Here is a 72,089-nt window from a genome sequence, read left to right as displayed (position 1 = left end):
GACTCCCAGCTACACAATTTAATTGTCCTACAATCTACTCATTTCAAGCACATGGAAATTTCTAATTTTTTCTGTGAACCATCTCAACTCCTTAATCTTACCTGTTCTAAAACCTTTAATAGTAACATAGTCATGTATTTTATTGGTGCCATCTTTGGTCTTTTCCCTATCCTTGCAATTCTTTTCTCTTACTATAAAACTGTTTCTTCCATTCTGAGAGTCCCATTCTCAGGAGGGAAGTACAAAGCCTTCTCCACCTGTGGGTCTCACCTGTCAGTTGTTTGCTTATTTTAAGGGACAGCCATTGCTGTGTACCTTGGTTCAGCTTTTTCCTCTTCCCCCAGGAAGGATGTGGTGGCCTCAGTGATGTATACTGTGGTCACCCCCATGCTGAACCCCTTCATCTACAGCCTGAGGAACAGGGACATTAAAAGTGCCCTGTGGAGGCTGCAGAGCAGGACAGTCTAATCTTTTGGTGTGTGGGCTCAATACCAATCACTCGAACCTCCAGATCTTTCCCTCTTTCTCCCATTATTTTTCTAGCTTAATGGCTTTTATTGCACTCAATGTTTCATATGTCTGTCACTGGATTTGGTCAGTATTCTGAAATCCTCTTTCTTCAGAAATATCACAACTGAATCCAATATCTGCACAACGTCTGTTGTTTCTGAGCACTGATCTCTGACTCCAGGTGAGATGCTAAACTCTCTTTATATACGTAAATGATGCATTCACTTTCACAGTCCATGTCCATTTCCTGTTAAAAAACTGCACCTAAGGTGTCAGTCTAGGCATGTGATATCTAGGGTCCATATCACTGGTCCTCAAGTTTGACTTCTGTTGGAAACAACTAGGGAAATTAAGAGTACTGAGAACTGGACCTCATCGCCAAAGGTTCTGACATAGATGGATCTAACTAACTATGAGGTTAATATTAGGTAGAGAGGAGTAAAGGGAGGGGAAGGGGTAGGGGTAGGAAGGATAGTAGGATGAAACAGCTCTTATTACCTCATGTACATGTATGACTGCATGACCAATGTGATCCTGCAACATGTACAATCAGAAAAAGGAGGAATTACATTCCAATTATGTATGATTTATCAAAATGTATAAATGCTTTCTACTGTCATGTACAACTAAATACAACAAACACACACACACAAAAAAAAAAAAACTTCAGAGAATATTTAGCTGCTGGATCCTAAAGAGAGCAAAATCAAAGCAGTACTTTAGCAATGAGTCTATTGTAATAGCAGGCAAACCCACCACCAAATATAATTTTAAATGCATTTTCCTTAAACACCACACACCTTGCCATTTTGCTGCTTTATAAGTTATTGTGTTTCTGCTTCCATCTGATCCCTGAGCTATCTTTTGATGCTGAGTGAGAAACCTTAAAATGTCCACTATGTCTCTCATCTGGTTTTGTCATGACAGGCCTCCACTGAGGGTCATGACAGGCCTCCCCTGAGGTTCATGAAATTTCACTGCCTTGAAAATTTGGTACATTTCATGACCCCCTTCCCACAGTGTTTTAGTGGCTCCCTTTGGTAACTGTCTCTGTGACACAGTGTTCCACTTTTGCCTTTGTCTATATTCAATTCACTCCATGATAATACCTCAATTCGCTTCTGTTTCTTGGGTCAACACTGAGTGATTGTAGCATGGGGGGGGAAATATGTCGAGATTTGTCAACAATTGTAATATTTCAAAATGTGCTCAAGAAATAAAGCTTGTTTTAAATATATGCTGTTGTTCAGGATATTCTCTGGGAGATTTTGTAAGTGGGATCAGATTCCAGTTTTGCTATAAAAGAAGACTGTCCCCTCCTCACTCTCTGGATTCCTGCCTTGTCTTGGGTTTTCTCCCTCACAGGTATTTCCAGAATTTTAATCCCATTTGTCCTGAGGTGCTCACTAAAGCCAGTGCCATGCTGGTTAGACTTTCACCCTTCAAAACTGTGAGCTAAATAAACCTCTTTTCTACATGTCACACTGCTTCAGGTATTTTGTTATAGCAACTGATAACAGACTAATAAGGGGGCAGGGAGGACAATCTGCTTTACTCAGTCTACCAACTCAAATGATAAATGCAACTAAAATAATAAAACACTTACAGACACACATATACCCAGAATGATGTTTGGCCAAACTTCTGAGCACCAATGGCCCATCAATTTTTTACATGAAATTAGCCATCACACAACTACCTAATTAAAAATATTGAATATATTTTGTAGAGATGCATCCAGATTTCAATTCCTCCCTAGATTGTTTGAAATTCTATAGTGCACTCCATAAACTCTAGAGAAAGAAATGTGAAGCTTATTTATTTTTATTATTGTGAAGAATGTAATTATTTCCCCCCAAGATTAAGAGTTATAGAATAAAATGTAGATTTTAGTCAGTTCTATAAAAATGAATGTATACAATAATAAAGAGATACTTTTTATAAGCTGGAAATATCTAATAGAGAGTGCAAGAAATTCTGGCTTTAATTTTTCTTCAGGTGTCCATAATTACAGGGGAATTGGGATAAGAACAAATCACATGCCACATTTTACTTGTACAAATATGATCACCTTCAGTTTTCACATGCCGGGCATGTAAACTTTTTCTTTGACTGTGATGCACATGTGCTATCCCTGCCACCCTCTATGAAATGACTTCATGTGCATAACAATTTTACCTATGACAAAATCATTCTAAATGTCTCAGCCAATCGATTCTTCTGCCTCATCACCTCTCAATACCTGCCATCTGGCCTCCTTTGCATATTCTTTCACCTGTCCACATGCAGGTCAAGAGCACCTTCCCTTCATATGCAACTTGAGTAGGTATGTGTTAAAGTGCAATTCACAACAGTTAAGGACAAACTAATCTCACTTCCATAGCATGGAGATCTTTCAGTCACTTAGGTCTATTGAGGGAACATTGCAACAGATCACTCTTTACTTAAAAACTATCTTGTGCATCAAGAAAAAAGAAACATACTGCATTTTGATTTATTGCACACAAATGGGATACATCTTTCCCTTTCTATGGTTGAGCATAATGTAGATTCATACCATTCATGTAATCATATATGTACATAAGGTAAAGATGTCTCATTCCACAATTTTTCATACCCCTCTCCTCCCTCTCATTTCCCTCTATGTAAAATTCCTCCAATCTTCTCTCACCCCCCACCCCCACTCCAATTATACATCATCACTTATCAGGAAAAACATTCAGCCTCTGTTTTGGGGGGATTGGCTTAATTCACTTAGCATGATGTTCCCCAATTCCATCCATTTATCTGCAAATGCCATAATGTTATTCTTCTTTATAGTTGAATAATATTCCATTGTGTATATATTCCACAGTTTCTTTATCCATTCATCTGTTGAAGGGCATCTAGGTTGATTCCACAATCTGGATATTGTGAATTGAGCTGCTATAAACATTGATGTGGCTGCATTACTGTAGTATGCTGATTTTAAGTCCTTTGGGTATAAACTGAGGAGTGGGATAACTGGGTCAAAAGGTGGGTCCATTCCAAGTTTTCTGAGAATTCTCCACATTGCTTTACAGAGTGGCTGCACCAATTTTCAACTCCACCAGCAATGTAAAAGTGTACCTTTTCCCCCACATCCAACAATTATTATTGCTTGTGCTCTTGATAATAGCCATTCTAATTGGAGTAAGATGAAATCATAGTTTTCTAAATTTGCATTTCTCTAATTACTAGAGATTTTGAACACTTTTTTATATGTTTATTAATCTCCTGTATGTCTCCTTCTGTAAAGTGTCTGTCCAGTTTCTTGGCTCATTTATTGCTTGGGTTCTTTGTATTTTTGGTGTAAAGTTTTGTAAATTCTTTATAAACATTGAAGATAAGTGTTCTACCTGAAGTGTGTGTGGAAAACATTTTCTCCCACTCTGTAGGCTCTCTTTTCACATTATTGATTGTATCCTTTGCTGAGAAAAAGCTTTTTAGTTTGATTCCATCCCATTTATTGGTTCTTGCTTTGATTTCTTGTGCTTTTGGAGTCTTGTTAAGGAATTATGATCCTAAGCCAACATGATGAAGATTTGGACCTACTTAAAATTAAAAAAAAAAAAAGTAATCAGACACCAAAGTATACTACCTAATTCCGTTTATTAAAAAGTCTAAACAAATCCACCTAATCTTTAGTGACAAACAGATCAGTGGTTTTCCGGAGCCAGGGATAGGAGACAGGTTTATAGTACAGCATCACAGTCACATCAGTGTTTATAGTAGCTCAACTCAATCTAGCTAAACTATGGAATCATCCTAATTGCCCTTCAAAAGACACACACATGTGCACACCCACGTGCACACACACACACACACACACACACACACACACCATATTTTCTTTATACACATGCACAATAGACTATTACTCAGCTTTAAAGAAGAACAAAATTCTGGCATTTGCTGGTAAATGGATGGAGTTAGAGAATATCATGCTAAGTAAATTAAGCCAAACCCAAAAAACCAAAGGCCAAATGTCTCTCTGATATGTGGAAGCTAATTCACATAAGTGGGGGATGGGGACTAGGGAAGAATAGTGTTACTTTATATTAGGTAAAGGGGAGTGAAGGGAGGGGAAGGACTATGGGCGAAGGAATGATAGTGGGGTGAAACAGACATTATCACCTCAGGTACATGTATGACTACTTGACCAATGTGATCCTGCAATATGTATAATCTGAAAATTGAGAGATTACACTCCATTTATGTGTGATCTATAAAAATGTGTAACTGCATTCTACTGTCATGTACAACTAATGAGAACAAAAACAATATTTAAAATAAAAAAAGAAACAAAATCAAAACCAAAAAACAGAAACACTTTATTAAAATGTCCAGGACCTGAAAACACAAAGGAATTTAAAGGTGGAAAAAGGCTGTAGAAATACCTCAGGAAATTCAGTTTAATTCTGAGTACTTGATAACCGATACCCGGATTGAAAATGCGCACGCGTGGGCGCACACACACACACACACACACACACACACACACATAATAGAAATATCTGGGATTGGAAGATCCTCAACTCCCAGATATAGCTGGAAACTTGAGACCATTGGTACCTCAGAGCTACAATCATTACTATGCCCAGTAAGGGTGCTACATTCAATGACCTGGCTCCCTTAGTGCTTATGGAGGTGAATAGCTGTTCATATTGGTGTGTCTGTGGAGAGTCCATGGCTAGAGGACCTTAGCCACCATCTTGCTCCACCACCCAGCTTTTCTCAGGGATCCTCTCTAACCCTCAGATTCTTCAGCAGCAAGTGAAGTGCCACAGTGCTCTTTCACCAGGGCCATGTAATGATAGCAGATAATTTTGTCAAAGACTAAGCAAATATCAATATATATTCCTCTTATAACTTTAAATGTCAGTTTTGAAAGTGAACATTCCAGGTGTTTAAAGGTAGCCTGATATAAATACTGTAACTTTGAATTGGTGGAAAACACATTCTGTTCAACTTCCTCAGCTGTAAATCTATGGGGAAAAAACCTCACTTAACCAATGGGGTGCTTGAGAAGATGTGGCAGAATGTATTGACTACAATAGTCTTCAGTGCATTGTTATTAACTGATAATTTAAACTTTCATTCTCATGTTAGTAGATTCAACTAATGGGCTGCACAAACAGAAAAGTTGATTTTTTGATCAGTTCTTGAATTTATTAGCTGTGTGTGCTAGAACTTGGTACTTATCTGAAGGCTTAATGTTTTCATTTTTAATGATATTTACTTATAGCACTTGTGAAAATGGCAAGAATTTATAAGGAAAGATATTGCTGTGCTAGACATCATCATCATCATAATCTCAAGGTGGATGTAATTCCAATATTTTATTTGAACTCCAAGAATTCTTCCACTGTAGAGGTTGGAAAACTGTAACATTTTTGTGTTTGGACAGTGCAAAATTCTTTCCCCAGTTTTTGTTATCATTTAAAAATTCAGTGTATGTCTTTATTTATTTTATTTTTTTTTTATCATCCCCACCATCCATCTCTAACATCAATTAGTGAATCACCTGTGGAAGAAAGAAGCTTCAATTATGCTTTTTTTGTAATTTTTTCACAAATTAGCATGTGGATGAAAAAAATAATCAATTGGATTATGTTAAATTTCCTCAGACCTAGAAGCCACAGACCGAAGCCTGATTGATTGGTCCGTTAAAAATACTATATACTCCCTGTACCCTCCTTACCCCTCTACAAATTTACCAACATTCTTACATCTTGTTTATTGTAATACAGATAAAAGATGCTTGTGTTCAGTCCTTAGGTACTGCCTGAGGTTTAGGGCATGACCACAATCCTTAGTTATCCAGAAGACTAGAATGGAGAACATGCATATTCCCAGCATCATGTAAAGCTAGAAAATGCTATGACTAGAGTGTAATCTCTGGGCCTGAACAAGACTTGGCTTCTTTCTTTTTTACCATTCTCCTTACCAGTGTATGTCTTTATAACTGCAATTTGTTAAAAGTCCCTGAGTTTAATCCTAGTACCACCCCTACACCCAAACCCCAGTCAAAAGAGACAGAGTATAACATTTCACCTGAGGCCAGTGTTGTTAAAAATTCCAAGGGCTGCCTGTGTATATGGATTTAGTCTTGATGTGTATGGCAACAAAAATGATTCTGAATACTCATGAAATTCAGTTAAACACAAGCCAAAGGAGGCAATATCTAGATATGAAACATGGAGTGAAATGATAGCCATGAATCTCCTAGAGTAACATAAACAAGAAGGTAGGTGTATATGGTTGGTTATACCAACCCAAACTATAAAAAGAATGGAAGAGATAATGAGACTAGGTTGATCTGCTCCATAGCTTTTTCAGGGAAGTTTTGATGTCCTTGTTCCTCAGGCTGTAGATGAAGTGGTTCAGCATGGGGGTGACCACAGTGTACATCACTGAGAACACAGTGGTCTTTCTAGGAGAATGTGATACAGCTGAAGCAAGGTACACTCCAATGGCTGTCCCATAAAATAAGCAAACAACTGACAAGTGAGACCCACAGGTGGAGAAGGCTTTGTACTTCCCACCTGAGGATGGGATTCTCAGAATGGAACAAACAATTTTATAATAAGAGGAAAAGATCCCTAAGACTGGAAGAAAACCATAAATGGCACCAACAATATACATGACTGTATTTTTCGTAAAGGTATCAAAACAGACTAGACTAAGGACCTGAGAAGGTTGACAGAAGAAATTAAGATTTCCATGTCTTTGAAGTAGGTAAAGTATAAGGCAATCAAATTGTGGATCTGGGATTCCAAAAGGCTAAACAATAGAGACATCAAAACTAAGAAGACACAAAGGCGAGGGTTCATGATGATGGAGTATTGCAGTGGGTGACAGATGGCCACATACCGGTCATAGGCCATGACAGTCAGGAGCATGTCATCCATACATCCAAAAATGAGAATAAAAGACATCTGTGCCAGACAGCCCACATAGGAGATGGCTCTGCTGTGAGTTCGGATGTTCACCAGCATCTTTGGGACAGTGGTGGAGATGAAACCAATGTCAGCCAAGGACAGGTTGGAGAGGAAAAAGTACATGGGGGTGTGGAGGTGGGAGTCAGAGCTGACAGCCAGAATGATGAGCAGGTTCCCCAGCACTGTGACCAGGTACATGAACAGAAACAGTCCAAGGAGGATGGGCTGCAGGTCTGGGTCCTCTGAGAGGCTCATGAGTTGGAATTCTGTGGCAAGTGTTAGATTTTTCAGTTCAATTTCACTTGGGCACCTTTTGAAAAAGAGAAATGTGTTGGAAAAAAGAAACTGATAAATACATGCAAGTGGGAAAACAATGGTACAAATTACATTAGCCTAGAATGTTTAAACACCATGCCTAAGTTAGGACTGCATTTTTTATTAGATTGATTTAGTTATACAAAGTATTAGGGTTGTTTTTGACATGATTATAAAAACATGGTATATCATTTGCTCTGATTCAGCCATTCCCTCCCCTCCTTCCTCTCCTTGTTCCTTTTCTTGACTCTAATGATCTTTCTTCTAATTTTTTGTAGGTTTTTTTTTAACCAGTGTCTTGTGCATGAACATAAAACTGAGGTCATCTGTGATCCCTTCACATGTGCACTTAGAGAACTTGGTTGGGATCCGTCCACCATTCCTCCTTTCTTAATGTTCTTCCTCTTTCCCATTGATACCTCTTCCATTTTCATGGAATTCCTGCCCTCCACCCTTTTCTTTCTTTTTTCACTGATTTTGGTACACTACAGTTGATAATGTATATCAGAAAACATCATGTTCTACTTATTTTCCCTGAGTTTTTCTGCTTCTTGTGTGTTTTGTTATCCCTCCCAGGTGAATGAAGACTTTGCTCAAATTTGGTTTGTATTTCAACACTAATTTAACATATAACTAGTATCATTACTTGTTTAGGACTTTAATGTTGATTAATATATTTAAGATAAATGCACATGACCAATATCATCAGCCTTAGGGCACATTGCCCTGTTGATAATTCATGGGCAATGAAATATCAAATTGGGCTTTTGAATTTTCTTATCTGATATGTGATTATTTCTGTCAACTCTATACATCTTTCCTTGAATATCTACTAAAACAATCTATTCCTTGCTTGTCGGGGTGCCGCGGACCCCAGCCCTTCGGCGTGGCCAAGATGGCGCCTGGCAGGGTGCCAAGGAAGTGCTGAGAACAAAACCAGGTACCTCCAGCAGACTAATTCTCTCTGCCAACAAGTGGCGTTATTTGAGGAAGTTAATGTGATTGGTCATGGGTCCTCGTGGACACTGCATGATTGCTATATCCACACTATTGTGCTCCATTACTGTCCATGCTTTCTCCTCGTGATCTATAAGCTGATTGGTTGTTGTATGTAATGTAAGGCGCTTGCAAGAGCCGCCGGCCGCCGGCCAGCCAGAAGTAACTGCTAGCAGAAAATAAAGAACTTGCCCCGATCCGGTTTCGTGTTTCTCTGCGGGCAGGGGAACGCGATAAATGGTGCCGAATCAAGACCGGGAACGAGAAAAAATATAAGGGTAAGTTCACATAAGTTCTCAAATCAAGAAAAATTAGTCTGAGAGTTCAAAAGGTGAGACGTCTCGAGGTTCGCGGAGCTGCGACAATTCATCACAAAAGGATCCCCGTAGGAGGGACGAGTGAAGTGGCCAGATACAGATTTATATAGTGGTACCAAACTGTGTGTGCGTGCATGAGTGAGCGTGTGTGCGTGCGCGCGCTTGTCTTTTGTTTGTGTGTTTAAACTAGTAAACTACCTCATAGTACTGTAAAATTTAATCATGGGAACGGATCTGTCTAAGATTAGAATGCAGCGGCCTCTTAGAGAACTTTTAAAAAAATCACGGAACACCATTGAAGGCAAACACGGCCTTAAAGTTTCTAGATACTGTAGAGAAAGTCTCTCCGTGGTTTTTAGACGAGGGATTATTAAATCTTCCTCAGTGGGAACAGCTAGGAGAGGATTTGCGCGACGCGGAGAGACGCGAGCCTTTGCCAATGGGAACACTGGCAATATGGTCGCTTGTTAAATCTTGTTTGATGCAGCAAGGTAAATCAAAAAACCCTTTTAGGGATTTAAAGGGGCCTTTAGAAGAAGGAAGTCAGATCTTAGAAGAAATTAAAGAGGAACGATCATGTTCTCAGAATTCAGAAAGAGAAAATTATATGGAAAGAGAAAGTTCTGAAGAAGAACTTACTGGGGAGGAGCTTGAAGAAGCTATGGGAAAGTTAAGCGTGCAACCTGAGCGCCATCTAGCGTCTAAATGGCTTAGTACACCTATTACTCCCAGTGCACCACCTATGGAGTTTAAGGAAAAGGAAAACCATAGCAGACATAGAGGGTGGGCCTCCTTACAAAATGCTACATATCCAGTATTTGAGGATGCTCAAAATCAAAGGTTTCATCAGCTGTTAGATTTTAAAATGGTTAAACAGCTAAAAGAAGCAGTAAGCACTTATGGGCCTCAATCGGCTTTTACAGTCTCACTGGTAGAGACCATGATGTCCTTAAATATGCTACATTTGGATTGGACTAATCTAGCTAGAGCAACCTTGTCAGGGGGAGAGTATCTTATGTGGAAAACAGCTTGGCAGGAAATTTCAATGGACACTGCAAGGCTGCAATGCAGCTTCAGGGAATCCACAGGTAGACAGAGACATGTTGATGGGAACAGGGCCTTATGAGGGAGTCCAGGCACAGATTAATTATCATCCTGCAGTGTATGCTCAAATTGCTGTGGCTGCTATTAAAGCATGGAAAACCCTACAAGGGTCAGGAGATTTACAAGGACAGTTGTCAAAAGTTACCCAAGGAAGTAATGAGCCCTATGCAGACTTTGTTGATAGATTAATTCAAACAGCTTCTAGGATTTTTGGAGATGCTGATCAAGCAATGCCATTAATAAAACAGTTAGCCTATGAACAAGCCAATAAATGGTGCAAAGATGCCATCAGGCCATGGAGAAATAAAGACTTGACTACTTATTTAAGAGTCTGCAAAGATATTAATGAGGCCTCTGGAAATAGTGCTGCATTTATTGCTGCACTCGATAGACAAACCTCTGTTCTTGCCACAGCATTAGCACAAAGAGGAGGGAAGTAAAAAAGGAGGACCTCTTGGTTCCTGCTTCACATGTGGACAAATGGGACACTTGAGAGCATGTTGCCCTTCCAGGAACAATGGCCAAGGAAAGGGGCCCAAGTTATGTCCTCGGTGTAAAAGAGGAAATCATTGGCTTAGTGAATGTTATTCTGTTAGGGACAATGAAGGGAATCTTTTACCAACTAACCCCAAGTTACAAAAAAACGGGGTGAGGGGCCCGCCCCGGGGCCCACAATAAATATACGGGGTGATTCAACAAGTGCCACGACAGTGGTATCCTCCAACCGAGAAGGGAATGAAGCTCACGAAAGAAGAGCCACCTCAGGAAGTGCAGGATTGGACATCTGTGCCACCTCCAGACTCGTATTAACCCCTGATATGGGTGTACAAATGGTAGACACAGATTGGGAAGGAAATATTCCGGCAAATTCAGTAGGATTGCTTCTAGGCAGAAGTTCTTCTACCTTAAGAGGTCTTATAGTCCACCCAGGAGTAATTGATCCTGATTTTCAAGGACAAGTTAGGGCTATGGTTTCTTCACCCAAAGGAATTACAGTCATTTCTCCAGGAGATAGGATAGCACAAATGTTAATTTTACCTAGTCAGCATTCCTTGTGGCCTAGTAAGAAGACAATAAGGGGAACTAACGGATTTGGGTCTACAGGAGGACCCTGGGCTAATTTTACTATGGACCTCCAAGATAGGCCTATAATGCAGTTAATAGTGGGACATAAACCTTTTATAGGATTACTGGACACAGGAGCTGATAAAAGTATAATAAGTGAAGCAGTTTGGCCCAAAGGTTGGCCTGTAGTTACAGCTAATCAAAATTTACAAGGTTTGGGCGTGGTTCAATCACCTAACCAGAGTGCTGCTTCGCTGTCCTGGAGGGATAATGAGGGCCATTCAGGAATTTTTCAAACATATATCTGTAAAATACCTATTTCTTATGGGGGAGAGATGTCTTAACTCAAATGAATGCTAAATTGACAACAAATATTAATTCTAAACCTGTGACACATATGATGAAAAAGATGCACTATACAGAAAATCAAGGGTTAGGTCGAGAACAACAGGGATCACTACAACCCTTGCCCTTACCTCCTCCAAAAAATGATTTCAGAGGGCTGGGTTTTATGTAGGGGCCACTGTTATTACACCAATTCCAATAGTTTGGAAAAATGATGAGCCACAATGGATTCAACAGTGGCCCCTTACTGCAGTAAAGTTAGAAGCGGCTCATAAATTAGTACAAGAACAAGTACAGGCAGGACATTTATAGCCTTCCACTTCTCCCTGGAATACTCCTATCTTTGTCATTAAGAAAAAGACTGGAAAGTGGAGACTATTACATGATTTAAGAGCCATTAATGCACAGATGTTCCCTATGGGTCCTATACAACGGGGATTGCCTTTAGTTACAGCTTTACCTAAAAATTGGCCCACTGTCATTTTAGATTTGAAAGATTGTTTTTTCTCAATCCCATTACATAGAAGGGATTGTTGGCGGTTTGCTTTTACCTTACCTTCTCTCAATCATGCACAGCCTGACCAAAGATTTGAGTGGACTGTGTTGCCTCAAGGCATGACTAATAGTCCCATGTTATGCCAAATATATGTAGATAAAGCCTTAAAACCTACAAGAGACAATTTTCCAGATTTGTTGATTTATCATTATATGGATGATATCCTTATCTGCCACAAAAACAGACAATTCTTGGAAAAGGCTTTACAATTTCTAATTTCCACTTTACAACAATATGGCTTAAACATTTCTCCAGAAAAGCTACAAATGGGAGAAACTCAAGAATATCTAGGTACTAAGCTTACAGCTACTATGGTAAAGCCTTTAAAATTAACCATTAGAACCGATAAGCTTAAAAATCTAAATGATTTTCAAAAACTCCTTGGAGATATAAATTGGATTAGGCCATATTTAAAGATTACCACAGGAGAGCTGAAACCTCTATTTAATATACTTAAAGGAGACCCTAATCTCCATTCTCCGAGAGTCCTTACTTCAGAAGCACAAAAGGTTCTCACGTTGGTAGAACAGAGATTGCAATCAGATTATACAGAAAGATGTGATCCATCCCAACCTCTAATGTTGATTATTATCCCAGAACAACATAGCCCATATGGAATTATATGGCAAGGAGGACCTTTACAGAGTATCAATCTCCCAGCATCGCCCACAAAACAGTTACAAACATTTCCTAAGGCAATAGCTCAGTTGATATATAAAGGGTTAGAGGCCTGTATTACCATATTTGGAAGTCACCCTAAGGTTATTATTATTCCCTATACTAAACTACAAATGCAGTGGTTGATTCAGCATGATGATGATTGGGCTGTTTTATATTGCTCAACCACAGCAACATTTGATAATCATTATCCTAAACATCCATGGATACAGTTTTGTAAAAATACTCCAATTATATTTCCAAAAATTACAAGGATGCAGCCTTTGCATCATTGTCAAACAATATTTACTGATGGATCTAAAAATGGAGTGGGAGCAGTAATAGTTGGAGATAAAACTGAAACCATCATTCTCCCTTCCTCATCTGCCCAAGTAGTAGAGCTTGCTGCAGTAGTCTTAGCTTTTAATATCATGAAGGATCAACCTTTTAATCTGTTATCTGACAGTTATTATATAGTACAATCAATACCTTGTTTAGAAACTGTGCCTTATATTCCCGATGGATCCACAGTTGCTCCTTATTTTCGAACCTTGCGTGCCCTAATTTTAGACCGCAAATACCCTTTTTATGTAGGACATATTAGAGCTCATTCTGGCCTACTAGGACCACTTGCCAAAGCAAATGCTAAGGCTGATAAAGCCACAAAAACCATCTTTGCTTTTACACTATTTGAACAAGCTAAGATGTTTCATTCACAATTTCATGTTAATTCTACTACTCTTAGAAGAAAGTTTAATATTTCCAATGATGTTGCTAGACAAATTGTTAAAACATGTCAACATTGTGCCACCCTATTGCCAGTACAGTCTGTTGGAGTAAATCCCAGAGGACTGTTACCTAATCATATTTGGCAAATGGATGTAACTCATGTTCCTGAATTCGGTACTGTAAAGTATGTACATGTTTCAGTAGACACTGCTTCAGGAGTAATTATGGCCTCAGCTCACACTGGTGAAAAGGTTAAAGATGTTATACAACATTGTTTACAAACATTTGCAGCCTGGGGCATTCCAAAAATCATCAAAACTGATAATGGGCCAGCTTACACATCCAAAAGTTTTCTTCTATTCACAAAAAATTTTGGTATACAGCTCATCACAGGAATTCCTTATAATCCTCAAGGACAAGGAATAGTGGAACGCACTCATTTAACATTAAAAAATTGTTTAATAAAACAAAAAGGGGGAATAGGTGCTGACTTTAGAGCACCTAAAGACAAACTAAATTTAGTACTCTTTATTTTAAATTTTTTAAATGTGGACAAAAATGGAAGCACGGCTGCAGAGAGACATGCTAATCCCACAAGTACTCAAATGTGGGTAAAGTGGAAAGATATTCTCACAGGTACATGGAAAGGTCCAGATCCAGTTCTTCGGTGGGTCCGAGGGTCTGTTTGTGTCTTCCCACAGGATCAGCAAACACCAATTTGGATACCTGAAAGGTTGACCAGACTGGTGCATCAAAGTAACGATGAAGAACATCGTGCTGATAAGCGCCCTGCTAATGATGATGTTGACACTGGTGAAGACACGAGAATTATGGGCGATAGTTAAAGCCTGGCTATATCCTTTACCGTTAACTAATACTTCCTCTTTACTTCCTCCATTGTTCACCACCAAGATGGCTACAGGATTACCCACCACGTCTTTTGATCCAGATACTCATCTATATAATTTTTCCACTTTCTCCCTCCCTGGAACCTTGTGCTTTGATATACCTGAGGATAATGCTATTAGTAGTAATGACTTTAACCCTTGTATTGTTCTCCAAAAGCAGGTACAGGGTTTCTTTACATCTAGGGATTCTCCTGATGCTCTACCCGAACGCTACGGTATGCTTGGTGGTCACATTGTTAATGGTACATACATAACCGTATCAGTGGAAGAATGGGAAGGGGCAGCCACCTTGATTACAGGACTTATACCTCACAGATTACCACTTCCCACTAATGGATTTAAAACTCCTAGACTTTTTCCTCCATGTAGTCCAAAATTTTCCACACTTCCTACCTGGACAGGTTGTCAAGATGCTGAGCAAGCAGCCCCAGTTCAACATGGATTTTTCTTCACACCAAATTTTACTTCTCAGCGTACCACTGATGACTTTCATGATCATGACGGCAAATTTGGCGGAAGGCGCATTAATCCTTTTGATAATTGGTTGCTATTTACCTCGACTTCAGGATATACTAACTTACAACCCTTTTTTGCTCTTAAAGGAGGATCTTTCAGACAATGCGAATGGACTTCTAGGAAGTGGACTGGAATTGACAAGAGTGGAGCCAGGACTACTACTAATTGTACTCAAAATCTTTCATTCTTGTCCACCCCAGTCTGTGTGTTCCCTCCTTTTATGTTTTTACTAACTAACACTAATAGCACAAATCTTAATTGCTCTCAATCTAGATGCTACCTTTCTCAATGTTGGAATGCTACCAATTTCTCCCGAGCGGTCATCATGCGAATTCCCTACTTTTCTGCCTATGCCAGTTTCTGTTACAGATGATGAATTGCCAGTATTGCTTTCCAGAAATAAGAGGGATTTTGGAATCACCGTAGTAGTCATTACCACCATAGTTGCATCAGCAGCAGCAGCCGCCGCAGCAGCTGTAGCCTTGACGACATCAGTACAGTCAGCAACTAAGCTTAATGAAGTGGTCCAGCAGACAGCTACTGCTCTGTCTACTCAACAAACAGTGGATCAACACATAAAAGCAGGACTACTTTTGGTGAACCAGCGTGTGGACTTACTTCAAGAACAAATGGACCTTTTACAAGAACTGTTAAGCGTGGGGTGTATTTATCATCTGCCGGGACTGTGTATTACACCTGTAGCTTATCATAATCTTAGTTATGCAGCAAATTTGTCTAAAATCATATCTACTCAGCTACGTGCCAATTGGTTTTATAAATTTGATAATCTTACTGCTATTCTTAGATCACAAATTGTTAGCCTTAATTCTACTAGAGTTAATGTAGCCCCTATATCTGAAATGCAAAATTGGTTATCTTCTTCCTTCAGTTTTGTAAAGCAATGGGCAGGAATGGGAGCATTGTGTGTGTTAATGATCATTACAATTATCTTCCTCACACGCTTTATCATGCGTATACGCCAAGTTCATGCCAGAGATCGCATCATTTTCCATCAAGCCATGATGGCCTTAGAGGCTGGCAGCTCTCCTCAAGTCTGGCTGAGCATGCTGGATCGGTAGTCAATGACGGGTAAGGAAGAAGGTAACCTCGTATCGACCTAAGACAGGAGCTGTAGCATGCTCTGCAGTTATCCGATGACGGGTAAGGACGATGGTTGACCACTCCGCCTAAGACAGGCACGATCCCGAGCCAGCATTCTTTTAATAAATAAAAAAGGGGGAGCTGTCGGGGTGCCGCGGACCCCAGCCCTTCAGCGTGGCCAAGATGGTGCCTGGCAGGGTGCCAAGGAAGTGCTGAGAACAAAACCAGGTACCTCCAGCAGACTAATTCTCTCTGCCAACAAGTGGCGTTATTTGAGGAAGTTAATGTGATTGGTCATGGGTCCTCGTGGACACTGCATGATTGCTATATCCACACTATTGTGCTCCATTACTGTCCATGCTTTCTCCTCGTGATCTATAAGCTGATTGGTTGTTGTATGTAATGTAAAGCGCTTGCAAGAGCCGCCGGCCGCTGGCCAGCCAGAAGTAACTGCTAGCAGAAAATAAAGAACTTGACCCGATCCGGTTTCGTGTTTCTGTGCGGGCAGGGGAACGCGATACTTGCTTTTTAAACACTTCTATATTCTATAATGGCTTGGAAACACTGCTTCATTGTTTTTCTGATTATAAACACATTACATATGTTTGAGGTCTTTAGCACAAGGCAAAAACAGAACCCAAGTTTGGGTACCACCCTTCTAATACCAGCTAATAGATATTCAATCAATATATCTTGATACATTGATTACAATTCTCCTACATCAACTACATGAAGGCAACTTGGGTTTATTCCTTGTCATGTCACACTGTGAATTAATTAGGAAAAATGCAGCAGAAAATTATGTAAACACATCTGGATCATTTGTTCAAATCTAAACTTGAGAAAAAAATTACCTAGTTTTTGTGTTATTTTTAAAATGCTTTAAAATATTTCTCAATTGTGTGAAGTAGTAGTTGTTGGTCTCATTTATTATACATATTTGTGAATATTTTGAAATACCACGATACCCTGGTATTGGAATAAATTCAGTTTAAACATAGTATCAGCTTGTGAAGTTCTTGGCCATCCTGTGTTATACCAGGGTTGAGAAGCACAGTATTAGAGTATTTGCTGGCATTCTGAAAATGCCCTATTACTATTATTTACTGTGACTGTCAACAATAACTACTACACATATTAAATATAAACATTTAGTAATAAGTGCTTCACAACCAATAGTTTACAAGGATTTAAATTATTACCTATGAAATGTGCTTTTCACTATCTCTACATAATTCCATTTTCTTCACACCTACTCCCCCAAAGAAACTGCTACTATAAATTCAATGGGTATATTTTCATGACAATATTTCCAGTTTTGATTTCCATATCCATATGCACTTTTCTTTAAGACTTACCTTAAAAAATAATCCAATGCTAATGCAAGCCATCTACAACACATCACATATTCTCTCTGAAATTTAGTAGTTTTTATTGGCATGTAAAGTACAATCATGAATTTCAAAGGCCTTAACTGATGCACAGAATTACCCAAGGGACATCAATTATTTTGTCAATTTATTGTTATGACCAGATTTCCAAAATCCTTGTGCCTGAATTCATATTGTATAAATGAGAATTTGACACAGCATGTGGGTGGCAGTTTTTTGAATTCCAATACTTGATGGGTATTCCAGCTTTTCTATTAAACATGTACATTTTTGGTTAAATAAAAACTGGTACCAATCAAACACAACCTACTGTGGTTGAGATGTAATGTCCAAAATATTTCGGTGGTTTATCTAATAATATTCCCTGCCTGATTACTAAGCTATTTCTTCTTGTATAGGAGAGGTATTTCCATTGGGTTCCAGTAGAGAAGACAATACTTTGGGATAAGAATCAGGAAATGCACATTTTAGTTCCATATCCTTGACCTACTGCTGTGGATAGAACATTTGCAAATCTCTCCACATCTCTGCTCACAATGCTTCACAGAGGGTAGAAGGATGACACCCGTCTCCTCAACACATATGTCACCCAGGTAGAGTCTGGAACTTAGCCATATGTGATCATTGGTTCATGTTATCAAATAAGGAATCCCACCCTTATGGAAATAGTGAGTTCTTTGATTAAAACAACCATCAAAGGCCAGGGCAGCCTAGAGTGAGGTGAAATTCCAAAATGTCTTAGCACAATCCTGGAGGTTCCTCTGCCACCTTCTCTTTGTGCCTCTTTCTTGGTTCCCATGAAGATTTCTGCCACAGTCTGGATCATTCAATATTATAAATGTGGCTAAATGAAAATTTAGGGCCCATGTACCTGTGATGTCAACAAGAATAAAAGCTATTATTTTTTCTTTCTTGTTTGGTTGGACGTTCCTGAAAGTGCAGATGGGAAAAGCACCAAGTGTGCTGGAGACATGATGGTTATGGTCAATTTTCGTGAAGCAGGGAAGGTTCTACTGAGTATTTAACAGAGTTTTTTTTTTTTAATTTTCAATGGCTCCTTCTTGCTAAGCTAGTTATAGGATTGAGGGAGTAAGAAATGGAAGAGAATCTGGCATTCCTTTCCAAAAAATGACCATGTACTTGCAGAATAACACAAATAAAATAGTTCTGTGATGTAAATAAGAAAATAGTAACTTTGGATAACAGGATATTTACTTGACTAGTATGAAGAGTTATCTTATTATTAGCAAAATCAGTATCTAAGTTACATTTCCCTCCATGTAATATATAAATCACATGATAATCATATATGGAGCACCCATATCTGTTTATTTCTCACTCAGTGCCTTCAGAAATCAAATCAGATGGCAGTGCATCTCAGATGTTAGCATCTCAGAGACGCTAACAACCAGCCCTGCATCACAGACTTAACAAGTAGGACCACTAGATTCAGAATTAAATTTTCAGACTCTGGTTCTGATGCACTAAATGTTCTTTATTGTTTCCCAACCACCAGAAACTTTTAAGCAGAAGACCGAATTTTAAACACAGGTACATCTGAGGTATATTTTAAAACGTTGGCCAATTTTCTCAGTAGGAATGAAATCAACATTTGACTGCGTGTCTCCTTTTGAGAGTGACTAGGAGGAAGTGGAAAGCCACAAAAGTATGCAGGAGGAGTGAGAGGAGTAATCCTGTGCAGGATTATCATGTGTCTGCTCTTCCTGAGATCTCAGTCATCCTGTCTATAATGGAGGCAGCTGGTGCCAACCACTGCTGTCCTGATCCACCTGGAACCTTAATTAGAAGAGCACAGTGGGGTATTTTCCTGGAGTGACAGGGATTGAGCTAGCTTGGTGGGTTGTGAAAAGGACAACCTTCAAGAGTATTCTGGAAAAATGCTTGTTGTTTGTGACCATATAGCACAATTTAATCATGGCTTCATTATTTGATATCTGAACAAAAATTATGAACTACATAAAAATGCAGTCCTTCCCCTTCAGTAAAATAATAAATTTGGTGGAGCTTATGAGTTGCAGAAGACTATGTATGTGAAATGAGAACATATGGATTAGATCCTCCCTTTTAGGAGGCTGTCAGTAACAGCCTGACACTTGGTTATTGCCAATCTCCTCCCCCTCATCACCTTCATAAACCATTTGAAATGCTTAGGAAATAGTTCACTGGGACCCAAACTCTATTTGCAATCTTTACTTCCATGGATGAGGTGTACATGGGAAATAGAACCAGAGTACAAAGAAATCAAAACTTTGAGATTTTTGGCACCTCCAACACCCTCATGTACATAAACTTCAAAATTAAAGGAGCTGATATTCTGCATATGTTTATCTCCACATCTATCTACCCCAAACTGTATGTTTGTCTTCATGATGAAGAAAAAATACTTCAGAGAGTCCTTCCTCCATCCATCCTCTTCCCCAGCACTTACTGGGTAATGTTGAGTCGATGGTGAGTCATGACAAGGGCTGAGAATCCAATGCCCTTCCTCTGCTGGTATCCACTGAAGGCTGAGGCTCTGTGCTCAGGATTGATATGAATAGAGTGATGGATAGGAGTTTGCTCATGCAGAAAACCACAGAAGGATCAGACCCAGGTATGAAGCCAACTGGAATGGAGCCATTAAACTGAAGAACTGCAGGCACAGGAAGATTACTGACTATTATATGATCTTAGTGGTTCCACGCATAGGGCTCGTAATTAGTCAAATTGGTCCATGTTCTCCTAAACCTCCAAGGATATCTTAATACTAGAGAAGGAAGGAAAAGAAGATAAAATGAATGTCTACAAATATTTTGGGCATCTCCTTTACATGTTTTATTTCTTTTATTATGATTCACTCACTTTCATTTAAATTATATTGTGGTAAATATACATAACAAAACTTTACCATTTTAATCATTGCTAAATGCACAGTTAAGTGGCATTAATTACATTCATATCATTATAAGACCTTAACAAACATTCACTTTCAGAATTTTTCATTTTTTCTTAAAGTGAAACTTTACACCCATTTTAAAAAAAACTTTCCATTCCTTACATTTCATATTTATGACAATCATCATTTTACTATAAAATTAGATGAAGAAGTAAAGCCATAAAATTAGTGGTCCAAGTAGCCAGAATTTACATGTTTTCAAATTCATTTCCACTTGCTTTTCTAGTTTACATTCCAAATGAATAACAACAGTCCTGAGACTAGACCATTCTGTTGTGGAGCCTCCTACAGGTACTTTAAATGTCCCTGTTCCTTAGACTGTAGGTGAGGGAATTCAGCATGGAGGTGACCACTGTGTATATCATTGAGGTCCCCTCACCCTTTCTGGGAGAACGTAATACAGTTGAATCAAGTACACTCCAAGGCCTGTTCCATAAAATAAGTGAATAATGGAGAGTTGAGACCCACAGGTTGTGAAGGTTTTTCCCTCCTTTCTGATTATGGGATCATCTGAATGGAGGTACCAATTTTAGAATAAGGGAAAAGGATTCCTGACTTGGAAACATAACCCAGAGATGGCAGCAATAAAAACACAAGAACATGTTATCAGTGAACATATCAGAACTGGGGAGATTGGAAGTTAAGAAGGATCGTGGGAGAACTTACAAATTCCACACAATAAAATCAGGGAGATTGTAAGGCAATTAATTCATGATGTTAAATAAGTGACCTCAAAATTAAGAAGACACAGAGGCATGAATTCATCATAACCTGGAAATGCAGGTTGGCTCCACTGAGCATAGGCCATCACAGTCAGAAGGCTACCATCCATACATCCAAAATGAGAAAGAGACATCAGTGTAAGGCAGCCCACCTAGAATATGGCGCTGCTTATAAGTCCACAATCATCTTTGGGACCATGGTGGAGGTGAAATAGATATCATACAAGGACAGGTTGGTGAGGAAGAGGTACATGGGGGTGTGGAGGTAGGAGTCAGAACTGACAACCAGTATGATGAGCAGGTTCCCAAGCACCATAACCAGGTACATGGACAGCGACAGTCCAGAGAGGACAGATTGCAGGTCTGGTTCCTCTGAAAGGCCCAGGAGATGGAATTCTGAGAGACCTGTTAGATTTTGTATTTCTGCATAGTGTGGACAACTAGTAAAATTGTCAGACTACACTCGATGCACTAAACTTTTTCATTGTTCTCAACCATCAAGAAATTTTAAGCTAAGGTCCAAGATTCTAAACCACAGGTATATCCAGTGAGCAGGTATAAAATCTGAAGTCCAATTTTGAATAGGATTGATATAAAATCCTGCCTTTAGTGTCTTTTTTTTTGGATACTGAGAGGGCTGACTATAAGAATGGAGGGAGATGTGGACAGCTGTGAGGAAGTTCTGGAATAGAGGAAAGAGAAATGATCAGTGCTGCTCATTGTGTATCTTCTCTTTCTGTGGTCTTACCCTGGAATCTATTCCTGACATTCCTATATTTATCTCAGAAGGTACCAACCACTTCTCTCCCTTTTGGTTTACCAGTGACCCTCAAAAGGAGGGTCTTTATGAAGCAAGAAGCAAGTGAAATTGCTGGTTAGGTTGTTTAGTGGGCAACATTCCTAGCTGCTCCTGTCGAGATGCCCTGTGTCTCTAATCAGACACACAAATATGACTTTCTGTTTTCTAGTAGACTACCTGGTATGAGCTACATAAAAACGTGGTGCATCTTCCCTTCCTGGATGATGATGATGATGTTTATACAATAACATAGGAGCTTAATTATGTGAGAGATTATACAGGTGAAATGACATAAGATACAAAGAGCACATATCTAATACTGACATCTAAGTGTCCCTCAATATCTGTTTATGATATTATGGGTCCTCTTCTCCTCCTTCTCCCTGACCTCACTTTCATAGTCCTTTTGCAGTGATTGGGAAACAGGTTACAGGAATGCATACTCTGCCATCATGGATGAAATCTCTAAGAGAGGTAGAACCAATGTGGGAGGAAATGGAAACATTGAACGAGATCCTCAGGACCCCCCAACCTAACCACATACCCATAGTTCATGGAACTCATAACAACTGAAACTGCATATTGGTGTCTTCCCATCTCAATGCCTGACCTTCACAGAGCACTATTAATGTCCCTGTTCCTCAGGCTGCAGACAAAGGGATTCAGCATAGGGAGTCCCACAGCATACATCAGTGAGAACATAGTGATCTTTCTGGGAGATTGTGAAACTGTGGAAGTAAGATAAACTCCAACCACTGTTCCATGAAATAAGCAAACTGAGAGGTAAGACCCACTGGTGGAGAAGGCTTTGTAGTTCCCACTTGATGATGGGATTCTAAGAAGAGAGGTAAAACAATTTTGTAGTAAAATATCCCTGAGAGAGGAAAGAATCCTGAAATGGCACCAACAGAATACATGACTGTATTTTGGTAAATGTATCAGAACAAGAAAAATTCAGTACTGGAGAAGCCTCACAAAAGAAATTAGTAATTTCCACACCTTTGAAGTAGGAAAAGTATAAGACAATTACATTTGGCAGCTGGGATTCCACAAGGCTAAACAACAGACATCAAAACTAACAAGCCACAAGGGTGAAGATTCATGATGACCGTGTAATGTAGGGGGCAACAGGTGTCCACAGAGCAGTCATAGGCCATCACAGTCAGAAGCATGTCATCCATACATCCAAAAATGATAAAAAGAGACATCTGAGTCAGGCAACCCACATAGGAGATGGCTCTGCTGTGAGTTTGGGTGTTCACGAGCATCTTTGGGATGGTGGTGGAGACGAAGCAGATGTCAGCCAAGGACAGGAGAGGAAGAAATACATGGGGGGGTGTGGAGGTGGGAGTCAGAGCTGACAGCCAGAATGATGAGCAGGTTCCCAAGCACTGTGACCAGGTACATTGATAGGAACAGGCCAAAGAGGACAGGCTGCAGCTGCGGATCCCAAGAAGTGGAATTCTGCTACGTGAGTTAGGTTTTTTATTTCAATTTTGCTTGGATACCTTTCGAAAAAGTAAAGAGTATTTGAAAAATAAAATAGATAAGCAGGCACCACGGAATCAAACAATAACATAAATTCCTTTAGCTTAGAATATTCAAAACACTATATAAGGGCTAGGATGGCATTATGTGAACACTCAGCTAAAGCTGATACTTCATATCAGAAAGCCATCATGTAGACAAACTCATCACCAACCACAACCATGGCATTTGTGTGCACTGCATCTGTCATTGATGACACCACTCCCATATGCTTAGAAACACTTTCAACATTTTTATCTTATGCAGGTTCATTTGTATTAATCCCATACAGTGAAATGTCTAGCAAACAAGTCACTTCTTTGACTTTTTTTTCTCCCTTCTGTCAACTGCAACAGCCTGGGAATATTAATTCTTTGACTTTCCTGTAATCTTTCTTAGATATGGTTGAGGATGATAGCATCACAGAAAAGCTTAAAACCCAAGTTTGATTCCTGTCTTCTAATAGGTTTTCATATCAAGATTTGCTGGGACCTGGATTCCAATTATCTTAACTCAGCTACTTGAATACAATTCAGTGTTCTTATTTTTTTCAGTTCACACTATGATTTACCATTGGGAAAAAAATGGAAGAGAGAAAAGTTCATCAAATAATGTAAGCATACCTGGGTCTTTCCTCACCTGTAGAATGGAAAAAATCATTAAATTTTAAGTGCTTTTGTAAAAATACTTAAAGTGTTTTTAAATCCCAAATATTAGTGGTCCTCAGTCTGATTTGTCATACTATTTGCCTGTGAATATTTAAAAGTATTAAGATCCCTGACATTAGATTAAAGACACTTCAGTTAAAATACCTGCATTTGAAATTAGTTTGATCCTTTCTTCCACCAATTTTAAGAATCACTGTCTATAATATTTTCTGACATTTTGAAATTGCCCTCAATATTTTCCATTATTATCATCAGTAATAAATACTACCCATGTTAAAATCTTAAATACTTAGCAATATGTGCTTTAGAACTAATATTTTATATGGATGTGAATTACCACTTATGAAATTTGTGCTTGGCATGGAATCTGCATGATTCCATTCTTCTGTACATCTGTCACTCAAAATAAACTGCTGGCAGGATTCAGTGGGTTTAATTTTTTATGTCAATATACAATGTCCACACTGATTGTGTTTCCATAGGCAGTTTTCTTTAAGAACCACCTAACCAGTACCAGAATCTCATCCAGGTTGTTTATAACACAACATCCATCATCCCTCAAAGGTATAGTACACTTCTGTGTGTGCATTTAATCTCTCTCTGAAGTATGTTTGAACTGATGCTACTGCATTACCTAAAGGAGAAACATCATTTAACTTGTGAATTTATTATTAGGACAATCTTCAAAATCCTGTGTCTCATGAAAATGAAAGATTCTACATACTATGTGGGCACTAGTTGATAACTTGAATTTCAGTAATTGATACATGTTGTATTTTACTATTAATAACCTATGTTGGTTGTCTCACTAAAAATGAGTCCTAATTGAGTACAACCTACTACTATTAGTCAAAATATTGCTTATGTTTATTCAGTAATAGTTCTTGAATTGTTATTGTCTAAGAAATTTCATCTTTAGAGGTAGTAGTATTTCCATTTGACTCCAGCAGAAGGGACAGGTCCTAGGATGGGAGTCAGGAAAGCAATAGTTAGTTATCTATTATATAAAGAATGGGTGTAAATCTGCCCATCTCTCAGGGAACAGCCTGATTATTGAAAATAGGTACAAAAAAATCCATGTCCTGTAAGGAAAATTTGGAACATAATACATATTTGGTCATTGTATTGTTCTTTTCTAATAAATTTTTTATCTTAATGGAAATAGCTTATTGATGAAGACAATTGTAAAAAGCCAGTGAAGCTTGAAATGATGCAACTCCAAAGTGTGAATCAGCTCAGACAAAAAGATTGCTTGTCTACTTCTTTCTCCTTTTTTTAATGCCCATGGATATCCCCACAATTATATTTGAATAACAAATAATGTAGATGCTGGTAAATAACAATTTAATGTTCCTATGTTCATGATACGGACACAAAGAAGAGCTGAAGCTCTTAGTTTTCTCTCAGGGTTATTTCTTGTGTCTTGTTTTGTTGGACATTACTGAAAGAAGAGAAAGTGCAGACAGGAAATCACCTGGCACGCTGAAGACATATTGTGACCAGTTTTTGTGAACCAAGGAAGAATCTAGTAAATGTGTAGCATGATTTTGTTTTACTTTTGATGGTTCCTTCATAGAAAACAAGGTATCTGATCTGCAGAATTAGGAATGAAAGGGAATTGGCATCCTCTCCAAATAACATGGCTTCTATTTGTAGAAGGACAGAATGACATGTCCTGTTACAGAAATAGGAAAATAGTGACTTCAAATAGCAGGATATTATAGTTGAATGATACAAAGATCAACCTTATTAATAAAGTAATAATATATAAATTTTACATGCTTACTTGTTCATTCATCAATATTAATCAGAGAGATAACACCCATGTCTATTTAATCTTTCTTCACTAGAGTTGTATCAAATAGAAATTATCTCAGGTGACAATGCTTCATTTCAGAGATGATGACTACCTCCCCTGTTTTGTAGACATGACAAGTGGACTGACAGATTAAACATTAATTGTCAGGATCTGGGTCTCACACACTGAACTTTGCGTTGTTTCTCAGACATCATAAAGTTTCAAGCTGATATCCAGGGGTATAAACCATAGCAGTACCTGAGCTGTATTTTTAAATTCTTGTCAATGTCCCGAGTAGGAATAAAATCAACAGTAGACTCTATGAAGACTTTTGAGATGGAGTGGACAGATTATAAAATGGCATGAGATTTAGACAGCTGCAAGCATATCCCAGAGAGGAACTAGAGGGAAATCTGTGCTGCACAGCCATGTGCTGCACAGCAATGTCCTGCTCTTTCTGTGATCTCCTCCTGTGATCCTGAGCTCTCCTTCCTGTGCTTGATGCACCTGTGCCACCTACTGCTCTCATCTGTTGTCCAGTAGGATCCCCCCAAGGAAAGAGAGCAGAGAGTCAGGGGTGTCTTCCTGGAGTGACGTGGAAGTGGAAAGTCATCTTAGGTTTTGAAGGGGACAATCCTCCTGGAAGATGCTAGCGCCATGATAATCTGTGTTCAGACAGAGCAATCCAACCCTCTTACTCTTTTCTAACAATCTGACAGTAGTTACCTCAAAATCCTGTATCCTCTTATTGTACATAACTGAAAAGAATGCATTTTTTAAAATGCTGTCCTTCCTTCTTTGGAAAGTAAGTTGTGTACTTATGACTTGGAAAAAGATATGCAGATGGAATGAAATGGAACAAGCTGCTCAACACCAGCTCAGAGCCCCACACTCGGGAAGCCCTCCAACATGGTGTATGGCATTTCTCACTGCCTTTCTTCTTGCCACCATCCCTTCCTACCCATGCTGGGGTGCTTATGTCACAGTGCACAGGGACCCATTGATGTGTTGAGTGGTGGGACATCTACAGCCAGTGTCACAAGTACAAATGGAGAGCTTGACTGTGGGTGAGGAATCTGGGCCCCAGCACAGGTCAGAACATCAGTCTCAACCTCATCCTCACCTCTGTCCACACTAACTCACACTTAGTCCTACGTGGAGGAAACAGAATTCCCAGTGGGCCTTCATCCATCCATCACCTCCCTAAGTTGCTTCTCTCATGACCAAGGATGGAGGATCCAATGCATCTGGCCTTCCTTGTGCCCAGGGAAGGCTCTGTGTCTGTCTTCAGGCTTGATGTGAACACAGTGTCAGATGTGAGCTTCCTGATGCAGACAACTAGGGGAGGAGGAAACAGGCATGGAGCACATTCAGCAGGAGCCACCAGGTTTAAGGACTGGAGGCACAGGCTGATTATTTACCATAGCACAACCATGGTAGTTCAATGCACAGAGGTGATCATTAGCTGCAGAGACATGTTTAAGTAGACCTAAGATGGTGACTGGCATTGAGCCAAGAGGTGGTGCATAATTAGTGTTAACATGGCGCAATCTCTTATGACCTTTTGCCTAATTACTTAATGTCTCCTCTGCACTAGTGGTCAACAGATGTTCCTCGTTCTTTATTTATTGATACCATGGCACATGCTCCAACCCTGCTACTTAATCCTAAGCTGATAGGCTGCCTTAGTGTATAAGACATTCTCTTCACCTGGGAGGAGATCGCAGAATGCGTGACTAAGCACACACCTCTAGGTCGCAGGTCGCAGGTTGCAAATTGCAGGATGGAGGACTAAAGCCACACCTCTAGGTTGCAGGATGCAGGCTGCATGCCGCATGCCACACCCCACACCTCCAAGAAGTGAGTCACCTCTAAGAAGCAGACCTCTGAAAGTGTAGCCTCTCTGAAAGCATAGCACCTCTAAAATTAAGCAAAGCCTCTCTTCCTTTCAAAGTCTTTCTTCCTCTCAAAGCCTCTCTTCCTCTAAGCAAAGTCTCTCTTCCTCTAAGCAAAGCCTCTCTTCATCTATAAACTAGCAAACAAGCAAGTAAGCAAGGAAGTAGCCCAGATAAAGATAATAAAAGTAGTTCATTCCCAGTCCACCTCCAATAAATTCCTGCTGGATTGTTGCTGGGGGCAGCAATAAATGGTGGCCCGTACGGGAAAAAGGGAAATCGGCATGGTGGGGAAATTGAGGAACCTCATAGGAATAGGGCAAGCGAAAATTCCAAGTCCACCTCCAGGAATTGGTACGGCAGGTAAACTAAGGAACCTTGCTCGAATAGGGTGAGGGAAAGTAGGAACCTCACGGAAGTCTCTGGCCAGAGTGGTTTAAGGGCGAGTGATAGTAAGAAAAAATGGGGTCGGAAATTTCAAAGACCCAAATACTTAAGGTTAAAAAAGATGTATTGAAAGGTAGTGACACGACAGTGAAGGAAACTGTTCAACAAAGAGAACAAAGTGAGGAAGAATTATGTGGTAGTGACTTAGAAAGTGATTACTTAAATAATTTAGGAAAAACAAAGGAAAAAGTTAAGGGAGAGCCAAATCTTATTCAACCTTCTACACCATCATTGGAGGATCCTCTGACTAAGGCTATTCAGGACCTTTCTAAGAGCTTAGATGCCCTTGAATACAAAGAACCTCAAAATTCATGGAACTTGCCCTTATTTGAGCATCAAAATAGAGATACCATCAACCATTAAACTTTAAAACCATTAAAAACTTTAAAGAGGCAGTTATGACGTATGGACTTCAGATGCCATTTACCTTAAGTATGCTTGAGTCTTTGAGTAATTTAAATTTAACTCCTAATGATTGGAAACAGTTGTTAAGAGCAGTGCTATCTGGAGGACAGTATCTGATTTGGAGAGCTCAGTGGCAAGAAATATCTGTTGAAACTGCTCGCAGAAATGCAGCAGTGGGGTTTCCGGGTAGAAATGTTGATATGCTAACAGGAGAAGGCCAATACGTGCCAATATATATACAAAATCAATATGATCCTGGAGTCTATGCCCAGATATATACAGCAGCAACCAAGGCCTGGAAAACTTTACAGGGAACCAGTGATCTCCAAGGCAGTCTGTCCAAGGTTATACAGGGACCCAATGAACCATACGCAGAATTTGTGGATCGCCTCTTACAGATGGCAAGTAGAGTTTTTGGAGAGGTAGAGACAGCTATGCCTTTGGTTATCCAGCTAGACTTTGAAAATGCTAACAAATTTTGTCAAGAGGCTATCAGGCCCTGGAAAAATAAAAGGGACCTTTCTATCTATATAAAACTTTGTAAAGACATCAATGAGGCAGTGATTACAGGAAATATCATTGCTGCAGCTATGAGAGGTGCTTCTCCTTTAAATACCTCTGGAGGGGCTCGCCCTAAAGGCTGCTTCCTATGTGGACAGCCAGGACATATCAAAAGGCAATTCCCTAATAAAAGACAAGAGATGACTATAGTAAAATCTGTTACATCTCATGTCCTAGGTTTTTGCCCAAAGTGCAGAAAAGGAAACCATTGGGATAATAAGTATAGTTCACACACAGATATTAAGGGGAATGCACTTCCTAGTATTTCAAAAAATGGGGCACAGGGTCTTTGGCCTCGGGGCCCACAAATGTATGGGGCTTTAGAGGGAAACAATATCAGATCACAAGTTCAGATGATTCCTTGACACAATCCTTCCTACCCGTTGACTCCCTTATCTGAGGAAAAAAAGAAAGTGCAGGATTGGACCTCTGTTCCATCACCTGAATAGTATTAACACGTGAGATGGGGGTTCAATTGATTCCTACTGGAATCTGAGGACCCCACCCACCTGGCACTGTGGGGCTTCTCTTAGGGTGGAGTTCAACTACTAGAGCAGGGCTTCAAGTACTCCCTGGAGTTATAGATTCTGATTTTCAGGGGGAAATTAAAATAATGCTTAGTTCCCCTCATGGTATTATTGCTGTTAATCCTGGTGACAGAATCACTCAATTACTCCTCCTTCCTAGTCTTCATGAATCACTTAGATGTTTACCACAAGACCAAAACAAAAGAGGCTTTGGCTCCACCGGTACAGGACCTATGGTTGCTGGGCTCAAGATTGTTCAAAGAGACCTATGTATAAACTCAAAGTACAGGGAATTGAATTAGAAGGACTACTTGATACAGGGGCTGATACTTCCATTATCAATTCTCAACATTGGCCAAAACAGTGACCTTTACAGAGGGCATTGTGTACTCTAAATGGTCTTGGATATTCTAATAGCCCAGAACAGAGTGCAAAGATTTTAAAATGGGAAGATGATGAAGGACATCAGGGAATGTTTCAGCCTTAGGTTTTGTCCTCTTTGCCAGTTACCTTATGGGGAAGGGATGTATTACAGCAATTGGGAGTATGTTCTTACTACTGAGCCTATAGGCTCGAGTAATGAAGGTTGGATGTTAATGAAAAAACAAGGGTATATTCCAGGCAAAGGATTAGGCAAAAATTTACAAGGAAAACTTGAACACATGAAGGCAGAAAAAATCTGGCTCAGGCAGGGTTAGGATATTTTCCTTAGTGGCCACTGAGATTATTATCTTGAAAATACCATGGCTTTCTAATAAACCAGTTTTGGTCGCTCAGTGGACCCTATCTAAAGAAAAATTACAGGTGGCCCAACAATTAGTACAAGAACAATTGGAAGCGGGACATATAGAGCTTTCCACTTCCCCCTGGAATTCACCAATATTTATCATTAAAAAGAAATCAGGAGAATGGAGACTTTTACATGACCTTAGAGAGATTAATAAAACTATGCAAATTATGGGTCCTACTCATCCTGGACTTCCTAACCATATAGCCATTCCCAAAAATTTTCACCTGGTAGCTATTGACATAAAGGATTGCTTCTTCTCTATTCTGCTATATCCTGAAGATGATCCCAGATTTGCTTTTACAGTTCCTTCTATTAATGATGAAGGACCAGATCAAAGATATCATTGGAAAGTTTTGCCTCAAGGCATGGCAAACAGCCCAACTATATGTCAGGTTTTTTTAGACCAAGTTTACAACCCATAAGAAAAAAGTATCCAAAACTCATCTGTCTCCATTATATGGATGACATTCTATTAGCTCATTCTGATCATCAGAGTCTCCTTGAGATACTTGGGGATATGACTATCAGCCTAAGACAACATGGGTTAATCATAGCAGAAGAAAAAGTACAAACTAGATCCCCTATCTTGTATCTAGGATTTCAAATTATGGACACATTCATCAAACCTCAAAAAATCCAGCTCAGTAAAGATTGGTTAACCACTTTAAATGATTTCCAAAAACTACTGGGGGATATTAATTGGCTTCAGCCAACTTTAGGCCTCTCCACAGGAGAGTTAAAGCCTTTATTTGACATACTCCATGGGGATCCTGATCCATCTTCTCCAAGATTTTTAACTAATGAAGCTAGAGAAGCTTTAAGTAGAGTAGAAAGGGCTATTGAGTGTGCCCACTGTGATACAATTAACTTCTTAAAACCACTTCTGTTTGTAGTAATTCCTTCTCAATATACGCCCACTGGTGTTTTCTGGCAAGAGGAACCTTTGATGTGGATATATTTGTCTGTCTCTCCAAAAAATGTAATTGAACCCTATACTTCTATGGCAGCACAACTCATTCTTCAAGGACTTAAATCTGTAATTAGAGTATTTGGAATTCATCCTACTATTATTATCACTCCTTACTCAGTCCAACAAGTTGAATATTTATGTGCTAATGATAATGATTGGGCTTTAGTTAAATGTTCTACTTTTGCAAATTTTGATAATCATATTCTTAAATCTCCCTTATTATCCTTTTGTTTAAACTATCCTGTTATATTTCCTCAGGTAATTAAAAAACAGCCTATTCCTAGAGCATTAAGTGTTTTTACTAATGGATCCTCTAATGGTACTGCTGCAGTGGTCACTTGCCAAAATACTATCATATTACTTCTCATAAGTCTGCTCAACTGGTAGAAATGGAAGCTATTGTCACAGCCCTTATAGAATTCAAGGAACAACCCATAAATCTTTTTGCAGACAGTAATTATATTGCACAAGTAATTCCTAAATTAGAATGACTGGACCTATAGCTCCTCATACTCCAGCTTTTAGGTTATTTCTTCAAACACAAAAGCTCTTATAGAAACATAAAGAACCCATGTTTGTTGGGCATATAAGAGCTCATACTAATTTGCCTGGTCCTCTACATGAGGGTAATCATAAAGATGATATTACAACTCAAACTATTTTCATATTTTCTTCAGTAGAACAGGCCACTCAATTTCATGCTCAAGTTCATGTTAACAGTATGACATTACAACGTAGATTTAAAATAACTAAAGAACAAGCTAGAAATATTGTTAAGGGATGCCAATCTTGTGCTATTCATTCTCCGGTTCCACATGTAGGCATCAACCCCAGAGGGCTTTTACCCAATCATTTGTGGCAGATGGATGTTACTCATGATCCCAGCTTTGGTAAACTAAAATTTATTCACGTGTCTATTGACACATGTTCAGGATTGATTTTTGCTTCTCTCCATTCTGGGGAAAAAGTTAAAGATGTTATCTCTCATTGCTTACAAGCTTTTGCAGCTATGGGCATTCCTAAAATGCTTAAGACAGATAATGGCCCTGCTTATACTTCATCATCTTTTACTCAGTTTTGTCTCAAGTTTCAAATTACTCATAAAACTGGAATTCCTTATAATGCACAAGACCAAGGCATAGTGGAATGTGCTAATCAAATGCTCAAGCTCATGCTTTTAAACAAAAAGGGGGAGATTAGGTTACCCCAGAGATAGATTGGCTATAGCTCTTTTTACTTTAAATTTTTTAACTATGGATTTAGAAGGTTATTCTGCTGGAGACAGACATTGGAATCCTCATCAGCAAAACAAACTGCTAGCCTGCTGGAAAGATGTTCTTACAGGGACGTGGAAGGGTCCAGGCCCGGTGTTAATATGGGGGCGAGGATCTGTTTGTACCTTTCCACAGGATGCAACCTCTCCGGTGTGGGTGCCAACAAGATTCGTCAGACAAGTTAATGATCACTCAGTCATTGATAAACACCAAGATGATGCACACTTGCTGCCTTAGAAGACAGAACTGCTTGGTTCTCTCAAATGGACGGCTGGTAGTCAAAGACGGGAAAGTCTCATGTGGCTAACATATCAACCTAAGACAGGAGCCAAGACAATAATATCAAGCTTCTTGGTAATCCGATGATGGGTAAGAATGTCAGTAGGAAATGTGGACGCCTAAGACAGGCACAGTCAATCCAGATGTAGTGATAGCTATCACACATCCATTAAATTTTCTTCACCTTTCAAAACTAAAAAGGGGGATAAGTAGAGACATGTTTAAGTAGCCCTAAGATGGCGGCTAGCATTGAGTCAAGAGGTGGCGCATAGTTAGTGTTAATTCGGCACGATCTCTTACGACATTTTGCCTAATTAGTTAATGTCTCCACCGCACTAGTGGTCAACAGATGTTCCTCATTCTTTCTTGATTGATACCATGGTGCATGCTCCAACCCTGCTACTTAATCCTAAGCTGATTGGCTGCCTTAGTGTATATAAGACATTCTCTTCACCTGGGAGGAGATCGCAGAACGCGGGACTAAGCACACACCTCTAGGTCGCAGGTCGCAGGTTGCAGATTGCAGGATGGAGGACTAAAACCACACCTCTAGGTTGCAGGATGCAGGCTGCATGCTGCATGCCACACCCCACACCTCCAAGAAGTGAGCTCACCTCTAAGAAGCAGACCTATGAAAGTGTAGCCTCTCTGAAAGCATAGCACCTCTAAAATTAAGCAAAGCCTCTCTTCCTTTCAAGGTCTTTCTTCCTCTCAAAGCCTCTCTTCCTCTAAGCAAAGTCTCTCTTCCTCTAAGCAAAGCCTCTCTTCCTCTAAGCAAAGCCTCGCTTCCTCTACAAACTAGTAAACAAGCAAGTAAGCAAGGAAGTAGCCCAGATAAACATGGAAGAGGAGGGGGAGAAAGCATGCTCCTGGGGAAGAAACTGGACCAAATGATGCTGAGCGCATGTACAAAGGTACCTCAATGACTCCCGCTTTGGGGTAGAATTAAAATGCACCAATTTATTAAAATAGTAGTGAGACCATTAAAGTAAAGAAACAGAATCAAGGGGAAGCAGAAAGAAAGGAGAGGTCCTGGGGAAAGAAATGGACCAAATTTTGTTTTGTGCATGCATGAATACATCACAGTGAGTTGGATTGTGAGGTATAAGTATAATACACCAATAAAAGTATGTAAAAATGCAGCCGTCATTTTCCAGGTGTGCAGTAACCTTTCTCATTATTTCCCGATATTCAGAGAGCATTAGGCAGAGGTCCAGAGGCCCTAACCACTGGCACATCTGGTTTAAAACTCTTTCCAGTTTCTTGTGGAGGAATGAAACCAAGAACTGGCATTGTCTCTGTTTGAGACTGAGTGGACCAGTGGCAAGGAGGAAGGAAGACTAGGGACAGCCCCAGAGTATCCTGGGAAGAGGTCTGTGTTGCATTTTTATGTGCCCGTTTTCTGTGATCTCTGCCCATGGTCTAGAGCTACTCCTCCTGTGTTGGATGTTGCTTTCATGTCACTTCTCTCTCTTTGATCCACCGGGAACACCCATGGTGAAAAGCAGAGTGAGGAAAGTGTCACTTCTGGAGTTACAGATGTTGAAATGGTAGGCAAGTGGTCAAGGGAACAGCCTGCTAGGATTCTCCTGCCAAGAAGCCCTGTGTCCCTATTCAGATGACCTGGATCAAACACAGATTTACTCATCTCTACCAAACAACCTGGCAATATTTTCATAAATATAATGTACTCTTTTCTCTATATATAATATTGTGGACACTTGTAACTAAAGGAAGACGATGTAGAGACTGTAGATGAGATGAACCAAGCTGCATAAAACACAAAGCTCTGAGCCTGGCATTGCGGCAGCCTCAGTAATGCATCACAATGCTGTGTGTGCTGCTAGTTTCTTCCATAACTTAGGATCTCCTTTACCATCCTCTTGGATTGCTGAGGAAAGTTTGGGGGACCCTCTTTCTGCTAGAATGATGAGGTTCCTTTTGGAAGTAGAGCTCGTGGAGGTGGAAAGCAGAGTTTGAATTGGAAATTTACCCTTACCATAACCAAGAATATAAAAACCAGACCTCATAACTCAGTTTTTACACACTGATATGCTTCCATCTGGCCACCCAGAGTATCATATTTGTCCTGAAATGAAACAACATTTTTGACAGTCCTTCTCCAATCCAGTGTCTCCCTCAGAATTTACAGGGTTAGTTGCTTCTCAGTTGGCTCATGAACAAAGAATGAGGACCCAAAGCAACTCCCTAACCAGGTTTCTGTGAAGATTCAGAATTACTGCTCAAGACTGATAGGAACACAGGGTCAGGTAGGAGCTTCCTGCTGCAGACAACCCTGGGAGGAGGAGATGCAGGTATGGTGCCCCCTGAACTAGAACTACCAAACACAAGAGCTTGAGATATAGGCTGATTCATTTTAATAAACTTGGAAGCTCCATGCACAGAGCTCATAATTGGTCAAGTTGCTCTGTTATCCTAATCTCTAAGGAGGAAGAAAAAGAAGTAGAAAAAATGAATGTCTCCAAGGTTATGGTCTCTTTCTCTATTCAATGAAGCGCTGGGATATTGTTCACTCATTTCATTTCTTTTCCTTGTTTTGAAAGGCCCATTTGCATGTATTTCCATTTTTTCTGACAAAATATACAGGAAACAGCTTCCATTGTTACTTAGTTTATGTGCATAGTTCAGTAGTATCAATTACATTCACTTTGTTGTTTAACCATTACCATCATCCATTTCCAGAAAATTTTCATCTTGCCAAACTGAAAATTTATACCCATTTTCACAACTACCTATTTATTCTGATCTCAACCCTGGCAAATGCAACACTATTATAAAACATCATGAGCATACAGTGTACAAAGTAATGTAAACAGGGAGAAGGAATACATATGTTGAGGCTAGCTTTTGCTGATGTTTTTCTAGACTACGTTCTAACTAGATGCTGCAGGTCCTGAGATTGGACTGTTCTGCTCTGTGTCCTCAGGACTCGGCACAGGAATGAGCACAGCATACATCACTGAGGCCACTGCCCAATTCTGGAGTTGCCGGGGAATGGGATTTGGCTGAACCTAAGTGTACTCCAAAACCTGTTCCATAAAATATGTAACACCTGAAAGTGAGACCACAGGTGGAGAATGCTTTTTATTCCCAACGCTTGATTGTACTCTCAGAATGGAGAAACAATTTTATAGAACAGAAAATGATTCCTGAGATAGGAAGAAATCCAGATATGACACCAACGATATGCATGACTGTTCCAAGTGCATGGTGCATGCCTGTAATCCAGCAGCTCAGGAGGCTGAGGCAGGAGTATTGCAAGTTCAAAGGCAGCCTCAGAAACTTACCAAGGTCCTAAACAACTTAGTAAGACCCTGTCTCAAAATAAGAAATATAAAGAGCTGAGGGTGTAGCTCAGTGGTTAAGCATCCCTGATTCAATTCCTGGTTAAAAACAACAACAACAACAACAACAACAAAAAATGATTATGTTAGTGCTGATGGTATCAGAAGAGGAAAGATTTAAAAGTTGAGAAAAGTGACAAAAGAATGAGAAATTTCAACAACCTTGAAGTCTTTCAATTATAAGGCACTCAAATTGTGCAGTTGGGATTCCAAAAGATGACCAGAAGAATATCAAAACTAAGACACAGAGACTGCTGTTCATGATGACTGACTATTTCAGGGGGTGACAGATGACACAATCCATTCTTAGGCCATTACAGACAGAAGCAGTTCCACCACAATTCCAAAAATTAGAAGAAAAGACATATGTATCAGGCAGATCACATAGGAGATGACTACTGTGAGTTTGGATGTCCACAGTGATGTTTGGGATGGTGGTGGAGGTGAAGCAGATGACAGCCAAAGACAGGTTGGAAAGGAAGAAGTACATGGGGGTGTGGAGGTGGGGGTCAGAGCTGACAGCCAGGTGATGAGCAGGTTCCCAAGCACTGTGACCAGGTACATGGACAGGAACAGGCCAAAGAAGATGGGCTGCAGGTCTGGATCCTCTGAGAGTTCCAGGAGGTGGAACTCTGGGACACATGTGTTTTGTGCTTCTATTTTACTTGGACATTGTTTTTTGTTTGTTTGTTTGTTTGTTTGCACTGGGGATTGAATCAAGGGGTTCTTAACCACTGAGACACATCCCTGGCACTTTTTCTTTATTTTTTTGAGACAAGGTCTTACTGAGTTGCTTGGGGCCTCACTGATACATAGTAGGGGTGGGAGTAGGGGGTAAGAGAAGAATGGAGGAACTTTAGATTATGTAGAGGGAAATGAAAGGGAGGAGGTGCAGGGGTATAAAAGATGATGGAATGGGACATCACTACCCTATGTCCATGTATGATTACACGAATGGTAAGAATCTACATTGTGCACAATCATAGAAATGAAATTTTGTACCCCATTTGTGTACAATGAGTCAAAATGCAGTCTGTAAAAATGAATTAAATTAAAAAATTAAAAAATTGCTGAAGCTGGCTTTGCACTTGTGATCCTCCTGCCTCAACTTCCTGAGCTGCTGGGATTATAGGTGTGTAACACAGTAATCAACAAGAAAGAACATCTTTCCAAATAAAATAAGTTAAGAAGTAGATAAATTTTACTCTAAGACAATGGGAGAAATTCCTTTTACTTAGAGTATTTGGAATCCAATGTAAGAGCTAGGACTGCATGATCTGTACACATATGTGCCAGTTATACCCCAAGGGTTTCATCATTTTTGGATTTTATGTTTTTTGTTTGAAGATAAAGGTCCTTGCTCAAATTCTGTCCTTTATAAATCATTTAATATAACTGTTATACTTGGCCTTATAGATTTTGAATTTTGATTAATACGGTTTGGTTAAAGCCACATACTCATGCGGCACCACTGACAATATATGTGTTATTAGTGTACGCTGCTCCAGTAAATTATTAAAATTAGTGAAATGTGCCTGGTGTGGTGGTGCATGCCTGTAATCTCAGGAGGCTGAGACAGAAGGATCTCAAGTTCATATTCAGCTGCAGCAACTTAGCAGGGCCCTAGGCAGCTTAGCAAGACCCTGTCTCAAAATAAAAGTAAAAAGGGCTGGGGGTGTGGCTCAGTGGTTGAGTACCCCTGGGTTCAATCCTTGGTATCAAAAAAACAAACAAAAAAAATCAGTTAAATGATAACAAACACTTTACAATTTTATATTGTACCCATGAGTATTTTTATCATCAATCTCCATACAATCTCAGTAAAATATCTGGCCTATCAGACACATTTTTTTCTTCTGTTTCTTTCTCTGTTTTCTTTTTTGTCATTCTGTATTCATTGATATGTGTTCATGGACCTGTTCATGATGTGTGATTGTTTTTCTCATCATAAACTCTGGTTGGTGGTTGGTGAGTTTAGCACCATCCAAAGGATACCAAAGCACAGGTTTTAATCTCTCATCTTCTAATGCTTAGTTAATAAATTTGCAAGTGAAACCTGCCTGGTACATGGATTGTACTTTATAATTCTCTTGCTTTAGCTAATGAATAGTTACTTGGGTTCATTTATGCTATTTAAAAACTAATTTAATTGGAAAGAGTCACTTCTGATCACTGGATATTTCAATTGAATGGTGTGAAGATTAAACTAAGAAGAATAATGTAAAAATTGCATTTTTGCTCCTCATTTTATGCATTCTTCACATATTTTTCCACTAGGGGGCACGCACTCCCCGTGGGTAATCTTTCTTTCCTGTGGAGCTATTTTCTTCTAGAAATCAACTCAGAAGACAATGCTGTTTCAGATACTAGCAACCTGCACTAATGTCACAGAAATAATTATACATAGAGTTTTCCTGTAAAATTATAATAATGAAAATAAAAATAACAATGTGGGAACTTATAATATAGGGAAGACTGTGCACATGAAATGAAACATGCCACATAGAACACAGAGCTCAGAGACTGGCAGTTAGGAAGCCCTCAACAATGGCACAGGATGTGAGGTTGCTATCCTATTCCTCCTCCTCCTCCCCCAGCTCCTCCTCCTCATCACCACCACCCATGTGTTTGGAGTTCTTTGAAACAGTTTTCATAGACCTAACTTCTGCTCTTGTGAGTGAGACATCCATGGGAACTTGAATTCACACTGTCAGTGGAAAACAAAGTTTTGAACATTATGTTTGGGACCACCCCCCAAAAAGGGAAGCCAGCTTCACAGCTTCCATACCTGAAATTTGCACACTATTGTTCTCAACTGTCACATTTCTTCTAATGATGGTAAGTAAGTGCTATGTCACTTCCTCCTCCCATCCTTGTCTTCATCAGCACATAGGTGGTTATCCAGAGTGTCTGCTGAGTCATTCCCAAGGCCTGAAGGTATGATGAGCCTTCCCTGCTTGAAGCAATTCAAAGCTCTGACTTGACACTTAGTATTGATATGAATGCAGTAACAGGAGTGTCCTGGTTTAGAACCTATACTCTAAGAAAAGATGAAAAAAAAAAAAAAAGATTAGACTGTCTTGCTGTGCAACCTCCACAGGGAGCTTTTAATGTCCCTGTTCCTCAGGCTGTAGATGAAGGGGTTCAGCATAGGATTGACCACAGTGTACATCACTGAGGCCAATGCACCCTTTCTGGGAGCATGCGATACAGCTGTGCCAAGGTACTCTACAATGCCTGTCCCATAAAATAAGCAAACAACAGAGAGGTGAGACCCACAGGTAGAGAAGGCTTTGTACTTCCCCTTTGAGGATGGGATCCTCAGAATTGAGGAAACAATTTTATAGTAAGAGAAAAGGATCCCTGAGATGGGAAGAAAGCCAAATATGCCACCTATAACATCAATGACTATGTTATTGGTAAAGGTATCAGAACAGGCAAGATTGAGGAGTTGAGAAGGGTCACAGAAGAAGTTAGCAATTTCCACATCCTTGAAGTAGGGTAAATTATAGTATAATCAAATTGTGTAGCAGAGAGTTGAAAGGCTAAATAATAAAGACACCAAAACTAAGAAGCCACAGAGATGAGGGTTCATAATGACTGGGTATCGCAGGGGGTGACAGATGGCCACAAACCGGTCATAGGCCATGACAGTCAGAAGCTTGTCATCCATACAGACCAACATGGCAAACAGAGACATCTGCGTCAGGAAGCCCATGTACGAGATGACTGTGCTCTGAGTCTGGATGTCCATGATCATCTTTGGGACTGTAGTGGAGATAAAACAGATGTCAGTGAAGGAGAGGTTGGAGAGGAAGAAGTACATGGGGGTGTGGAGGTGGGAGTCAGAGCTGACAGCCAGGATGATGAGCAGGTTCCCAAGCACTGTGACCAGGTACATGGACAGGAACAGTCCAAAGAGGACAAGTTGCAGGTCTGGATCCTCTGAAAGTCCAATGAGATGGAATTCTAAGACACGTGTTAGATTTGGTCCTTCTATATTACCTGGACACCTTTGGGAATAAAAACATTAGAAAAAGGAAACAATAAATAGTCATCCAGCTCAAGCAAGGTACTCATACTTGAATTCCATACACCTTCTGAAATATTTCCTGGGACAAATTGCATCTTCTCTGAACTCTCACATTATTGGTATCTGTGTTTCATAACCTTGTGTGCTCATTTTAAATGAGCAGTGCTAGAGACCAAGACATTACACGCAACAAGTCTATTATTGACAATTTTATGGGTATATATTGTTTATATGGAATTGTAGGTTTCATTGAGTTCTATTTGTGCATGCATTTAATAATTTAATCAGTTTTACTCCCTCATAGCTAATACCTCTTCCCTCTTCTTCTTCCCCAAGTTCCTACCTCTTCCTTAATGTCCTCCCTCCTATTTTGATGAGTACCTTGTTTGCTTCTTTCTCTCTAACTTCCATGTAGGAGAGAAAGCATGTGACACTCATCTTCCTGAGTCTGGCTTGTTTTGTACAGTCTACTTTTCTAATAAAAGAGAGGAACCAGCAGGCAAGTGGCTCTTGGTTTCACCCCCAGCACCATGAAAAATAATAAAAGAAGGGAGGAAAAAATAGTCTTTCCATATGAAAAGTATCATCATTAAAAGAAATCAAGAAGCTGTCAAGATAACTTATTTTAAGGCAAGGAAAATAATCCTGTCATTAAAATGACTACAAACACTATGTCAGAGAAATTCCTGTCTCCAGCTTTGCTGATCTTCCAATTTTGATGCATTCTTTAAATGCACATAATGATATAACATCACTTGGCACGAATGGTTAAAGAATAAATGTAATGAATAATGTAATGATAAGACTCACTTATGAAAATTTAAAAACTTTTGACATTATATTTTTGTTCAACCCTATGACATCTCAGAAAGGTATCTGAGAATGACAGCTTTATTTTTAAATTTTCTCTTGATAATCTATTTAACAATGGTCTGCTTATGCTGCTATATTGCTTTTATAATAATAAACTTTTATTTTCATTTGAAGACTTTAGCACCTAGCATATGACCCAAAATTCTAAATGGAATTTGCAAAGTTGTAACCTTCATATGCCTAGTTCATGGGTTTTCAAATTAGTCCTGCCTCATATGTGGATTGCACTTCTCCTACTTCAGCTGCATGAAGACAATTTTGGGACTTTATTTTGTTAGCTCACATTATAACTTCATGGGAAAAATTGAAGAATGAAAAGTACAGGAAATAAACACACTGTGAAAATTTTCTCATCTGTAAAATGTGGATAATAATTAACCATCTAAAGCTTAATTGTCCAAAAGGGCTTAAGAAGCATTTTAAATTGTGTAGACTTGTTCCATCTCAGTATCTCAGTGGATATCTTAGTATATATGTATCCTGAGCTTCACCCCAAGTTAAATCCATCATAGTGTCTACATGTGAAGTTCTTGGTGTTTTTTTTCCACACTAGTATTGAAAACCACTGACATAACATTTCCTGGCATTTAGAAAATATTTCATTAAAGATTCATGCTATTACAGCCAATAATACTCACTACAATCATTAAAACAAAACATTTAGTAATGTGTGCTTCAGATCTGAACTTCTGTGGAGAATTGAAACATGGCCCATGGAATTTGAATACTTTATGTCTACAGGATTTCATTCTCCTGCTCACCTGTTCCACAGTCAAATTCTGTCATGAATTTGGGGGGTAGATTTTCCCATAGATCTTTCCATTTCTATTTTGATATATGTATCTACAAAACAAAATTTTTATTAAAAACTTAACTAATGATGCCTTAAATCTCATCTATTCAGTATGTCACAGCACTTTTTTTGAGCTGGTTTACATTCACACATGATTTGACATACATTGGGTTCAAAATTTAACTGATGCAGAGTTACCTGAGGGACTTCATTTGTAAGTTTTTTTTTCTTTTTTTTTTAAATTTTGACAATACTTTTAAAATTCTTGTATTTCTTTCCCTCACATTAGTGAAATTTTCCATGCACTATTTGGGTAGAGAGAATTGTTCTTTGACTTTCAACAAATCATGTCTATTAGTTTAACTACTAATCACCTCCATTTGTTGCCCCAATAAAATTCTGTCATTACTGATATATTCCCTTTTTTTTAATGGACACCTTCAAAATATCCTTGTCAGGTGTCTATTAGCAATCCTCGCATAGCAAATCACTGAGAAATTTCATCTCCTAAGGAAACCATTTCCACTGGGCTCCAGTGAAGAAGACAGTGTCCTGGGATGGGAGAAAGGAAATCCACATTTTAGTCTTGAATCATTGATGGACCATACTATGCAGAATATGTGTCAATCTCTCCTCCTTTCTGAACTTGTACTCTTACTGATGGGGAGAATAATGGCAATCTCCATTCATGCATGGCTCATAAGGAAAGTTTGAATCTAAAAATATTTATCATTTTGGCTACTTTATCAAAGTACAGAATTCAAAGCTATGGGAATAACTAGCTGTTGAAGTATATCAGTGTTAACGATTACTGAACTCTGGATGATAGGAAGCTCTTACCTGGGTCTCAACTCAAGCTGTAAGTCTTAACCTGCCCCCTTCTTTATTTCTGATACCCAAGGAAGTCTGTGCTATGTTTTTGAATAATTGATCATGCAGATGTGGTTAAAAGGATTATAGGACCCACGTGTCCATGACATGGATACAAACAAGAGCTATTTTATCTGGTCTCCACTTCTGTGGAACATTACTTCTATGGAACATCACTAAAGTGCAAGAGTGCAGACAGGAAAGCACCAAGTGTGTTGAAGGTGCACTGATTGTGTCCAGGATTTGTGAACCAAGAAACAGTCTCCTCAATATTTATAAAGGTTTTTGTTTTTGAATCACCTTGTGTGCTTAGTAGTATAGAGGCTCTGGAGAATTACAAATAAATGATTTATTCCTCTCCAAATTGACAGCATATAGAAGTAGGAAAATGTCATTTCTGATTGATGGATAGTTTAGTTGAATGGTGTGATGCTCAAACTTACCATTATTATTAATAGTAATATCTGAACTGTTATTTTACCTTACCTATGTGTTCACCTCCTACCCACCACACAAAGAATCTCTATTTACTCCATCATCACTGCAGTTGTCTCAACTAGAAAGAACTTCAGATGACAATACTGAGCTTGTGACACTAAGAAGATGCACTATGTTTAAGAAAGAAACAGGAACCTAGCGGTGAAAATTTAATTCGTGTAGTCTCTGAATCTGATGCATTACAACTTTCATTGTTTCCCAACTATCTGACATTTGACATATAGAGGATTTAGCCACATAGAATTATGGGCACATTTTTAAGCTATTCCAGTTTCCTGAGTATGAATGATATAAAGTTCTGACTTCACCTGCCCTTGATATTATGTGACTGAGTAGAAGTTCGCAGGAGGATGTGGAGAGTTGCAGGATCTCCTGGACCAGGGCCAGAGTCCGGTCTGTGTTGAACCATTATTTTCTGCTCTTTTGTGGTCATTGCCCTTGGTCTGCCTGTGCTTCCCACAGTGGGTGGCTGGTGTCACCCTCAACTCTGTCCTGTGATTTAGCAGGAACCCACACAAGGAAGAACACTGTGAGCAAGGGGTCTCTTTCTTGAATGACAGGAAGTTAAAAATATTTGGATCATCAAGGGGACACCCTGCCAGAGTTTTCAAAGAAGGACACCTTGTGTCTACAATCTGACAGGTTAAAACATACCTCTCTCACTCCTACCTAAAAACATGGTATATCCTTCTTTGAATGTAAAATAGTAGCAACCTGGGCACTGATAACAAGATAAAAACCTGCAGATGCAGTAAGCTGTATAGTACACAGAATTCGGTGCCTGGTGTCTAGGGAACATTTCTCCAATGGTCATGATGTCTTAGTTACTGTCTTCCTCCTCCTCATTCCTATCACTCCCTTCCTAATCTTTTGGACTGTTTGTGGAACAGTGTGGGGGACCCAGTTTTCCTATCATGGAGATGGTGGTCAATCTAAGGGAAGTAGAGCCATTGAGGAGAAAAGAAAAAGCATTGGGTGAGATTTCTGGGGCTCTACCACCACCAAGAACACAAATTTCACAGTCCCCAGAGTTGAATTTTTCCACATGGGTGTCCTCTCCCCTGGCTATACAAACTCTTTGTTTGTCCTGATGGTGACGAAGCAGCATTTCCACAGTCCCTCCTCCACCCTTCATCTTCCTTAGTACTTACAGAAAAATGCTGGGTCTCTGCTGTGTCATAACCAGCAGCTGAGTATCCAATCGCTCTCTTCTGCCAAGTCTCTACTTAAGGCTCAGCCTCTATCCTCAGGATTGATATAAACACAGTGGCTGATAGACGCTTCCGGATTCAAACAACAATGGGAAGAAGAGCTATAGTCAGGGAGTCCACTGGATTGGAGCCACACACTGAAGACCCACAGGCACAGGCTGAGCATTAACTGTCAGAAGACCTTGGGGGCTCCACGCACAGAGCTCATAATTAGCCAAATTGGTTCATGTTCTCCAAATCTCTAAGGACTTCCTTACTTATCAGTAACAAAGAAAAGGAGTAAATGAATGTCCCTGAAGGCTATGGTCCCCTCTATTCAGCGGGAAACATGTGTGTAATATTCATTTATTTCAAGTCTTTTCATTAACATTTTTTAATTGTATGTATGAATGGGATTTGGTATGACATTTACAAACATTCACAAAGTGTGCAAGAATCCTTACCTAAACATCCTCCTTCTACACTCTCCTGCCCAAATAAACTCATGCTCCCCAAATCCTGATAATCACTACGTGCACACACACACACACAAAAAAAAAAAAAAAAAATATGTGTGTGTGTGTGTGTGTGTGTGTGTGTGTGTGTAAGAAAGCATTTTCCATAGACCCATCTGCACCCATTATGTCCCCCAGTGTGTCTGTGGGTGTATGTATGTGTGTGTGTGTATATATATATTCATATACATAGCACTCACAGATGTCTACCACTACAGCAAAAACAGAAAATTAACACAAAGACTGTGAATATCACACTACAAAGGTGTCTCAATCGCGATCACTGTAGGTCATTATAGAAAGCAAATCGAGATCACTCTAGGTCATTTTAGAATGCACTAAAAGGGTCCACACATAAGAATAGCAGAGAAATATATGCCAATGTGCATAAAACCCAATACAGAAATTTAAGGATTATGAAAAAAAATAAGATGGTGCCTATTAAAGTTAATAATTCCCCAGCAACTCATCCCCAACATATTGAAGTGGATGAAATTCCAGATGAGTAATTCAAAAGAATGATTATAAAAATCATCAATGAATTCCAAGAGAACACAGAAAAACAACTGAATGAATTAAGGAAGTCAGTACAGAATATGATTGAGAAAAATCAATGAGGAGATAGAGATATTGAAAAATAAATAAACACAAATCTTGGAAATGAAAGACACAATAAATCAAGTAAAATGTTCAGCTGGAAATCTCCCTAACAAAGTAGATCATGCTGAAGACAAAGTGGCCAGCCTTGAACATTCAGACAGTATCAAAGAAAAGAAAATACGTAACTGTGATCAGAATACACAAGAAATATGGTACAGCATTAAGAGATCAAATTTAAAAATCACTGGAATTCAGGAGGAGTGTTGGATGTAGCCTAATGAAATGGATAGCCTCTGCAGGGAAATAACAGTAAAATGTTCACACCTTTCAAATGAGAAGAACATCAAGAAACAAAAGGCACTCAGAACCCCAAATAGGTAAGATCCAAAAAGAATCTCCATGACACAGGACTACCTCCATTCTATGATTAAACATGATAGGAACTGCATATCTCAAAATACAAAAATATGGTCACCAAGGAGGCAGGATTTATAGCTATAGATGTTTATGTTGGTTTCCTTTGCCAACCTATATTTCAAATAGATTCCAGGACAGATTAGACTGTCCTGCTGTGAACCTCTTTAGGGCTTTTTTTAATGTTCCTGTTCCTCAGACTTTGGATTATGAAATTCAGCATAGGGGTGACAACTGTTTACATAACTGACTGCTACTTTATTTCTGGGAGAATGTGAGATACCTGAAGCAAGGTACACTTGAAAGTCTGTTCCATGCAAATAGTAAATGACCTGTGAGGTCCACAGAAGAGGAGGGTTTTATACTTTCCACCTGATGATGGTATTCTCAAAATGGAGAAAACTGTTTTATAGTAAGAGAAAAGAATCCCTAAGAGAGAAAGAAATCCAGAGTAGCAGCAGCATAAAAAGTCACAGTATTATTGGTAAACGTATCTGTATAGGTTAGATTAAGAAAGTGAGGTTAGTCAAAGCAGAAACTAGCAAGTTCTACAATCTTTAGGTGGGATATTGGAAGGAAATAAAATGACCCAGTAGAGAGTTTAAAAGGCTATCTGAAAACAACATTGACACTAAGAAGTCACAGAGGTGAAGGTTCACAATGACAGGGTGCTTGGGAGGATTACAGAAGCCTGTAGACAGGTCTTAGGCTATCACACTGAGAAGCAGCTTACGTATATCCAAGGAAAGATAAAGAGAGACCTCTGTGTCAGGCAGCAGAATTACATGTTCTGTTCTAAGATGGGGTGTGCACATTAACTCTGGAGCATGGGAGAGATGCAATAGATGTCAGCCAAGGATAGAAAGAAGATCATAGGTATGTGAAGGCAGAACTCTAATGTGACAGGCAGAGTGATGGAAACATTTCCAACCCCAGTGAGCAGGTACGTCCTCAGGAGTAATCTGAAAATGATAGACTGCAGTTCAAGACCTACTTAGAAACCATGGGAGTTTGAAGCACCTGTTAATTTTAATAAAGAAGTAGGGATAGAGAAAATCAGAGAAGTACCCAGCAGTCTCCATGTGTGCTTATCTGTGTATATGTGTGTGTGTTGGTCAGCTTTCTGTGGTCGGGATGAAGTATTGCAGAAACAATTTCATGGAGGGATCATTGATCTTGGTTTGCATTTTCAGAGGTTTCGTCCATGGTTGTTTTAGTCAGCTTTGCATCGCTATGACAAGAACAGTGCAGAGTAGGGGATGGTGAGTTTGGCTCATGGTTTCAGAGGTTCAGCTCATGGATGGCTGACTCCATAGCTATGGGCCAGGTGGCAGATGGGCATGGCAGAGGAAAACAGCTCAGAATCTGGCAACCAGGGAGTAGAGAAAGAACTCCACTCACCAGAGATAAAATATAAATGCTGAAGGCACACCCCCAGGGACCTCCAGCTACACCTTACCTGCCTATAGTTACCACCAAGTTAATCCATATCAGTGGATTAATCCACTGATTAGTTCAAAGCTCTCATAATCTAATCCTTTCATTTCTGAAAATTCTTGCAGTCTCGCTCATCAACTTTTGAGGGGCACCTCGTACCTAAACCATAACCACGATTCGTGGGATCTATTGTTTCTGGGATGGTGATGAGGCAGAGCATCATGGCAGAGAGATGATGGAAGGAAATTGGCTCAACTCAAGGATACCAGTAGCAAGCAAAGATAGACAGAGAAAAAGAGGCCAGCGAAGATGCACTTCAGGTTCATGCTGCCAGTGATGACTTACTCCCTCCAATAGGTCCCACTACTTTCTCTCTCTCTCTTTCTTCCCTCCTTCCTTCCTTCCTTCTTTCCTTTCTTTCTCTTTCTTTCTTTTCTTTCTTTCTTTTTTTAATTCTTTCTTTCTTTCTTTCTTTCTTTCTTTTTTCTTTTTCTCTTTCTCCCTCTCTCTCTTCCTTCCTTTCTTCCATCATCTGTCTATCATATCTATCACTGATCTATCTCATTGGTTTCACCGTGACTTTTTCACACATCCATGTGTCATGTATTGACCCTGTTCACCCTCCTTTCTATTTTCTCTCCTTTTCCTCTCTCTCTCTGCCTTTTCCTGACCCCATCCTTAGTCCCTCTTTTACCTTCAGGTCATATTCTTTATTGCTTTGTCATATGAAAGAAAACATGCAGTACTTGTCTTTCTGTGTATGACTCATTTTGCCTATCATGATGGCCTCTAGTTGCATACATTTTTCTGCAAAAGCTAAGATTTTTATTTTTCTTTATGGCTAAAACATGCTCCATTCATTGGTACATATTTATTTTGAGAAATATCTGTTTAAATAATTTGTCCATTTTTTTTGGATCACTTACTTTGTTGTGGTTGTTAAGATTTTGAGTCTTTTATATGCTCTGTATATGAATCCTCTGTCATATACATAGTTGTCAAAGATTTTCTACCCCTAAATGTTGCCTCTTCAGTTTTTTGTTTGATTCATTAGTTGTACAAAAGCTTTTTAATTTCATTGGTCAATTCTTGCTTTTGTTTCCTGAGTTACTAGAATTCTGTCCAGGAAATCATTACCTATGCCAATATTTTGTAGTGTATCATTTTGTCTTCTTCTAATAGTTTCAAAATTTCAAAAGTAGGGTTCGTTTTGTGGCTATCCAGTTCTTCCCAGTACCACTCCTTGAGAAGGCTGCCCTTTTCCTGGTGTATACTTTCAGAACATTTGTTGTTCTTCTATTTCTTTCTTCAGCAGTTTGCAATTTTCATTATAAATTCTTTTGTATCTGTAATAAGGCTTATTCATAGATATTGTAAGTTTTTGAGGTTATTGTGAATAGGATTGTTTTCCTTTCTCAGTGATTTTGTTATTGGTGTAGAGAAAAGCTACTATTTTTGTGAGGTGTTGTTGTACGCTGGCACTTTACTGAATTTCTCAGTTCAGAGAGTCTTTTGGTAGAGACTTTAAGATTTTCTACATATTGAACAACAGCAAACACATCAATTTTATCCCCCTCTTTCTTATTTGCCTTTTATTTAGGTCTTTTGTGGAATCACCCTTACTGAAATTTGTTTTAACATATTGAGTAGGAGCAGTGGCCGTGGATACCTCTGTCTTATTCTTGATCTTAGAAGGCATGCTTTCACTTTTTCCCACGTATGCTGGTTACTGGTTTATCAAGCACAGTCTTTATTATGTTTAGATCTGAACTTTCTATACCAGTTCATTCAGGGCTTTTGTCACAAAAGGAGATTGAATTCTATCAAAGGCTTCTCTCTGTCTGTAGAGATGACCATGTAATTTTTATTCTTCATTATTTATGTTCTGTATTATATATTTTGATTTGTGTATGTTGAAACATCCCTGGAGCGAAGCCAACTTGGTTTTGGTGTGTGATGAATGAAACAAATATCATAATTGTGCAAGGCAGAACCAGGACACCTAACTCCTGTCTCAGAATTCCATCTCAGATGGTCCAGAACTGCAGCCTTTGTGCCCTTTGGACTGTTCCTGTCCATGTATCTGGTCATAGGGCTTGGGGACCTGCAGACACTTTAGAATCTGCCCTAAAGAGCCCCTTGTATATCTTTCTCTCCAAACTGTCCCTGCCTGACCTCTAATTCATCTTCACCATGGTCCTAAATATGATTGTGGACATCCAAACTCAAAGTAGAGTCGTGACCTACATAGGCCTCCTGACATAGGTGGCTCTTCTTCTCATTTGTGTATGCATGCATCACGGTGACGACCTGTGGCCATCTGTCACCCCCGTTATCACCCAGCCATCATGAACTCTCATCTCATTCACTTCTTAACTTTTGTCTTTTTGGGTTAGTGTTTTGTAATTCTAGCTGAACAATTTGTTTGCCTTGAAATTTAACTATGCCAAGGATGCAAATATTTCTAGTATTTTATGTCAGTCTTTTGAAATTCTTAATCTCGCCTGGCCTGATGTCTTCCAAAATAACATGATTGTGTACTTTGGTTTTGCTATATTTGTTTTCTTATTTCCCGTTATGGAGATCCATTTACCTTACAATAAATTTACTTCTTCCATTATAATCATGTCACTAGGTGAAAATTGTAAAGATTTTTCGACCTGTGTATCTTACCTGTCAGCCTTTTGTTGATTTTATCAAATGAAATTTGTCATGTGTCTTAGTTCAGCTGTGTTGTATTTTCCCAGAAATGGTGCTGTGCCTTCTGTGATGTATACCACAATCACTCCTGTGCTGAATCCTTTCATCTACAACTGTGAAAGTAGAACATTGGAAATGGCCCAGGTAGGATTTACAGCAGCTCAGTCTAATGTGAGGAACTGTGGCATCCATTTCAAATATAGGTCTGTGAATCCTCCCTTTAGTCAAACTTGTAGGTAATTCAGCAACTTGTATTCATGGTCATGTTTCACCCAATGTTGGTTAGAAGTGTTGTTAGTAGAGTGAATCAGGAATTTTTTAAATGGGTACAAATTGTTAGTTTGGGAAGATGAAAATGTTCTGAAGATGCATGATGGTCACAGTGTCACAAAAACGTGAAGGCTGTTAATTTCACTGAAGTTTGTTTTTAATGTAGTTAAAACATTCATTTTTTTGTTATGTATCTATTACCTTAATAAAAATGTGGACATTAATTTTCTCTTTGTCTTCTTCCTGTATTAGTGTTAGGAAGTCCTCAGAGATTTGGGTCACATGAACCAATAGGGATAATTGTGAACTCTGGGCATTGTGCCTTCAAGTTTGAATAAAAGTCAAAACCTAGCCAACCCTCCTCCAGTCCTTCAGTTTGATGGTTCTAGCATAGTGCACTCCACCCCTGTTCATGCATCTGGAAGCTGCATCAGGAAGCTTCTGTCTGACACTGTCTTCTAATTAGTCCTGAAGATGACCTGAGTATATGCTGGTTACCAGACAAATGAGGGTCTTTGGATTTACACTCCTTGGTGATGACCCACCAGAGAAGCAGCACAACCCGGTAAGTACAGAGGGAGCCTGTGTATGAGAAGGACTCTTGGACATATTTTTTAATCATTATAAGCACAAACATGAAGGTTGGGTGGTCAGATAGTAGGGTACTAAAATGCAGAGTTTCCCCCAGGAGAACTGTGAAGTCTATGTTTCTGGTTGTGGGAAGGGGGACTAGAAATCTTACTCGGAATTCGTTTTTCACCCAATCTAGTCTATTTCTCAGTGGTATCTTGCATAAAATAGCAGAAAATGGGACCACTAAACTATTTCTTAAATGCATTAAAGGGTTATTCAGGTCATAAAAAGTATGGAGAACAAGATGACACCAACCATAACATCCTCACCCCTTATTGTGGGCTTCCTAAGTACTCAGTGCCGTTTGCTTTATTTCATGTATTTTATCATGTTGCAGTTATTTGAGGCCTAAATTATTATTATTTTAGAGAATATGAAAGACCAAATTTTTGTGTGACTTCTACTAGGTTTTGGGATAGAAGAGTGAAGCTGCGTTTGAACTGGGATCTCCAATTGCAGACACAGGGCTTCAGACGAGGAGGACTCTGGAAAGATGTTCCCTTCACAACACAACCAGTCATTTCTCTTCCTTGTCATTGCAGGTGGAGACCCTTTGCTCACTGGGCTCTTCTTGGTAGATGACATGGTACAATAGTGGTTGGCACCTGAAAATTCACTACAGGAAGGACAGTTAGAGGTCATAGGCCAAGATTACAGAAATTGTAGGCTCACAATATTCCAGCAGGTAATTATTTATTTTTTTATTTTTCACAGACTGCAGTGCATGAGGTAGATTCATACCATTCGTGTGGTCATACAGGTACAGAGGGTAATGATATCTGTCTCATTCCATGATTTTTCATACCCTACCTCCCTCTCATTTCCTTCCACATAATCTGAAGTTCAGCACGTAATATAACAATGACTCATTTTTCTCCCTGCTCCACTCCAGGGTAAGCTTGAAGGTGTCTACATTCTCATCTACATCGACAATCAGCCCACCAAATCTGCAAAGGAGACATAATGTCAGGCCTTGATTTCATTTCTAATCATAAAACCCAGAATAGGCTTATAAATATTCCTCATGTGTACCAGTGGTTAAGAGCTCTGTTTCCTCTGCTTTAAAACTTTAATTTGCCTTACTCCCCATAATTTTTTCAGGGATTGGATCCAGAGTCTGACAATTTAATCTAGGAGCTTCTCAGCTCCATTTATTATTTCTGTGACATAGAGCAGGTTTGTAGTGTCTATGAGAATTGGCATTACCATTTGAATTGGTTTCTAGATGATACAGCTGCAGTGAGTAAGGATTAAACGTTAAATAGATGTCCCATATAATGAATATGTAATGAATTTGTTTAAAATGACAATATAAAATATGGCTACACTTATTATCACTATTATTATTATTATTGATAAGGTTTATCTTCCCACCACTCAAAAAATATATCCTGTAGCTTGAAGTTACCATTTTCCTATTTGTAGATGGGACAGTTGATTTTTGTCCCTATAGATGTGTATGTTGTGCATTTGGAGGAGAATTTCTCACTTTCTTTAATTTCTGACTCTCTAGAGCTGGACTTTTGTTGACACAGAGGAGGCATCATAGATCGGTTAAACACTGAATTGACCCTTCTTTGGTTTGCAAAACTTGTACACTTTGTTCCAACACATTTGGTGTTGTCCTGTCTGCACATTCAGATCTTTCAGAAATGTCTCACAGAAAAAAAAGTTAAAACCCTGTCTTGTGTTTGTTCATGGTGTGGATCCATGACCCTTTTTTCATTCAACATCATTTACAGCATTCAATCTTTAAAAGATCATGGCAGAGATTTTTATGGGCATAAAGAAAGGAAACGAGGCAGAAATACGAAGGACGGGTTCTTTTATTGTTCAGGTGGAAACAATTATTTTTTTCCCCATCCTTCCAAGTTCCAGTACCCTTTGACAACTGTATATTTTAAAAAAGTCAAAAGTCAGTACATTCTTCATGATGGAATTCTTTACATCGAATTCTGTATTGTGTAAAAAACACAACTGACCAAATATTTAGGAAGCTCCAAAGTTCCCTTGGCTTTCACACACGATGTGAGATGGGTGTTATTCTATTTCCATTAAACTCTGTAAGTTCAGCGAGGTGGAGAGGTCTCCACACATAGACCTGCATATAGTAGCAGGAAATGTTATCTAATTAAAACAATGATTTCTCGAGCTCCATCTCAGGGCAACTTCTCCTTTACTGGAGTGAATGGAAGTATCATTGGTTACACAAAGTGAAATGCTTTGGTGAGGTTTATTGGAATGATTATTCCTGAACAGAATTCAGGGATATTTGAATGCAATATCTTAAAAATAAGAGGATTACTGATAAGGACTTATGTTTTCTGGTAAAACAAATTTAGGTGGTAAATGTTAAAAATCAAAGGCACCAATTGTTGGAAGTCAAACAACGACACTCCACACACATATCTGGAAGTCCTCACTTGTGGAATATGGAGGGAAGCACACATATTTTTGAAGGATTGACAGTTGTGCTGTGCATCAGGTAAACCATTTGAAGTCAATGTACATCCTTCACAGAGACACTTAAACTATACGTGGATGTAAACTAGCACACTTCATGGGCAATGGCTTTTATGTTGTATGCTACTTAATGAGCTTTAGGTATTTTTAGAGAAGTTTTTAAGAAAAATTGTGTATCGATACATAAACAGATACTGACTTGGAAACAAAGGCAGTGTGTCTACTCCACAAATTCCTGGCAGGGGCTGCCTTTTTGGGACAGGTATGCAGGAGAATGAAATCATGTAGATAACAAGAACTCACATTTCAATGATAATAACTGAAATCTCTATGAAACAATAGCTATGAAACAAACATGATTAAACCTTCATATTTAATATAGATATTCTATGTTATAATTAGTAACAATAGACAATATTTATTGGCCATTTTCTAAATTCCAAGAAATAATATAATACAATGGCTCTCCACTCTGGCATTAAAGAAGACCACCATGAATTCCACATGCAGATATTTGTATTAAATTGCTTTTGGTCTGAGACCAGGGTATCTGGATATTTTAAAATATTCACCAATAAATATCCATAAATGAGACTTATAAACACAATTCTCCACAGGTTCAAAGATTATTCAAGAAATATTCTTACAGCAACCCTTCAGGTAGGCAGTTATTTTCGCCATTTTAAAGATGAGAAAAAAATCCCTTTATTTTGACATTGTTACTGTACTTTTCTGTTTTTCATGTTTTAAAAATGAAATTGTAAAGTGAAGGGACAAAAGAGCAAGCCTGAATTGCTTCCAGGTAGCTGAATTAGAGGAATTTCAGTCCCTGTATGAAAAAATTTGTGTGAAAATCAATTAATTAGGCTTATCAAGGTTGATATAAAAATCCGGACTTTGGGATTTTCCTCATATTCAAAGTTCTCAACTCTATATAAAAAGATTTATGATCAGAGATAATGATAAAATATTAGAAGGTCACTATACATTTAAGTGTAAAAAAATTTAAAAATCTGTCTTCTCCACCAGTTGTATTACTAAGGTCCTGAGCTGAAGAAATAGTCGTTCTGGAGAGTGCTCGCCTAGCATGTGCAAGGACCACGGTTCGAATCCCCGGCCCCTCAGGCAGGGAAAAATAAAACAACAAAACTAAGGTCCTGTGGTGTTGATAAAAATTATCCTGCATAAGATAAAAAAAAATTCAAAAGTGTTTTGTAACATCTCATTATTTTACTTATTCATTTTTGCAGTGCTGGGTGTCAATACCAGCATGTACACAGGCTAGACAAGCATTTTGCTGCTGAGCTATATCCCCAACCCCTTTATTTATTTATTTATTTATTTATTTTTGAGACAAGACAGGGTCTCTCTGTGTTGCTTAGGGCCTCTTTCATTTTCTGAGGCTGGCCTCAAACATGCAATCCTCCATCCTCAGCCTCCCAAACCAATGGGATTATTGGTGTGTTTGCCACCATGCCAGGCACTTATTCAATTTTTAAACACAGACAAAATTTGATTAAGCACTTATATCTCTGAAGGTTGTAAATCTGAAAACCACAAATGAAAAGAAAACCCCTATTCTCTGGGTGGCATATAAAGTGTCCCCCAAAGATTCATGAATTGAAGTCTTGGTCCACAGTGCAACAGAGTTCAGAGGCTGAGTTTTTGGGAAGTGATGGGATCGTGGGGACTCTGTCCTTATCAGTGCATTAATTGACTGAAAATTTAATGGACTATTGGGAGGTCATGTGAACTTCAGACAGGTTCCCTGGTGTGATCCTTGGGGACGTTCTCTTTTTCCTGGTCAATTTCTCTATTTATCTGCTTCATGATGGTCCTGTGAGTTGACAACTTTCCCCTTCCATGTCCTTCCACCATTATGCTCTGGTTCACCTCAGGCCCAAGGCAATGCAGCCAGGCAACACGGCTCCTGAAACCTCTGCAACGATGAACCAAAAATATACATGAACTGCTTTAGGTTGTTTTTGTCAGGTGTTTTGGTCTCAGACATGAAAACTGACTAACAGGAAATTGGATGTGAGAACAGGGGTCATTGCTGTGACTGCACCTGACCATATGGTTCAGAAGCTTCTAGAATGGGTTTGCTGGAGGCATTTAGAAAATGTGGGACATACAGGCTAGAGAAACCTTAGCAGGTTATAAGCAGAGCCAAATGGACAGTTATGTTTTAAATTCAGAAGAACAGAATGCTGATAGGAATGCCAACAGCGAAGACCGCTAGTGACATCGGGGACAGAATAAGGGATGCACTGGAACTTGAACTAGAGTCCACTCACGGTGCACTCTGCCAAAGAACTCACCGCCATTTTGTCCATGTCCTGAGCTTTTGTGTGAGACTGATTTTAAAGGTGATTGACCAATTTAATCTGGTGAAGAAAATTTCAAGGAAGCATCCATTCAGGTGGTACCACGGGTATGGTTGGCTGCATTTAGTCAGGTTCCTGTAATAATCATAAGCAAAAATAAGAACAAAATGATTTTTTAAAAAGCAGTTTGACAGCCACTTGGGGTGCTGAGGCAGGAGGCTTGTAGGTTCAAGGCCAGCCTTAAGAACTTAACAAGACTCTAAGCAAGTGAGACCTTATCTCAAAGTTAAAAACAATAAATAAATATAAGAGGTTGGGGAATAACCCACTAGTTAAATACCCCTGAATTCAATACCCAGTATAAATAAATCCATAAATATAGCAGTTTGACCAGAATAATGCTTGGAAAATTGGAGCCAAGAAGGTATGATTCCTGAGATTGAAGCCGCTAGAAAGGAATTAAGTACTCTACACTGAGTCAATGGGAAAGATTTCTCAAGGGCATCTCAGAAATCATAAAGACCCACCCATTGCAAGCTCATACGGGTAATAGTGAAAAACTTGTTTGAAAGACTTTGCTTTGAGAAGAGAATGTAGGGGTGCTCTGGCCACATAGCGGTGCCTAGGAAGTGGTTTACCCAGGATTCATTCCACCATGCTCAGACACCAAGGAATTCAGAGGTGACTACCGCTGTAGTCTAAGGTGGCTGGCTACTGCTGCTGCTGGTGGCAGAACTTGTCTTTGTTCATATGGTGCCAATTTTTCAGGCATGAAGAATGCAAGAGTTAAAGGGTCATGGAGTCCTCCAACAAGATTTTAAAGAAAGCCCTAAAGCATGTCCCAGGGCCAAGTCCCTTGGAGCTGCCTCAGAAAGGGTGATATGTAAAGCTATGAAAGTGAAACCTAACTTCAATGGAGACCCCAAGAAGTGAGAGATGCCACGTCAAGGGATATTTGCCCAGGGAGTCTGCAAACCACACGCAGTTCTGACCCAGGAAAGAGTCACATGGGCAGCAACTGGCAAGGCAATAGGTTCAGGGATGCCCACGCCCTTTCAAGCCTACATCTCAGCACCTTGATCCCTTGATGCTGGACATCTGGCTATCGGATTTAACATTCACCCACCTGATTTTCTATCTAACTTTGGTCCCCATCCCTTCTCTCTATGTCCCTATTTCTCCTTTTTAGAATCAGAATATTCACTTTGTGACAGTGTGCATTAGATGAATGTAATTTGAATTTTGATGTTGACAGAGATTCACAGTGTGTTTGCCTGGAGTCTCAGAGAAGACTTTAGATTTGGACTTTTGAGCAATGCTGAAACTGTTGATTATGGTGACTCTTTGGGATGGACTGAATTTGCATGGTACAATGGGAATGAGCTTTGGGAACCAAATTCACTGTCATGGTTTGGACCTGGAATGTCCCCTTCAAAACTCATAAGTTGAAGGCTTGGTCCCTAATGAACCAAAGTCCAGAGATGATATTTTTGGAATTAGATCATGAAGACACTAGCCTCATCAGTGGGTTAATCCATTTGATACATTAAATTGAATAACTACACTGTATGCAGGTGAGGCAGGTTTGAAGGAAGTAGGTCACTGGAGGTGTGACTTTGGGGACTATAACTTGTCTCCAGTCCCCCCACACACACCCTGCTTTGTGCTGTCACAAGCATTACAGATATCCTCAGCTATATCCTTCCACCATGATGTTATTTCTCACCTCAGGCCCAAAGCAATGAAGCCATTCAGCCATGAACTGAAACCTTGGAAATGGTGAACCAAAACAAAACTTCTCCTCCTTAAAGTACCTTATGTCATATACTTTGTTAACCAAAACAGAAACCTGATTAATGTGGCCTAGAAGATAACTGACATATAACATTAACATTCTTTTCTGATTATGAGTCATTGGCTTGGTGTTTTAGTATTTAGATAATGAAGTTGGGCAATTGTAGCTGTAAGTATTTATATATAATCTTAACTCATGGTAATTTATCCCTTTGCAATAGAATAACATAAAGGTATATTTGATTATTTTTAAATTTTCTTTATTGAGAAAGACTTTTTTCTTAAAGAATTTTTTTCTCTCTATTTTACAAAGATAACAGACCTGTTATATATAATGTTCTTAGTGTTTTAAAACTGGAGTTGATTGTTTCTAAAGTAGGTGTGTATAGAAGAAAGGGAATAATACAGAAATCAATAATGAAAGAGTCCTAAGAAGTTTGGGATTGTTATTTTGAGAAGTACTGGTGAAGGTGTACAGACCTCAATTGTGCATATTTTAATTGTGAGTGCATAAATTAAAACACACACACAGAGCACAGGACACTGCTTATTTATTTCCTTTCCCGCATTGCCTTTTCTTTTTGAAAGGATTTCTAATGAATATAGTGGAACAAAATCTAACAAGTGCCTCAGAATGCCATCTCCTGGGATTCTCAGATGATCCAGACCTGCAGCCCATCCTCTTTGGACTGTTCCTGTCCATGTACCTGGTCACAGTGTGTGGGAACCTGCTCATCCTCCTGGCTGTCAGCTCTGACTCCTACCTCCACACTCCCATGTACTTCTTCCTATCCAACCTGTCTTTAGTTGACATCTGCTTCATTTCCACCACAGTCCCCAAAATGCTCATGAACATCCAAACTCACAGCAGAGCCATCTCCTATGTGGGCTGCCTGACTCAGATGTCTCTTTTTAGCATTTTTGTGTGTATGGATAGTCTGCTTCTCAGTGTGATGGCCTATGACAGATTTGTGGCCATCTGTCACCCCCTGCAGTATCCAGTCATGATGAACCCTCGTGTCTGTGGAGTCTTAGTTTTTGTGTCTTTTTTTGTTTAGCATTTTGGACTCTCAGCTCCACAATTTGATTACTTTACAATGTATCTATTATAAGAATGTGGAAATTTCTGATTTCTTCTGTGACCCGTCTCAACTTCTTCATCTTATCTGTTCTGACACCTTCACCAATAATATAGTCATGTATTTTACTGGTGTCATGTTTGGGTTTTTCCCCATTTCAGGTATTCTCTTCTCTTACTATAAAATTGTTTCCTCTGTTCTAAGAATCCCATCCACAGGTGGGAAGTTTAAAGCCTTCTTCACCTGTGGGTCTCACCTGTCCATTGTTGGCTTATTTTACACAACAGGTCTCGCAGTGTACCTTGGTTCAGCCAAGTCACCTTCCTCCAAGAAGGACTTAGTGTCCTCAGTGATGTACACTGTGGTCACTCCTATGCTGAATCCTTTCATCTATAGTCTGAGGAACAGGGACATTAAAAACGCCCTGAAAAGATTCCACAGCAGAATGTTCTAATGTCATTTTGTCATATATCCTTGCTCTAATGTGGTTCAGAACCATCAGTCATTGAGAACATCGCATCCTGCCTCTTTAAATCATTATTTTTGTGGTTCCATGGCTTTCATTCCACTCTGTGGTTCATATCTGAATATTATTTGCTTTGGTTTGTGTTTAATTCTATTGCTTAGTATTCTGGAATCCTTTTTCATTGTAAACATCATAATAAAATCAACAAACACAAGTATCTTCTGTTATTTCTGAGCAAGGACCCTAGCCTCCAGGTGAAACACTGAACTATTTTTTATATATAGACAAAAGTTACATCATCTTGAAGGTCATGTGCACTTCCTTATAAAAATGAATGTAAGATATATATTTAGACACGTTATGTCTAGGGGGCATATGAATCATGCTCCATATTGAATTTTATAGAAATTACCTTGGGAGGTTAAAACAACTGATGCTTGGGTCCTACCACCAGAGATTCTGATTTAAGTGAGTCTGACTCATTATTAGAATTTCAAAATACTTTAAGGAAAGTTCAGATGCTGGTTCCTAAAATGACCAGATTCAAAGGGGTTGGAAACGAGTTTATTTTAGCGTCAGACAAGGTGGTTTTCTTCAAATATCTTCTTGAATTGCCTTCTTCTGCAATGCCATATAGGTTGTCATTGTAGTGGTTTTATATTATTGTTTTGATGCTTTAATCTCAATCTTCTATAGTTACATTTGATGCTGATCAGGGTCTCTTAAATGGTGACTGTGTTTTCCACCTGATTTTGTTGTTGCACAGTGTCAGGGTGGTCTGAGGAGGCTGGATGGGGCAGGGTATCAGGCAGGTCAGGCATGCACCAAGGATCAGCCTGCATGCCAGGGAACAACAATCAGGAGCTGACAGATCAACCCTAATGTTGCCTCACAATTGCCTGATGGTCAGAGGAGTCCCCAGCCAATCCCAGGAGGACACAAGATCTTCAAGCTTCGCCCTGCCCACCCTGGTCTACAGCAGCGATATCCAGTTGGGGCCACGTGCAAATTCTCCAGGCCTCACTCTGGTGAACTGGTGATCCTCCACTGAAAGTCATCTCAATAAAGTTCTTTTTGATTACATCTGGCCTGTCCGTTCTTCAGTTACCTCTGTCTGAGCTTACACACATTCATGTGCTGTCACTGAATTTCACTACCATGAAAATTTGGGGTATTTCACTACTCCCTTCCTACCCCTGTGCTCTTACTGTTTTAGAGGATTCATTCAGTTACTTTGTCTATTGCCACACTCTTCCCTTTTTGGCTTGTTGACCACGAAATCAAACCAATTGCTTGTATTCAGTTTTCTCCACTGAAATAAGGATATTTGTTTCTATTTTCTTGATTGAAAGTTGAGTGGTAAATTGTAGCATGTGGACAAAGGTAAGAGGAGAGTTGCCTACAATTAAAATGTTTCCAACTATGCTCAAGAAATAAAGTTGGTTTTAAATAGATGTCGTTGTTCTGGGTGTTCTAGTGAGTTTTCATGGCGGCATCATATGTCAGGTCTGCCCGACTGGCTGCAAGGCTGGTTGCTCGGCTCCACACTCTCCGGCTTCCTGTCCTGCCCTGCATTCTCCTCCTTTCACATGGGTAATACCACTTGCCATGACGCTCATCACAGTCAGTGCCACGCTGGGTCTTTAGCATCCCAAACTATGAGCAAAATAAACCTCTTCTCCTTTTAAGTTACCAACCTCGGGTATTTTATTGTAGTAACAGAAAGTAGAATAACCCAAGAGAGTAATTTGCTTTACTCAGCCACCAAATTCAAATGTCAATTTCAACTAAAAATACTAAAATCTTAAAGACACACATACCAGAACAATGTTTGACCAAATATCTGAGCACCAATGACCCATCAAGTTTACACATAAAATCGGCATTCACACTAACTCACAAAAAATGCTGAAGATATGTTTTAGAGGCATATATCTACTATTATGATTTCCCCTTAGACTGGTTGGCTTTCTACAGTGTGCTCCCTAAACTACCGAGAGAAGAAATGTGTGGCTTGCTTGTGTTTATTATTAGGAGGATTCAGATTTAGAGTTGTAGAATAAAATGCATGTTTGATTCTCTAAAACAAAGATATAAACTAATGAGGGCATAATTTTCTTAATTGGACACACAATAGGAAAAGCAAGAGATTTTGGTTTTGCTTTTCTTTCTTGAGGATAATCACCATAGAAGAGGGAACTGAGATTAGAACCAAGTAAGTTCAACATTTTACCTGTAAAAACATGGCTACCTTCAATTTTCATTTGCTATGTTCCATGAATTTTTCTGTGGCCAGGACCCTGGTAGGCATTCCTGCCACACAGTGTAAAATGACTTGAAGTTAGAAAAAAATAACTTTCCGTATGGCCCAGTCATTATCATGTGTCAACTGATAGATTCTTCAATTCCTATTCTCCTCTTTATAATTTTTTTCTGTAGTTGTAGATGGAACAAATGCCTTTATTTTATTTGTTTATTTTCCCATGGTGCTATGGCTCGCACTCAGTGCCTCACAGGTACTAGGCAAGCACTCTGCCACTGAACTGCAGACCTAGCCCCTATTCTCCTCTTCATGAGAAAAAAAAAAAAAAGTGAGTATTTGTCTAAATGCTGGAGTGTTGAACTGATGTTTACTTCTAGCAGTAGAAAAATTGCTGGACTGATTCCTAATTCTCTGATCCACTTTGAGTTGACTTTTGTGCTGGGCAAAAGATAAAATATGAATATTCAATTTCTCAGCATCATTTGTTTAAAAAGACTATTTTTCCCCCAACATGTGTTTTTGGCATCTTTATCAAGTATCAGAAGACTGTATCTATGTGGGTCTGTCTCCTTGTCTTTTATTTTATTCCACTGGTCTTCATGTTTTGGTGCCAAAACCATGCTATTTTGTTATTGAAGTTCGTAGACTACCTGAGATCAGGCATTATGATACCTCCAGCATTATTCTCTTTGGTAAGTGTTGCTTTGGCTGTTCTGGCTCTTTTATTCTTTCAAGTGAGTGTTAGAGCTGTGTTTTCTAGTTCTGTGAAAAATATTGGATTTTGATGTGGACTGCATTGAATCTCTACATATTGGCACAGACACAGACTTCCAAAACAAGACCCCTTAAACTCAAGAAGTAAAACCAAGAATCCAGAAGTGGAATGACATCAAGTTAAAAAATCTCTCCACAGCAAAGGAAAAAAGAGTGTGAAGAGAAAGCCTACATTATGGGAGTAAATATTTGCCAACTCCCCTTCCAAAAGGAGATAAATATCCAGAATATAGAAAGAATTCAAATAATGCCAGACAACCCTCACAATTCAAGCACTAAATATGCAAAAGAACTAAACAGACATTTCTCCATAGAAGAAATACCAATGACCAAGAAATATATGGGAAAAAAAATTACACATCCTTATTAATGAGGGAATTGTAAATCAACACTACACTGAGATTTCAACTTATTCTAGTTAGTATGGCAAGCATTAATACAAATAATTATAAATACTGGTGAGGACATAAAGGAAATGTTATAGTCCTACACTTTTGGTGGGAATGCAAACCGGCACAACCACTGTGTAAAGTGGTGTGAAGATTCCTCAAAAGACTGGGAATGGAAGCATCACGTGACACAGCTCTCCCACCCCTTGGTATTTATCCAAAAGAAGTGCAATCAGCATACTATAATGACATGTTAATATCAATGTTTATAGCAGCACAATTCACAATAGCTAAATTATGGAACCAGCCTGGCTGTTTATCAACAGAGAAATAGATATAGGAAATGTGGTATATATACAGAATGGAGTTTCACTCAGACATAAAGAATTAAATTATGTCATTTACTGGTAAAATGGATGAAACTGAAAAACATCATTCTAATGAAATAAGCCAGGCTCAGAAAAGTCAGTGATAAAATATTTTCTATCATAGGAGGAAGTTAGAGAGTAATAAAGGATTTTTAAAGGGAGGAATCCCATAAAAATATAAGGGAGATCAGTGGAGTAGAGGTTGAGGGGAACAGAGAAGGGAAGAGGAAATGGAAGAACTGTAGAAGGAAGTTGACCAAAGTATGCTATGTGCACATATGAACATACCACAGAGAATTCCACCTTATGCAGATCTATAAATGGGAGAGCAGTAGAGAAAAGGGAACTGGGAGAGGCAGGAGGGGAAGCTAAGTGCAAGAACTGGGGATTGAAATGGACCAAGTTATATTCATACACACATCCTAATATGTCAAAATGAAACCCACTGTGATGAATAGCTATGATACACTAATGAAAACATTTAAAAAGTGAGAATTCCAGGAATTAAAGGAAGTCTGATATAAACAGTGCAATTTTGAATATGATACAAAACACATTCTGTTTAACTTCTTCCAGTGTGTGCTTGGGGTTAAAAAAAAGAGGGTGCTTGAGTGGATGTAATGCACTATATGACTTCAAAGTATTCAGCTCTTTGTAATAAATTTAAGATTTTCCTTCTCATAGTAATAGACTCAACCAATGGCCTTTACAGACAGAAAATTTGATTTTTAATATTAGATCCTGAATTTATTAGCTGTGTAAGTATCAGCACTTGACCTAACTCTGAACTTTTTCACTGTTTTTAGTTTTAATGACACTTGCTTCCACTCCTCTAGGATTAAATAGAAATCTGTGAAAATCATAAGAATTCCTCAGGGAGAAATGTCATCTCTGTCATCATCATCATTATTGTCATCATCATTGTCATCTTGTTCCAAGGTTGATGTCCACCCAATAATTTTTTTTGATTCTATATGTGCTTCAACCTCTGACACCTAAGAGCCTGTAACATCTTTTGTCTGTGTATGGAGACTGACCGGGTCAAGGGCAATAAATGAATATCAATGATCTGCATGTCAAAATACACCACAGAGAAGGCAATTATTAACACATGTACTTGGATACCATTGGATATATAAATTATTCTTATAAGAAAACGTAAAGACAATGTGTCATCTGTGCAACCAGCACTTCCCCTTCTCCTGGGAGACCGGTGCCTTCTGAACATGTCTCAGATGTCCTGAGAGAAGAAATCCAGGAGTTTTTTTTTTATGTTATCATGAGTAATTAATAGGATATAGTTTCTTTTAAAACCAATAACTGGGTCAACTCATAGAATTAATGATGGGATTTCAATGTTCTGCAAATAATAAAGGGTTACAACAGGGAGGAATGACATAGCCTAGTGCAAATCTAAGAAACAGAACGTGAGAGTTTGGTGATCACACACATAATGTGAGATAGAATTGGAAAATCACACAATAACTCATGGTACTACACAAGTATAAATATCTTCTTTATTCCATGCCGTCATTGTCTTCCACCTTCTTCTTGCAGTGATACTAATATCTGACCACTTCTGTCCTCGTGAAATGATTTTGGTTTCCTATTACATTTTTTTTTCTGACAAAGCATTGTAACAATCTTCTCCATCTGAAATTACACTCTGCACACTTGCCATTGATCATTTGATTTTCACAAAATACTCTCTGCTATTGTCCACACAGAGTTACATCTTTTCTTTCATATCTACTTTAATTTGGTATGTGGTTAATATTTCTTTATATCAGTTAATGACACTGCTATCTCTAAATTCCTCACACAAAGTCCTCTGAGTCATAGTGGCCACACAGACAGGAGATAGAATGTGGTCAAAGACTACCATTCTCATCCAAATTACCTTATAATACAAAACAAAACAAAACAGAGGAACTAAAGCCTATTTATTTAATTCCAGAAGTGGTGAACACAAATTGAACTAAAGAAGGTACCATCTGCAGCAAGATGAGATTTTTCTAGAAAAGGATAACTCATATCACTGGACACTCTTGCTGAATGTGTGGCGTGATATCAGCATAGCAACTCTATTAATGAAAGAGAAATTGCCTTTGCTTCCTCTGCCTAATGACCTGGAATAGCATAGTACAGTCTACAGAAATACAAATATCAGAGGAAATTTCTATCCACATGACAGTTCTTCTGCAGGGAATTTTTGTTAAGACTGTGGTGGTGTGAGGGGTTCTGGATTATGAGGGAGAGCAGAACAACATCTCCAGAATATTGTTATGCTTACAATTCAAAGCTGAAATGAGATCTGTGTGTGGGCAGCTTTAATATATTCCCATGACCCTCATATCTGGCATTCATATATCATTTCACAAAACCATTTCATTGAGTGTGTCCTGGAAGCAATGTTTTGCTTCCAATCAATAAAATATGGCAAAACTGTTGAACCATTTCTTCTGGAATTAGGGTTCAAAAGGACTCTGAATTTGAACTTCATGATGGTGTGTTTCTTAGTCACTTGTTTGCTAGCTCTGATGGAAGACAGCTGCCTTGTTGGGAGCAAACTCATGAGAGTCTCAAGTGGAAAGCACCAATGAATTCTTCTTGCCACATCCTGAAAAGATCTGGTGTCAAGCCACCAGCGGCATGTGAGTGAGCTTGTAAGCTGGAAACTTCCCAACTTGTTCTCCTTCAATATATAACCTTGAGGTGACAGTGGTCCTAGTTCACACCTTGATATAGCCTCGCAGGATACTCTGAATTGCTTAAGGGAACAGCAACTTATAATTTCACAAAATCAATAGTTTTAATATCTCAATATATATCTGTTTAAGAGAAAAATTAGAATTTTACTATCATTTAAATATGCAAAGCTTCAATTAGTATAACCACAGTCCCCAAGAAAGGGAATATCAAGTTACTCTTAGAAATAAATCTTAACTGGGAAAATGGAAATTGTGTGGGACTATTCCTACAGAATTCCTAATAATCCCTAAATTACATGATTAATACAATGATTGCAGAGAGCAAATTGTTAAAGTCAGAAATTAGATTAACACAATTTGAACTTTATATTAACATCCTTGCAATCAGAAGTCAGGCATACACAGAAGGTTTATCACCAGAAGAGGAAGGTCACAGAGACTTACATATTTTCATGTTTTGCTTCTTCTTCATGCATTACTACTATTACGCTCTCAGAGACTGGGAAAACATGGACCAGCCTGACTAATTATGAGCTCTGTATGTGGAGCTCTCAAGGTGACACAAGTATAAATAATCAGCCTGTTTCTTTAGCCATTTAGATTGACTGTCGCTTTTGATGGTCAACATGCATAGATCTACTTCCAGAACCGTCATCTGCCCAAAGGCATCCATGAGTGATTCTCTCTTCCTCCCAGTTCTGATAAATATCAGCCCTCATCACATGCTATCTGGTGAAGGGCCAATAGTTTCTTACACACGAGTCAAGAACTAACAGAAACCCAGAGCATCCCAGTAAGATCTGAGGGAGACAGTGATTTGAGGAGGAAAAGTCAGGGAAATCGTTTCAACATCACCTGTTCAGACTTGATAGTCGGGTTAGTAAAATGGAAATGCTCCAACATGCAATGTTTCAGCTCAGGGGCCTGTGACACTTACATTCTTGCTTCTTGTGAGGTTAGGAAGACTGTCATAGAGAGTTTCCTCTCCTTCCACACTGGTTCTATCTCTTCTTGACCTCTATCCTACCAGAACAGGAAAATGGTCCCCGTAAAGCACTTAAAATGACCATAAAGTTGAATATGATGGTAAAGAGGAAAATGATGTTAGGAACTACATCCTCATCAACATTTACTTGGAGCTTCCGAAGCTGAGATTCGAAGCTGAGATTTTTTTAAAAAATGTAGCTTGTTACATTTTACTTTTATAACCACCTTCTAAAAATAATAACATGCATTATTGTACAATTGACGGTAGAAGCATAGCCTGTCACTCCAGGCAGAGACCTCCTCTGCTCTCTGTGCTCTGCCCCCTGGGTTTCTGGTGAACCTCAGTGGGTTGATCTTGTTGCATTAGATAAAAATATGGACATAATGTTTCAGACTTGGGTTTGGTATCTCAACTGTACCCAGAGGGTTGTGTTTAATGAGAAAATCTGTTAAGGAATATTTGGTATTAGAAAACTACTTAAGAAGTTTCCAATGCCATGGAAAGCAGTGGCAAAAAGTAAGAAATGAACTCAATCTGAGACATTTCCTTCAGATTGTGCAGCACTGATAAAAATAACTCTGCACTATTGAAAAATAAGGGCCAAGTATTTATTTTTAAAGCTATTTAGTTTTTAACCCATTATTTTCTATTTTTCGACGTATAGAACCTTTAAAATAGAAAAATACCAAATAAATAATCTAATATCACACCTCAAGTCCCTAAAAAAGAAAAAGAACAAATTAATTACAAAACCAGTAGAAGACAGGAAAAAATTAACTTCAGAGCCAATATTGAGAAAATTGAGGGCTGGGGAGATAGCTCAGTTGGTAGAGTGCTTGCCTTGCAAGCACAAGGCCCTGGGTTCCATCCCCAGCACCAAAAAAAAAAAAAAAAGAAAGAAAAGAAAATTGAGAATACAAAATACAAATAATCAATGCAACAGAGTTGGTTCTTTGAAAAGACAATAAATACTTAACAAAATCAATCAAAAGAAAGAAAGAGAAGATCAATAACAGAGATTTTGGAAAAGAAGGTATCACCATAGACATTTCTGAAATAAAGATTATCAGAGATTCTTTTAAAACTTAAATTTTGATAAATTAGAAAATCTGGAAGATGTTGAAAAAATTTTAGACATGCATTACCTGCTCAAGTTGAGTCAAGAGTGTATAGAAAACCTAAACAGAAAAATATCATGCACTGAGATTCAAATAGCAAATGAAAGACTTCCAAAAAGAAAAGATCTAGATCTGAAAGATTCTCAGCAGAGTTTTGCCAGACCTTGAAATAAGAAATAATGCTGATCTACCCTCAAACTATTCCATGAAATAGAAATGAAGCAACACCTCAAACTCATTCTATTAATCCAGGATAACTCTGATACCAAAATCAAAGACACATCAAAGGAATAAATACTGCATACCAATATCCCTGATGAGCATAGATGCAAAAGTTCTTAATAAGATATTAACATTCAACATCAAAAACATATTAAGAAGATAGTGCACCATGATAAAGTGGATTTAATCCCAGGGAAGTAAGGTTGGCTCAACATACATGAATCAAAGAATATAATCCAACACATGAATTAAAGACAAAAAAAAAAGATCATTTCCATATATGAAAAAAAAAAAAACTCTTGACAAAATCCAGTACTACGCATGTTAAAAACCCTGAAGAAAGGAGTGCTAGAAGGAACTGACCTCAAAATCTAAAATATACACAAGACATGTTTATAGTAGCACAATCCACAGTAGCAAAACAATAGAACAGCCTGGGTATCAACGAATGATGAATGAGGAAAGAAAATGTGACATATATATACAATGGAATTTTATTCAGTCATAAAGAAAAGTGAAATTTTGTCATTTGCAGGATAATGGATGGAACTAGAGACCATGTTGTTAAGCAAAATAAGTCAAACTCAGAAGATAAAGGGGGATATATTTTCTCTCATATGTGGTAGCTAGAGAGGATCAAGAAAAGAAAGGTGAGGGCAGATTTTACCAAAATCAAAGGGAGAGCAGTAGAGGAAAGGCACCAAGACGAGGGAGGTGAGAAGAAATGGGGGGAATGCTGGGGAGTGATACTGACCAAATTATATTGTTATATTGCATGCATGTGTGAAGATGTAAAAATTCCCATAACTATGTACACTATAATGCACCAATAAAAAAAGTGGAAAAACAGAAAATAAAAAAATATTATACATGACAAACCCAAAGCCAACATCATACCAAACAAAAACTGAAAACATTTTCTCCAAAATCAGGAATGCGACAGATTTCTATTCTCATCACTCCTACCTGATGTCATTTTTGAAACTCTACCAAAAGCAATCAATCAAAAAAAAATCAGCCAAGAAAAGAAAATTCAAGGAATACAAATAGGAAAGAAGAGGTCAGATTATTTCTGTTTATAGACAACATGATCCTATATGTAGAAGACTCAATTCCACCAGAAGACTTCCAGAATTCATAAACAAATTCAGAAAAGTAGCAGGACATATGATCAGCATAAAAAAATAAATAGTTTTCCTAAATTCCAATAATGAATCTGCTTGTAAAGAAATCGGGGCACAATTCCATTCATGATAGTCTTAAAAAAAAAAAAAAACTGGTAATGAATCTAATGAAGGATGTGAAAGATCTGAACAATGAAAGTATAGAAAACTGAAGAAAGAAATTGAAAAGATCTTAGATGAAAGACCTCCCATGTTCTTGGAGAGGCAGAATTAATATTGTCAGATGTTAATACTGTCATATCAGCCATATTACCCAAAATGATTTATAGATCTAATGCGATCTCCATCAAAATACCAATGACATTTTTTCATTCTCAGAATTAAAATTAATATGGAAGAATAAAAGACCCAGAATAGCCAAAGCAATCCTGAGCAATAAAAGTGGTGCTGGAGGCATCACAATACCTGATCTCAAATTAGAGTAACAAAACCTGTGATATTTGGACAAAAACAACATGAAAATCAATGAAAAAAAGACACAGAGCCAGATCCATGAAGATACAGTCATCTGATCCTTGACAAAGTTATCAAAAGCATATGGTGGAGAAAAGATATTCTTTGGAGAAAGGACTTCTTACACATCCACCTATGTTTGTAGCAGTGCAACTCACAATAGCCAATTTGCAGAACCAGCCTAGATACCCCTCTTCAGACAAGTGGATAGAGAAAATGTGGTATGTATAAACACTGGACTTTACTCTGCCATAAAGAAGAATGAAAATATTTTATTTAGAGGTCAACGGTTATAACTGGAGCACACCATGCTAGTTGAAATAAGCCAGACTCAGAAAGTCAAGAGTCAAATGTTTTCTCTCCTGTAGAAGGTAAAGGAGGGGAAAAAAAAAGAAAAGAAAAAAGGGGATCTCACAGGGACTTGAATGAAGTAGAGGAAGGATTCCGGTGGGAGGAAGGAGGGGAGGCCATGGGGAAATACTGGTAAATGAAATTTAGCAAATCAGAATATTCATGTGCAAATATAACACCATGAATCATGCTTATATATGTAATTATAATGCAGTAATCAATAACAATATAATAATATAAGGGGGATCAGCAGGGTAGAACACAGGATTGGGGAAGAAAGGAGGAAATGAAAAAGCATGGTATTTCAGAATGAGATTGATCAAACTGTTTTGTGTGGATTTGCAAATATGGCATAATGAATTCCACTATCACTTATGATAATAATGCACCATTAAAAATAAAATAAATAGAAGATATTGGATATGTAAAAAAACTGGACTTAGTTTCCCTTATAATGTTGTGGACACCTTATGATTCAGAGTACCACAGATTCTTCTAAGAGTACATCCAGAGATATTTTTTTTGGGGGGGGAGATGATTTGTTCCTTATAGAAGTTAAACAGTACTTAAAATAAATCTTGTGACTTTGAAATTGAAATATAGACAAAAAGAGTTTCTCCAATGGAGGAAATCTACTCATCTTACATAGACACAAGATGGACTGATAATTTTCCAGTCTGCTTTCTTATTTGTACCCCAAGGGTGCTGATTTGTTTGGAGAATGGAAAGACAATCGAACATTTTATTTAATGAGGAGCTCTGAGAATTCAAGGTTGAGATTCTAGAAATTATAAACCTCCACTTTTGCCCCTCACCAATACTTTTCTGATCACAACCTCCATGAAGACACAGAAGGACTTCATAAAGACACATCATGGAGAAGAGAAAGCTTCAGTCACAGCCACCATGGAGGACTGGTGTGTCCCTGTGAGGCTGGTTGTGGTGAGAAGGGAAAGAGGAGAGAGTGTGGGTACTGGGCTTTACTCTAGAATAATGAAACTGGGAAAGTCCTCTTATTTTTATTTATGTATCTATCTATCTATTTATTTATTTATTTTTAAAATTTATTTATTTATTTTAGCCTTTGAAGGTGAAGTTCCTTTGACCGGACTTAGTTTCCATTGACATCTTTCTTTTATAGCAATTCTTCCATTTAATTTTCTCATTCTTTGGATTCTAGAGTTTCATTCTAATAACTTACTTTCTGCTGAGTCCCTGAATCTTCTTCATTCTCTCCTATAAATTGCAGGTTCCTGTCAAATTTCCTGCTTCCAATTATTCAGGCATTATTTACTCACCTGAAATCCGTTATGTGGAGGTATTGTCTACTTTGTTCCAAATTTGGTTGGCATTTCTTATCAGGTCCCTACCTATATTTCCTGGCAGATTAGAGTTACTGATAACTTTCATTAGTTTTATTGTTGTAATTATCCTTTCACCATGGTGTCTAAAAATAGCATCTATCTATAATGAAATTATTTGTTAATTAGTTACCAACTCAATTTCCTTTTTTTTTTTAAACATTCCTAATTCCTATAAATGTCGAGGAAAATCTCAAATGATAGTGTTGAGGGAGACTGTCTTGATGTGTTCATGAATTAAATATGAACACTCCCGTGTCTCAATGTAACATTTCCTGTTGCTGTGGTTCAAAAACTACCATTCTTTATTGGGTTCACAAAAGGTCCTTGTTAACTGACAGTCTCCAACTATATAAATGTCTGTTCCATTTTCTCAAATCCATTCTTCTATTGTGGTTATTGTTATGTGTATTCAGTATATAGTTTTGTGATGAATTATGTCAACAAACATTCATACGTTGAGGAGGCTTCCAGTCAAACAATGAGTATTCCTGTTT

General features: G+C 38.7%; 4 pseudogenes; 2 read left to right on the top strand and 2 right to left on the bottom strand.

Annotated features, from left to right (window-relative positions):
* The window catches only part of LOC124969599 (olfactory receptor 18-like), a 5,797-nt pseudogene extending 5,329 nt beyond the window's left edge, over positions 1-468 (top strand).
* A 6,288-nt stretch (positions 469-6,756) lies between these two features.
* Positions 6,757-7,784, bottom strand: LOC124967992 (putative gustatory receptor clone PTE01; annotated as a pseudogene).
* Positions 7,785-39,525: 31,741 nt separating this feature from the next.
* LOC124968381 (olfactory receptor 7E24-like) lies at positions 39,526-40,356 on the bottom strand (annotated as a pseudogene).
* An 18,210-nt stretch (positions 40,357-58,566) lies between these two features.
* Positions 58,567-59,398, top strand: LOC124967991 (putative gustatory receptor clone PTE01; annotated as a pseudogene).
* The last annotated feature ends 12,691 nt before the right edge of the window (positions 59,399-72,089 follow it).

The sequence above is a fragment of the Sciurus carolinensis genome, chromosome 17 (genome assembly GCF_902686445.1).
Source record: "Sciurus carolinensis chromosome 17, mSciCar1.2, whole genome shotgun sequence".
In the NCBI taxonomy this organism is placed as follows: domain Eukaryota; kingdom Metazoa; phylum Chordata; class Mammalia; order Rodentia; family Sciuridae; genus Sciurus; species Sciurus carolinensis.
This window is presented reverse-complemented; position numbering and strand designations above follow the sequence as displayed.